The 59,340-nt window shown below is 32.7% G+C and overlaps 4 protein-coding genes and 1 long non-coding RNA gene across 17 annotated transcripts; 3 read left to right on the top strand and 2 right to left on the bottom strand.

Moving 5' to 3' along the window:
• Positions 1 to 8,129: 8,129 nt before the first annotated feature.
• LOC108340526 (pterocarpan synthase 1) lies at positions 8,130 to 8,904 on the top strand. Its single transcript, XM_017577985.2, has one exon. The coding sequence runs from the start codon at positions 8,146 to 8,148 to the stop codon at positions 8,722 to 8,724; it is 579 nt and encodes a 192-aa protein (XP_017433474.2). The 5' UTR covers positions 8,130 to 8,145; the 3' UTR covers positions 8,725 to 8,904.
• A 1,354-nt stretch (positions 8,905 to 10,258) lies between these two features.
• LOC108328464 (phosphoinositide phosphatase SAC6) lies at positions 10,259 to 23,351 on the bottom strand. The gene is made up of 21 exons (XM_052871396.1): positions 23,293 to 23,351; positions 22,891 to 23,059; positions 22,709 to 22,792; positions 21,963 to 22,093; positions 21,787 to 21,878; positions 19,993 to 20,050; positions 19,743 to 19,799; positions 19,608 to 19,641; positions 19,394 to 19,474; positions 14,541 to 14,647; positions 13,915 to 14,001; positions 13,748 to 13,825; positions 13,413 to 13,483; positions 13,129 to 13,227; positions 12,771 to 12,870; positions 12,493 to 12,601; positions 12,317 to 12,389; positions 12,051 to 12,144; positions 11,609 to 11,698; positions 10,662 to 10,728; positions 10,259 to 10,540 (listed from the first exon to the last, which is right to left on the bottom strand). The coding sequence occupies exons 2-21, from the start codon at positions 23,048 to 23,050 to the stop codon at positions 10,410 to 10,412; spliced, it is 1,803 nt and encodes a 600-aa protein (XP_052727356.1). The 5' UTR covers positions 23,051 to 23,059; positions 23,293 to 23,351; the 3' UTR covers positions 10,259 to 10,409.
• Positions 23,352 to 25,026: 1,675 nt separating this feature from the next.
• On the top strand, positions 25,027 to 30,345 carry LOC108342035 (uncharacterized). Its single transcript, XR_008245193.1, has 3 exons — positions 25,027 to 25,205; positions 25,350 to 25,422; positions 30,142 to 30,345. It is a non-coding gene; the product is annotated as an uncharacterized LOC108342035 (long non-coding RNA).
• Positions 30,346 to 33,917: 3,572 nt separating this feature from the next.
• Positions 33,918 to 45,665, bottom strand: LOC108343199 (ubiquitin domain-containing protein DSK2a). Of its 12 annotated transcripts, none has more exons than XM_017581325.2 (8): positions 45,230 to 45,665; positions 41,672 to 42,418; positions 40,834 to 41,054; positions 40,645 to 40,755; positions 40,230 to 40,288; positions 35,485 to 35,513; positions 34,827 to 34,916; positions 33,918 to 34,326 (listed from the first exon to the last, which is right to left on the bottom strand). In XM_017581325.2, exons 1-8 carry the CDS (start codon positions 45,450 to 45,452, stop codon positions 34,178 to 34,180), a joined length of 1,629 nt encoding a protein of 542 aa, XP_017436814.1. In that variant the 5' UTR covers positions 45,453 to 45,665; the 3' UTR covers positions 33,918 to 34,177. The 12 variants fall into 12 exon arrangements, 10 of the variants coding, with proteins under 10 accessions (XP_017436814.1, XP_017436805.1, XP_017436821.1 ...); XM_017581316.2 differs by having other exon boundaries at positions 35,485 to 35,516; positions 45,230 to 45,664; XM_017581332.2 differs by having other exon boundaries at positions 35,485 to 35,516; positions 41,675 to 42,418; positions 45,230 to 45,664.
• Positions 45,666 to 53,118: 7,453 nt separating this feature from the next.
• On the top strand, positions 53,119 to 55,920 carry LOC108337447 (disease resistance protein RUN1). Of its 2 annotated transcripts, XM_017573988.2 has the most exons (4): positions 53,119 to 53,714; positions 53,932 to 55,024; positions 55,116 to 55,276; positions 55,418 to 55,920. In XM_017573988.2, the coding sequence occupies exons 1-4, from the start codon at positions 53,230 to 53,232 to the stop codon at positions 55,836 to 55,838; spliced, it is 2,160 nt and encodes a 719-aa protein (XP_017429477.1). In that variant the 5' UTR covers positions 53,119 to 53,229; the 3' UTR covers positions 55,839 to 55,920. The 2 variants fall into 2 exon arrangements, with proteins under 2 accessions (XP_017429477.1, XP_017429470.1); XM_017573981.2 differs by having other exon boundaries at positions 55,116 to 55,920.
• Positions 55,921 to 59,340: the final 3,420 nt, after the last annotated feature.

The following is a 59,340-nucleotide window of genomic DNA, read 5'->3' as shown; positions in this document are numbered from 1 at the left end:
TTAGTCCCTTTATTTTTGAAAATCTCAATTGGGTCCCAAATTTATGAAAATTGCAACAATTGGATCCTTTCCGTTAAATTGTCTCCAACGGCGTTAGTGTGTGTCTGACGTGGCACGCCATCCACGTCAGACTACAGCGTGCCACGTCAGACACACACTAACGCCGTTGGAGACAATTTAACGGAAAGGATCAAATTGTTGCAATTTTCATAAATTTGGGACCCAATTGAGATTTCCAAAAACAAAGGGACTAAATTGAGATTCCACGCAAAAAAAAAGGACTTCGTGAATGATTAAACCATAAAATTACGATCTCACGCCCATATACTTTTTATCTCCACAAACTAAGACTTGTTTTCGGGGGTATGGATGTTATACGGAGAGGGTAAGAAAAAAGTGTCACGCCCGGGCTAAATGCGGGTTGCGCCAAAAAGGATGAGTTATGTTATTTGTTTCCAATGAGAAAACCTTTGATATTTGTTTCCAATAAAATTTGACAATAAAAAAATTGTTATTTCAGTAGAAAAACAAATTAAATTTTATTTTTAGTTCTTTGTGTTTGAATTTATAATTTAGTCTAATTTAAAATTTAAATATATTAATTTTATATATCTAGGAAAATAGGTTTATTGATTCCATTAATATTTTTTTTTGTAAAGTAAGTATGATATTTGAAATACATAATAATGTAAATTTCACTCCCATCGTTTAATTGTCAAGAGTCAGAAAAAAAAAAAGATTCAGTTATACAAAAATATGACAAACCTTTTATATGATTAAGCTTAAATAAAAATCTTAATAAATTTTCTGACGGTTATTGATGTAATTTATCACATGTAATAAATCTTTTTCAAGCACCCTTAAAATATAAGTGTTATTCTTAAAGTTCATTGGAATTAAAGGAGTTTGCAATCATTCTCATAAATAATATTGTGGTTTGGTTGATACCCATGGAAGTTTCCATTCCATATTTGATTCTTTCCTGGCACACTATTTTTTGCACCTAGTTTTATCAATATGTCTCTATAATTTTTTTATAGTGAATTATTGACTATGTGTGTCCAATAAAAGAAAATATCACTAATTGAAGAAAGGAAAAAAAAGGTTAATTTGATTGTCGCTTTAACCATAAGAAAAAGATTCTTACTCAACCAAATTACAGAGAAAGAGTCAAAATATTTCTTTTGTAAAAGTAATGACACATGAAGAAAGAATAAAAACAATGGATTGATTTTTGGTACTACAATTCATATTTCCAATATTTTTTAGGTATGAGAAAACTAAGGAGATTAAGGGAAGTGAATTACATATCTATTTAGGAATAACCTTGAGTTCATATGAGAAGACTATTATTAGAACATGTAATTTAGTTTTTAAGTAGTGATTTTATTCTATGTTTAGAAAAAGACTTTTTGTGATCATATTTTTTCTTTTAAGAATTTGATTTCCATTTTAAGATTAACCTTTTTGGATTTTTCTTTTAATTTTTCAATTTTTTTACATGGTTAAACACATAAAAAATTGTTGTTTTTGGTGAATTATGTAATGGTCTTCATTTTTCTTTTGTAAAATAATAATTTTATGAACATTACAATTGGGTTAAAATGATGTGATGGGAATAAATAATAGTTTATGTTGTGATACTGGAGATTATGACACATTCAATAATTAAGTAATTGGTAAATCAGGAAGTACTTAATATCTTAATAAGGAGACTTGTTTAGTCTTTCTCAATATTATTTTAGGAGTCTTTTTTAGTTTTGAAAACCCATCAACATCAAATAGATTTTACACAATTAGGTAAGTTAATAAGATGTTAGACTTTATTAAAAGTCATATAATCTATCTTATCTTTCATAGCATATATCACAAATTCGATTCCTTAAAACTTATGACTTGTAAATACACTTCATAGTTACTGATAAATCTTCTTAATGTTGTCTCATTACCTCGATGAGAAACTTAATCAACTAGTTACTTAATTGGTTGTTTAACATTTACTTCTTGTTATTCTTTAACAACTTGATATATACTATCATCTTTAATATCTTGTGGAACTTGTTAGATATATTAGATTATTAAATACTTTATCTTATATTTATCTTTTATTTTTAGTTAGTTTGTTATTATTTCTTATTTGTATTTTGGGCTTAACCTATATCTCTTATATTATAAATAGAGTACTCTATGTGTATATTCAACACATAGAGAAATTAATTTCATACATAGTTTTCATTATATTCAGGAGAACTTAAATAACTGATTGTTTAGTACGTTTTTGAATTGGAGGAATGTGAATGAATAACAATCTATTATTTGATTGAGAGAGTTGTACTTTATAATGTTTTTTTGAAACTCATATCTTGAATTAAATCACTCCTACAAATCAAATCATTTTTAAGAGACTTTACATTTTTTTTATTCCATAATTAGTGCTTTGAGATGGAAAATAGAATTTACACCCTTTGGATTTTTTTTATCATATCTAATGAAAATACCTATTAATAGTTTTGGGGTTTAGTTTCTTTTCTTATCAATTATTAAGTCTCACTTCAAACACACATCCCAAAACACCTACATGTCATAAATTGAATTTCTAACCTTTGAATAGCTCATAAAGTGTCTTTAAAATAACTTTAGTTGGAACTTAGATAATTGTCTTAAGTTGTTCCATCCACAAGAATTGATTAAGTTTTGAATTATTCCTCATGTTTCTAACGATATCCATTAAAGTTTAACATATTATTTTCGTCACACCATTTTTGATCTAGAGAACTAGGCATAATGTATTAGGCAAGAATCTCATGCTCTTGAAGAAATTTATCAAGTGAGCCATATACTTGTCTATTCTTTGTGTATTTATCATACTATTTGCTATCTCTATCTGATCTTACAATTTTAATTAGTTTTCCACATTACAACTTTACTTTAGCATTAAAAACTTTAAAGATATATAAGACTTCATCCTTAAAATGAAGTAAGAGCAAATGCATATATCGTGAGTAATCATGAAGCATCTCTAACTACTTGCATCCATATATAGACAATAAATATATGTATGAATGATCTTGAATATGTTTAAACCCTCTTTACAACAGATTTAGATTTAGGCTTAATTACTCGGATGATCTTCACTTTAAGAGTGTGTCAACTTGGTCTCCGCTTTTAATTTTGGGCCAATTTTGTCTCCAAATTTGTAATGTACATTAATCAAGTCCTTTTTTGTTAACGCTGTTTAAATCCTTAATGTTGATTGCTTAAACATGGCTTCGTTGCAATTTATGTAAACGTAACACATAAGTATTTTATGATGTACAAATTTGGATTGATAAGAAAAATAATAAAATTAAAAACCAAATTGGAATAAGGGCTTTCTTTATCTACGCCAAGACAACGAGAAGATGATTTTGGGATTTTAGGCGATTTGCAAGTGAAAGTGAAAAATCAAGCTTCCATTAACAACGAAGTGAGTTGAATTTTCTATCAAAGAAGCATATGTCTTCAATATGTATCATTGTGCATGTTGATTTTGGGTTTTTGTTCCTATTGTACTATTTCAATCATTACTAGGTTTAGGGTTAGTGTTTTTTATGTTTTTCATCTTTCAATGTTGCCCTTTTTTGTAATTTAGTATGTAATGTGATTGAATCAATACTTGTTTATGAATATAGTTGAAAGTGGTGTTCCACCATTATGTGTAGATCTTAAGGTTGTAGTTCCCCATTTCAAATTCGTCTTTTAGTGTGTTTGTGGTATGCAATGTAATATCTCTTATATTCTTGGAGAATTTTCATATTTCATAGGTTATATATATATATATATATATATATATATATATATATATATATATATATTAGTTGAGATGTATGAGTCAAGTTTTGAAGTGGTGTTTCACCATGGTGGAAAGTTTATGAATAATGAGTCATAGAAATATGTTTAAGAAATTGGTACTTTGTCACGTCACTCAGACAAATGGAACTACTTTGAGATTTTTATGAATTCTAAAGGACATGGATTACGTCAATGTAAAGGAAATGTGGTATTCAATAGGTGAATGTTTTGTGTTGGAAGGAAGGTTGGAATTGTTGTGTGATGACAAAATGGCATGTCATATGGAGAACATTGCCACACTTAATGGTAAAGTTCACTTGTATGTTGTACACATAGTGTTCAAGCCTCAAATAGTAAATATTTTGAAATATTTTCCTCATGAGGGTGATAGTAATAAGGGTGGTTGTATCAATGAGGTTAAGGGTGAAGATGAATGTGAACCTGAAGTTGCTATAGAGGTGATAGGGAGGGTAAGGGTTAACTTAAGGTTGTTGTAGAGGGAGAGGGTGACTGTGAACAATAAGTTTATGTGGAGGGTAAGAGTGAGGGTGAGCCTGAAGGTTTTATGGAGGGAGAGGGTGACTGTGAACAAAAGGCTAATGTGAAGGGTGAGATTGAGGGTTAGCCTAAGGTTGTTGTGAAAAGAGATGGGAACTATGAAAATGTAGTTCATGTGGAGGGGAGGATGAGACTAAAGTTGATACGGAGGGGGAGGGGGAGGGTCAAGGTCAGGATGACTTTGATTTAGTAGTTGGAATAAGTTTGAAGGGGACGTTTTAAGTGAAGATGAAATAGTGGATGTTAGTATCTATGGAGATAAAGTGGAAGATTAATTTTGGGAAGGTAATGTCGAAGTTGAAGTGGTGGGCTGAATGGATCTTCTAGCCAAATGCCAAAGGAAGTAGTTAAAGATGTAAATGATAGATATTTGTCTGACACTGAATGATAATATGAAAGTTTAGACAATGGTGAATATAGTGATTCTAGAGATAGATATGAAAACTTTGGAATATTTTCAATTTACAAAAAGTGTAGAAGATTATAAATGGGAAGTTGGCATGTACTTCACAAAAAAGGAAGAGTTTGCTAAAGCAATAAGAACTTATGGTGTGCATAATGGTAGAGAATTGAAGATTTTTAAAAATGAAACATGAAGAGTTTGTGTGGAATGTTTTGACGCAAAAGGAAAATGTGAGTGATATGCTTATTATGCTTGCTTATAAGGCTCAACACATACTTGTCACTGAAGAGAAATTATCAACATGCATAGTTACAATATGGAATTTAATGTCTATTTAATGACTTCAAAGTGGTTAAATGGTAGGTTAGAGAAGACAATAAGAAAGAATCTAATTAATCTCATTGACCTTAGAAATAAATTTGGTAAGAAATGAAACATTGATGTCTTTAGGTCTATGACCTTTTGGACCAAAACAATGACATACACCAGGATGGTTCCTTGCTAGAGCAATATAAAAAAGTGTATGACTATGCAAATGAGCTTCTGAGGTGAAATTCTATATCTATTGTGAAAGTCAATGTAGAAGAGAATGAGGGCAACCCAATATTCAAGAGATTGTATGTTTGTTTGAAGGCATGCAAAGACAACTTTATATCCTATAGGCCTATTATTGGTTTAAATGGTTGTTTTCTTAAAGGTAAATATGGAATGAAGTTGTTAACAGTTATGGCAAGAGATGGTAATGAGAAAATGATGCATTTAGCATATGTTGTTGTTGAAGTTGAGAATAAGGAAACATGGAGTTGGTTTTTGGAATGGTTGATTAACAGCCTTGGCAGGGTTGCACCCTGTTCAAGATATACATTTATTTCAGACCAACAGAAAGTAGGCTCTATATTTTATTCTTGTTTTCTTGTACATTTCTTGTCTAACTCTTGATACTTTAACCATAATGTTGCCTGTAATTAATATCACATATATGCAAATTTTAGAAAGAAATTTCTTGTAAAAAATCTAAAACGTTTGTTATTGAAGGCACTATCGTCCACACATCCTCAAGCATGAGAGGCAAAGACAGAGGTAGTCATGTGAGACATAAAAGAGTTGAATATAGATGCCTTTAAACATTTGATAGTTATTTCCTTAAGGTATGTATAAACAATTGAATATTGAATTTATTATTTAATTGTTGGTTTCTATTTTTAATGATTTATTTCTCTTGAACTAGATTCTGGTGAGAGTAAGGTGAATATTTACAATTGGTTGTGACATTATTGCCAATAATATATTTAGGAATTTTAAAAGTGCAATTATTAATTCAAGGAGTAATCCCATGATAAAAAAACATTCAGATTTACCTCATCAAAATATGGATAACAAATAGAAACAAGATAAATGCATGTGAAAGTTCACTTTGCTCAAAAAAAAAAAAAAAAAGAATAAGAGAATACTAAATATCAGATACCAAAATATGATTTTGATATGATTTTTTTTTTCTGAATTGATCTATTCTAATTTTACTTGATTTTAATGGGATTTGTAAGCAAGAGGAAAAAGAAAAATGAGATCGAGAATCTCTAATAATAAAATGAATTTATTTATTTTGAAAATTATATTTATCTTAACATAACCTATCAAAAGGTTGTATTGTAGCTGTTTGTTTTGAATTGTTTGTGAGTACGATATAAAACAGCAATTTATAGAGTGTACGATGGGTTTGCATTGGATTGGAAGGAAAAGTATTCTAAACAAACAAACATTTGGCTCTATTCATATTCATATTCATCTTCAACGTCTTATTAAACTTCCTCAAATTCATTGTTTACAACCCTAATTTTGATGTGATAAGTCTTGTTAAAATTTATTTCCTTGATTCAAAGTTTTTGTAATGAAAATTAAATTATTAGCTTTAAGAGTGGGCAATTTAGACTTTTTCCATTTTCTTTGGATGGTGATATTCCTTTTGAAAATAACATCTGACCTTAATTCAAATGTTGAAAAAGTAGATGTGGACATGTTTTAAATGCAAGATTTATTGTGGTTGTTCATCATTATTACCACTTTTCTTCTTCCTACATACACAATTCAACTTCACTTTTGCTTTCCTAAGTGGAAGGGTAATGTCACCATACCAACTACTATAATTTTAACATTATATAAAACTCATACAATTTTCTATCACTATTTTTTTATTATGTTATCTTTAACTAAGTAATTTTACCTTTTATTATATTCTATAAAATATATAATTTTTCAATTTCTTCTAACGTGAAACTTTATATTCACATTTGTACTCCACAACTTTTCTCCTCCTGTGAATTTCATTCACATTGTCTGAATTGGACATATGTGAAACCATAACCACTATGAAAGAGACACTCAAAAGAAATTAAGTTTACATATAAAAAGACTATGATGGACTGGGTTTTTAGTTGGACGAATCATACTGTGTGAAATGTGCACAAAATGATATAAAACTGAAAATATTGAGAATGTCCACTTTTAATATAATGACTAGTTTTATTTTATTTTAATACTAAACTCTCTTCGCTAAGATCGTTTTAGTCTTCCTAAAAAAAATAAATTTATTTCAATCATGTCCTGTTGCAATTATTTTGAGGTAATTTATGATATGTCAAAATTAGAGGCAGGACATTATGATGTATATTATTTTTAAAAATTTCCAATAAACTAGAATTTAGAGGATTAAAATTATATTGTCATATTTACCAAAAAACACATTTTATTATTTTTTTATTATATATAAAAAATCAATTTTAATATTCAATTATGCGTATTTAAATCTTTTAATTTTGGATATGTTAAAATTCAATTTGATCAATATAATGTATTTTAACATTAATATATACATATCTTATGTAACATCGATTTATATTGAGCATCGATTAAATATATTAAAAACCCTTTAATTAAATATATATATCTAAACGATTAATGTAATATAAAAAAAAGTGAATTTTAAGATTACATGAAACCAAAATTAACTCCAAAAAGGATTTGATAAGAAAATTAATTGTTGGCTAGTATAATCATGTAAAACATTGAATATATTAAGAGACTTTTCACATTCTGATTCCTAATCCAGTACATTGGATTGAAGACTAAATGCAGAGTAATATTTACTTCCACTACTACGTGGATTGTTTATTAATTGTAGAAACCTACACAATCTTGCAGCCAAAATCACATGATTTTATACAATAAATGACAACCACAAATGACTTGGTTATTGTTTCTATTGACTTCATTGACTTGACTATTGTTTTGTGCCAAAAAAAAACATGTTTTTCTTGTATATAATGAAGTGAGATATCAGTCTTGTATCCATTCTGATGAGAAGAAGCAACCAAGATATGATGGCTTCCTCACACAACTATGTTGTTGGTGTTATAGTTTTTGCCATAATCCAACTGAAAGGCATTGCAGGCTCCCATGAGCATCTCCAACAGCTGAAATCCCTTCACTTCTCACTGTTTCAACATGAGACCATAAACAAAACAGGGTATATCATAGTGGATGGTATTAAAGGAGGAGCAGGAGTGAGTCAAACCACAACCCCTTTTGGCACCTTATTTGCCTTTCAGGACCCTTTGACAGTTGCAGCCAACAGATCCTCCAAACTGGTTGGGATCTCAGAAGGAACTACAGTCACATCTAGTCTTGACGGCCTTCGAAGCATTTCGATTGCAAAGCTAACTCTTCGTTTGAAGAATCACAAGGGCTCCCTTTCTGTTGTTGGTGTCACAGATAACGTCAAATCTTCCAATCTTCCAGTCGTAGGAGGCACTGAAGATTTCTTGTTTGTGCAAGGCTATGTTACGTCTTCTCCTGTTGATCTTACGGGTCTCACCGTTGTCTACAAGATTCAATTTCATCTTTACTGGCCTCCCTATGCCACTCCATCCTCGTGAGGTACATTGCATGGGTAGAATGCTACAATCTGTAACGTATTCCTAAGATGCAATTTTTTGTTTTCTTTAGTTTTGTTTTTAAGTTAAAGTTTAAAATAAAAGCTAGAGTGAAAGATGTTTGTTAGTTTTTCTTTAGCTGAAAAACTCCTCTTAAGCTAAAAGTGATTATATATTATTATTTCTTTTAGTGTCCAATGAAAGGTAAAATTAAGAAAATTAAAGATGAAAAAATTGTGATGGCCACTAAACAAGAATGAGATTGAAGGAATGCTACTCCACAAATAACAATGACAAAAAATATCCTTAATAATAATAATAACACTCAAGGTTTTAGTCTACACAAAACCTCCATGTTCCATCTTTCTTTTTCACAAGGACAAGACAACCAACTGGAGATGAAAAAGGACTATTTCCTAGAGGTAATGAGACCTTCCTGCAACATATACCATTTTCTCATTTTGTTCTTTTTGGCTGAGATACCTGTAAGGTTGTACTTGCACTGGTTTGGCATTAGGAAGCAAGGGAATATGATAATCATGTGACCTATTATGAGGTAAGCCTTGAGGAATAGCAAACACATCCTTATAGGTATGTAACAAGATAGCCAAATCTGGTTTTAAATCCCCTGGAATTGCATCCAGTATTCATCAGAACAAAAAGGCACCACGTTGAGTAATAAATCTGCCATTTAAAAAACTTTAATTTATTGCACTATAATTACCCACAAGGACTTGGAACCGAGAAGTTGGTTCCAAAAATCAAGTTTAACATTACAGATTTAAAACAGTGGAACAGAAGCATTTGACACTGGCGGTTCAATGATTGTGAGGTAGTTCCCACTGTGCTTAGGGTGGTCAATCCAGATTCTAAAGTTTGAAAACGAGCAGCATGAGGAGAGTCTATTAGATCACGCGTAGTCCTAAGGTATGAATGGGTTATTTTTTTCCTTGTGCTCCTCCTATTCCCACACCATTTGGAACATTTGACACCGAACAGAATTAGTGACTTCCAACACTACCTTTCCTCCTTTGCCGATCAGAGATAAACATGTTTTGAAAAGAAGAAAAGGAAAAAATAGTCATTCTCTCTCATTCATATATACCAACTTTTAAGGACTTTTTATGATATTTAGAATATTGATTAGATAGTTAGGTGGGTAGTTAGATATAAATGGTTGGAAAAAGACTGATAGATAAGAGATTCAGATTTTTTGTGATTGTAAATTGAGGGGTTGACTCTTTTGAAAGGAGAAATCTTTTGTGAAAGAAATCTTGAAAAACCGAGTTTCCTCATTTTATTTTGTTTTTCTTTTGTCAATTCTCGGTTCCTAACAAAGTGTCTGCAGAAGATACAGCAATGAAACAAAGCAGTTTGAAAGGAACGAATTCTCTTGAAAGCATACAATAAGAATAAAATGAATATGAATTTCCGATAACTTGAGGTGCTTTAATCTTATACAAGACAGAAATAAAACATGCATATACAAAGAGGAAGCCAGAGCAAGAACTGGCAAAAAAGCATAAACCACTGTAATGGGATATGAATCAATTTTGGAAGCTATAATAACTACAAAATTAGTATAATAATAGAATAAGTATATCATAAGAAGTGTGCAAGGGACATTGAAGTGCAAAGATTCCTGCAGTTGAGGATTGTTAATTGCAAACAGTGATCTGTGTATGGAGTCAACACCGGGGCTTGTGTAGGCGAGGTCTGTTGCAGAAAACGCGACCATTGGCCTTCACAAATGCTGCTATACCAACACTAATGCTTGCCCACACAAGTGAGAAGAACAAGTGCTTAAAATCATATCTGACTGCACAAGTTAATTAAAGATCGTCACTTGAAAGCTATGTCAGATATATGCAATTAGTTTCATTAAAATAAGTTTCTTAACTAGAAGGCATAGATTTCTCAACAGTATACAGTTAATTCACCTTGCGTCAACGACATGAGTGTGAAAAAAAAGCCAGTCAAAACCAGACCCAAAGCCAGAGGAAATGACTGCAATGATAAACAAATAAATGTTCAAATTTTAAAATGCAAATCACATCAAGTAATGAATATAAGGAATAACATGAACTTAAGGTGGAGAGCCAAAAATCCGCCAAAAACTCGAAAAGAAAAAGAGAGCACCAAATAGAGAAGGAACATTTGAATAAAGAAAAAACATCAGAGAATGTTAAAAATCATTAAAAAGGCTGCACTAGGATTCTCTATATGATAGTAATTTGTAATAATCAAATAGACTTTATGTCCAATCTTCCAAGGATGAATGAAGCATATAGAAATCAAATATCTTTTAACCAATGACCAGTTTCAATAATTTTGGAACTTAATGTTCTACGAAATCATTAAATATTAATGATTTTGAGTATGTTTGCTTTTAAAATAAATATGAATAAAATAAATTAAATTTCTACAAAAGTATAAAACTGTATTAAAAATTTATTTATCCTTTGGATCCATATAATTTTATGTAATGTTATTGACAAAATAAATTTAAATATTATTTTCAATTTTGTAAATTAATTATTTTATAATTAGTCATTTTCAATTTTTATATCAAGAATATTTTTATAACTTATTAAATTATTTAATTAATTTAATTTTTTTGGTCAAATTAATCAAATTCAATAAAACTTTCCATTCTTTTTCCGTGACTTATTCTTCTTTTGTTTCAATTTAAACAACTTCAGTTTCTCTTCTCTTCGTTCCTTTCTTTCCCTTTTTATTTCCATCCCAATCAAAACAAATCCCAATTCATAAAAGTATAATAGGAATGAATTTAGCCATATTTAAAAGAGAAGCAAACATTTATTTATATTAAATTTCTGATAACTTTTCTAAAACCAAAAAGATATAGTCTAGAAATTGAACTTACAGCAATAGCTTCAATGCCTTGATTCTGAGAAGGACTATGTTCTCGGTTGGCAGAAACTATGAAATGCCCTTGTAAGAGATCAATTGCATCCTTTACATTAAAAAGAAGTCATGAGCAGGATCAATAACTGATGAACAAAGTTTCATGATATGATCACAACTACGTGAAAAATAAGAATTGTCTACCATGGGAGAGATATGTGAACCTTGATAAAATCATATAAGAATACTATTTTTAACAAAAAACTAAAAAACACTGTACATTTATGATTACTTATCTTTTTTTTTATTATTTCTACTAAATATGAAACTTTTAACTCTACTTGAAATTTTAAATGAGGATAAAAGAGCAAATTCAAACATATGAAGGACCAGACATACAACGTACGTTCGTATGTTAATAAGTAATGACAGCATGCACATATGAGATAAGATAGAGAGACCTGCTTTGTTCCATCACAGAAGTTATTCAAATAATAGCGCATAAGAGCATTCACACCATCATTTACTATCCCCTGCATTGTGCGATGCCCAAATCTGAATCCAAACAAAACATAATGAGGAGGTGGCACAAGGTTAAATTTTAAACTTAGGAGCGTCACGATTGAAAATTATAAGAAATTGTTACATCATTTTTGAAATTATCCCTATGCTAATGTAATTACGTGTGATGAACAAGGAAAGTGATGGAAAAATTGACGGGAAATACCGGACAAAGTCTCCTTTGAGAGCAGGAGTGCCTGTATATTGAGTACTTATATCATCCCCATGATTAGCCCACACTGATAATAGAGTCAGTCAGAAGAGAAACTAGGTTAGAAATCCTATGAAACAATCTAAACAGGAGAAAAATTTATGTAACTTGAAAATTAGCAATACACGTACAGATCTTATAGCTGTCATCTAGATTTGGATGTGAACTAATGGTTTCCTCGGCACCAAAGATCCCAATTCTTCTAAGCTGGAATTCTAGCATATTTCTGCCTATCATGCTCTGCATATGAGTAAGAACATTATTAAGTGGGAAAATCATGCAACAAATGCACACATTGGTAAAAATAGATAATGCTGAGCTTTTTATTTGATACTAAGCAGCAAGTCCAAACTGATAATACAGAAGGAATTAAGCGTTTAAAAAACTTGCATCGTATAGACCAACCGACCTGAGTAACATTTGTACGGTCTAGACAATCAATACAATTGGTTCTCACAACCCCAAGTTGCTCCTTCATTTTCTCTCCCTTTTCATTCAATAGAAGGTATCTACAATTTCAAAACAGAATAGTAACGAGGGATCAAAATTCTGGAACCCTTCAAATAATGCCGAGTAAAAATTGATTACAAACATAGAAAGGAAAGAGAGTCTGCAGCTAGACAACAAATTACATTATGCAACATAGTAAAACTATAAATGTTGAGGTCTACTTGGGCAATAGCAGGCAATGAATGCAAATCAAATCATTGAATATGAGACAATTTTATATCTAAATGATTAAAAACTTAAATAATAAAATATCATACCCATTTCTCTCAATAAAATCAGATATTTGATCATAAAGGATTGAAAGACGATCAAAATGGATGTGCCCGCAAACGTGATGGAAATCGAAATGCAGATATCTACAAAAAAATAAAAAGGGTTTGCACCAATTCCAAAAACAGATATATATGTGTCTCTCTCTGTATATATATATATATATATATATATATATATATATATATATATATATATATATATATATATATATATATATATATATATATATATATATATATATATATATATAAGTGAAAGAGACTCCTACCTGACATCATTACCAGATACATGTTGCATTGTCTTTCCATATTTTTCGCATAGCCGACCTTCTCCTCCGTGCTATTAAGAAACCACGTAGAGAAGAAAATACACTCAAATAGATGCATGGTGATACATAAATCCATCCTTATTAACACGATATTCTTAGGACATGCACAGCATTATACATTATAGAATGATAGTATTTGGTCGGTACCATATTCTTGACAGTATGCAATTTCTATAGTTACTTTTAGGGTTCAGCATCCAATTATAGACCCGAGAATCATCTGTGACATTCATGAGATAAGCCTTTTAAGTTTTTTGGAATGGAATAATATTCACCTCGTTAACTAGGTCAATAGCTAACACAGACCCATACTTTTTTCTTAAATCTAAGAAATGCCTCTCCAAAACTCGGGGCTGCATAATAAACAATGAAACCATAGTCAAATACATTTAGTTTATTAGATGAAAACTTCAAGAAATAAAGCAATAAAATAACAACTTACAGCTTCCTCATGGTTCAGTAATTCATACTTCGGTTTATATGTTAAGTCAACAATTTGCTGCCAAGGCAGCGGAATTGAACCACGAACCTGCAAATTATAAGCAAATTAGATACTTATGTAAATGAAAAGCATGATAACAGGTCATTTTAGCAAGTCAAAATTTCACCATGGATTATGACTCGCTACCAAGCATACAATTATGATTTTCTGCAGCTACCAAAGCTTACTTTTCAAAATTTGACAATTAATTTACTTTTTTCAGATAACAATTGTTTATTTGCTTCTGGAGAGAAAAGCTAACTTCTGATGTAGTTTACTATCAATACATTGAAACGAAACATCAAGCAGTAATTCATACAGGGAATGCAGTTCGACCAAAAAACTAAGTAAATGAATAATTTTCTAAACATATGGTATAGGACTTAAAAACTGGTAATTTTCTTATCTAATACAAGGTAAAGTAACAATTGGTGAGAAAAGTTCAATTTAATAATTGAGCTAATGTTAATCAAAGAGCTATTTCAAAATAGCTATAGATCCTAATGATTTGAAATAGAATCATAAATTAAAAAAAAAATCTAGAAAACCATTATATTGCATTGCAGTATGATAGTACAAAGCGTTACCTGAACAATTGATCCTGTATACCCATTGATCTTCATAATTTGCTCTGTTTCCACAAAATTAGCCACATATCCATCAGGATCAGCTCCTCTTCTCCACATTCGGGTTCCTTTCAGGAAATGATTGTGTTTGTGTCATTAGCCAATCAATCAATGACACTAATTCAGTACAATCTATTGGGAGTTTTTTGTACTCTACTAGGCGATAACAGATTAACTGTTATCTGTAATATGGCACCCTAGTAACCAATAACAACGACACGTGCTTCATTAAGCAGCCACAGATGACAACGAAGTTTTCTCACACAAATTTTATAGTTTATAGATTATGTTAGACTAAAGAGATTGTCTATTTTAATTTTATCTTTAGCATTAAATGTATGACAACTTTGGGATTGTTTGTGGTTTTTGGTAAAGGGTTGTTTGTTCAATAAAGGCTGTCAACTGAAGTTGAGTTAATCTTCTTTGCTGAAGTCAACTTTCCATGGCTAAATGTTGTGTTCGAATCCCTAAGAATACACCAGAATAAGATATTAACCCTAAAACATTTTGTGTTGATTCTGAATTACACACAAAAGTAAATGCTTTAATTATGAGAATAGGCTAGTTACCTCATTTTATATAACCAGAAATCATTGAAGTTAACTATGATTTCAATAGTTTAGGAATCCCTTAATTAGATCTTTGGCATTCTATTTAAGAGAAATTTCTGTTCTAATTATAAAAAATTGCTTCTGACGCTGTATCCAAGCTCCGAAATCCTTGGGAGCCTGTGTAGTCTCGTGGCTTGCACTGTCACAAGTTTCTTCCTTCTCTCTTTCACTGTTATCCTTCTTGGCTTGCAATGCCAAACTCATCTAAAACCCCAAAATTCTGGAAAAATGTTTGATACACAAAAGGACCCTATCCAGTCAGAAATATAGGTATCGCCGACTTAACCCAGCCTGTGTTGCAATGAAAAAAAAAAGTATCTAAATTGGGCAATCTCACCAACAGAACCGTGAAATAATCAGATCCCAAGTTAGTGTTGTTCACTCTGTTGCAATTGTGGTTTCTGTTATTTGTGAGGAAATTACTTTAGTTCTTACTTTACTAATAAAATTAGCGTGTCAGTGTTTATCATGGTATCCAGAGCTCATTGATCCTTTTTCATGGCTTTCGCCACAATTCTTGACGGGGTTTCTCCTTCAATCCCGGTGGCTGCTCCGGCCACATTTTCCCATCAAATCACTAAAAAGCTTTATGAGAAGAATTTTTTGCTATGTTAACAACAAACCGAACCTATTATCAAAGCGTTTTCAGCGGTTTGTTGTTTCTCCTTCTATTCCGATGCTTATTCTTTCTAAAAGTGATCGTTATCAGAGTTTCATCAATCAATAGTACCTGGCTTGGGAAAAGCAAAAGCAATTTCTTCTTGCATGGCTTCAATCGTCATTATCGAGTTCAATGCTTGATCGTGTTCTTGGACCAGTTTACTCTCATGAAATATGGGACAAAATACATACATATTTCTGTCATCAAACTCACACTTGGGCAAGATAACATGAATTTGAACTTCATCATTCATTACTGGAAACTACCACAATTGAAGAGTACTTACTTTGCATCAGGAGCACTTATTGATACTTTCTGCTGTTCGAGATCCAACTTATCATCGTGAACACTTGGTTCTATTTTAGAAGGCTCACCAAAATAATTTCATGATATTATTCTTTAGTTGAAAGTCGTATTGGTGAAATTTCAAGCGAGGAAGAGAAGATTCAATTCTTGCTTATGAACTTAGAAATCAAAAGTACAACCTCTCATCCTTTTCGATTCGTCTTTTGTGAATATTATAGAAGCTAAATTGATAAATCAGAACTTAGACTCAAATGTTAACTATCAAAATCTAATTCTAAATTTCGAAACCAAGGCAATTGTGGTGGTCCTTTGGGTAGGTCGAGGACGAACTGGTGGCAAAAGAAGTATTCAATGCTAGGTTTGTGTCAAGTACGGTCACAACACATTAACATGCTAGAACAAGTTTAATATCCAATTTCAATTATCAAATAATGGAGGTTCCAATTGGTCTCGGCAGTGGAATCAATCTAATTCATCATAGTTGAATTCTTATCCAAAAAATCGTGGTAATCCTTATCAGTGGCATTTACCTGGTTCCTCTCAGTTGCAACCACAATAGCAGCAACGATATTAAAGGAAAAAACATCAGCCTATGATTGTAGATTTTGATCCAACACCAAACTCAACCTGGTTTTCTGAATTAGGTGCTTTCTGTCATGTAACAATAAACGCTCAAAACATTCAGCAAAGTTCTTCTTTTAAAAGTTTTGATAAGATATTTTTATGGTCAAGGTCTGAAAATATTTTCACTGTGTTCCTCAAAGTTTTCCACACCATATAGCAATCGTGTCTGATTAGTTCTTCATAGTATATATTACATGTCCCTCGTATAAGCAAAAATCTTATTAGTGAAAGCAATTTTTCTTGTGACAATCTGTACATTTTTTAGTTTTATTTTAACAAGTATTTTGTTAAATCTGGATTCCATCGAAATTCTTCTTCAAGGTCATGTCAGTCCTTATGGGCTCTATCAATTTTGCAATCTGTCTCTTCCCTCAGCTAAAATTTTGTCCCACTTTCCTTGTATGAACAACTCTTCCATATACTGGCATCTTACATTAGGACATCCTAGTTCAAATGTCCTTTGTCTTGTCTTTCAACAATATAATATCAACTTTCTTAATAAGGTTGAGTTTCCTTTCTGTTTGCATGTTACATGGGAAAAACTCATTTTTTACCAATTGTCTCAAAATAAGTATGTCTCTCCTTTGGAATTGATATATAGTGACCTATGGAGACATGCTCCCATTAATTCTCATGGTAATTTTCGTTACTACATATCCTTTTTCGATGCCCACTCATCTTTCACATGGATAGATTCTTAAAAATAAATTTAATGCCTTAAAAGTTTTTAAACAGTTCAAAAGCATGGTTGAGTTGCAATTTAATAAACACATTATTGGGGAGAAGGAGGTGGGAATTTTATGTATTTATTTGCTAACTTAATAAGATAGGCATTATTCATCATTTATTACTCATCGCCAAAGTGGTAATGTGGAGAAAAACATTGACACATAGTTGAAATGAGTCTTTCTCTTCTTAGTCAAACCTCTCTTCCCTAAACCTTATCATCCTCTCACCATTGTTGTTTACCTCATAGGTTATCCTAAAATGGTTTGTTGCTTTACAGAAAAATATTACTTGGACTCTTGTTCCTTCATCTCCAAGCAGGATTTGCGTTGGAAGCAAAAAGGATTTTAGAGTCAAAGAAAATGGAGATAGCTCAATAAACAATTACGATGCTAGACTGGTGGCAGAAAGATTTAATTAAAGGTTTGAATATTATTTTCAGAACATTATCTCCTATTATTATACCTGTCATGATTCACATTATTCTCACTCTTGAACTTAGTAAAAAAATGGCCTATATTTCAACTTGGTGTAAATAATATTTTTCCATGTTGAAGCTTATAAGATAAATATATGGTCTGCAAGTTGAATAGAGCGATGTATGATCTCAAAATAAATCTATGGTCTATACAAAGTAACCTTTGTATAAACCTCCACACAAAAAAAAAATCAATTAAGAAAAGAAAAGGAAAAAACGAAGCCTACCTATTCTTGGCCACCGAATGAGCTTTATATTTATATATTTATCAATCAGGTTTATTTTCCAATTTATAAACCCACCCTACTACTGATACAATGTCTCCCAGGAGGCCAAGTTACCAAAAGACCAAGTATGGTTTGCTTCTAATGCCTTAATTTCATCACTTGGGACACACTTTGCAAAAGATAAGCTTGATGAAAAAGGGCTCTTGGGAACAAAAGATCTGGTTGATGAAAGATTGTAAGAAGGACTATGGGTACGGTTGGTAAGAGAACAGTGTTGTGGGGGGTTTTGGTTTGTCTAGTGGATCTTCAAATAGGAACAATAATTAGTAGAGACCTAAGAAGAACATGATAGAGGCCAAGAAAACCTAAAGAAGAAAAGACTTTCAAGATAAGGAAGCATGCTAGAGACAGGATTAGAAATGTGAATTCCATCACTAATGAACATTGGAGACGAGTTTTAGCTTTACTTTTTCGTAAATTCTTTATAAGACTTAGCATTTTGGTATTGGACAAATTAATGATGGAAGCTAGAAGATTAGTTAGGTTGTTAGTTAACAACCCTATTGTAACTATCTCATGATTGAACTTGTGAGAGAAGTTTATATCATTGGTAGAAAATATGAGGTAGTTAAATTGTTAGTTAAAAGTAGCTAACTTATAATTATACAAACTTACGAATAGTTGGCCGAATATGCTAAGAATTATAGTTTAGGTTGTCACAGAATATGTAAATGAGCTTTTATTTGACTCATTAGAGAAGCTTCTCAAATCATAGTTAGGAAGCATATGTTGTCTTAACAAGGCCTAGTTAAAGAAAGCTTCTACCATAAGCTTCTTCTTTCTTTAAATACTTTTGTAAATAGGCCGTTTAGACAACTTTAAATGAAATTGAATTTTTTAGCATTTGGTAATTGTGAGGAAGACTAGTCTTGGGTGAGATAATCACCCTTGTTTCTTATCAACAAATTTCCATATTCAAAGTGGTAAATCCTTTTCCACTTATCACTCATTTGGTTGTAGTGTGTTCTTTTTTTTTTCCATCCATGTTTTTCTGTTCTTGGTGTACTGTGATTTGGGAGAGTTCATGGTTGATTCAACCTTATACAAAGCACAAGCAAAAACTTCGTAAGTGCATAGATGATGAAGAAACAAATACAAATTTATTAAAACATATTAAATACCATTTCTTCTCGTGCATCTCCTAGCGATTAACGTGATTTCAATAATATCTTTCCCGATAGCAGATTCAAAGTGATGAAAACCTAATGATTTGTTAAGGATAATCCTAAAAAGAAATAATTAATGATTGGTCAAAATAAAGCAAATTACCCAAACAAATATTACTTGTCAAAAAATGAGTAAAGGAATACATATATAGCGATGGGAAAAGGATACTGCCTTGGACGATAGGGAGTAAGTATGGGTCAAGCTGCATGCACAGAATTAAAACATTATTAATTAGTTAGTAATATACGAATGCATAAGCAATCAAGGAACCAAAAAAGTATGAACAAGTTTAAAACAGCCTACCTTGTTCTCTATGAGCCCTTCCAACAGATAATTATTCCATAGAAATCGAGGCTCTGCCTGTGTTAAAGCATTGGTAACAAGCAAAAAATAGAAAATATGAAACGAAATAGAAAATCAGATTGAATCACCACAGTGGCATTGTTTGCATATATACATTGAAAGAGCTGAGGGTAGTGATAAGAGCAAACTTTTCAATTTTGGGTAGTAAAATTCTTCTATAACAAATGACTAGACAAAGGCAATATATTACCTGTCTCCAAAGGGGAAGCGACCTAGACTCGTCACCAAGGTCATTTAGCCTTTGGGTACTGCAGCGCATAATATTAAAGTCATGTCATAAATACAATTTTGCAATTACTTTTTTCTTGCAATCACAAACATAACAAGTTTTTCTAATAATGTATTTTTTTTACCATATTATAGAATTATAGATGTATATTGATTTTGTAAATGATTAATCTACATAGAAAAACTTCATAAACCACTTTTTTAGGATCTTCACTTCCAGTTATATATTTTTTTAATTCACTAAATTCAGACTTGAGAGTTTATATTTAAGAGAATTATTATATTTCTTTTGAAACCAATATAAGAGCATCTCCCATGGGTTATACACCAAGTTATAAAATATTAATCTTATAAGATCTCCCCAATTAAGTATAAAGTATGGTAATCTAACATAAAAAATAAGAATATGGGTTATAAAAATTTAAAATTTTCTTTTATATTTTTGCAACTTCCAAATAAAAGATTAATAAAAGTATGAGATTCTTACATAGAGTAAAAATTACAAAAAATAAAATAAAAATCACATTGATACCCACAAAAATTGAATTAAAATTAAGGCCTCCTAAATTGCTCTTTGTCATATTTTAATCATGCATCTGATTATATTGTAAACATTTCTCACCTTCAAGATCTATCAAAGTCAATTTACTTTTAATGCATTCGGTGTCTTATGATTTCACCCGATAGTCATTCACTTAAAAGAAATTAAATTTGATTTCTGTACTTTGAGATTTCAATTTTAATTAATTTCATATGATGAAATTTGATATGATATGTCATATATATAAATGTTTATATGTATTATAGTATGCATTAACGAAAACATCATACCAAGGCCTTTTAATTTAAAAATTATTAAATAAAATAAATTGATATCTCAATTGCAATATTAAGTATTTCCCCTCAGGCTAAAAAATTGAAATAAAAGTGTCAATATTTTAATATAAATACTTTATATTAAAATGTAGCGTTAGATAATTAAAAAGAGTGAATATAATAGTCAATAAATTTATAATAAAAGTAATTTAAATATTAATAAGTTCAATTAATAAATATATCTTTCCCTCTTAAGTATGAATGCATTTATTGATAATTTAATGTAATATTTGAATTTGTGGGTACATTTGTATCAATAAAATGAATTTTGGGTAGGATGAGAATGACAAACTAATCATAAATTATGATTATGGCTTCTAATTAAGGTGATAATAATAGGGAACATCAACCCCATACTTTCTTTTCTTATACGAACCAGCCCACAACCTTCAATTTAAATTGAAGTACTAGCAAATACTTCTAATTAAGAATGGTGTAATTTACAACTATATATAATGAAGCCTTTTAGTGAAGATTACCGATGATATTGATTAAGTCCAAATATAGATTATCAGTCGAAGAAAAATACAAGTTTATTAAAAGAGACATTTTAAAATTACACTCACTTCAATTCCTTCTCGTTAGTCATTTCAAAACTTAGCGTGAATGTCCTCAAGCATGCACGAATACACACTTCGGCCATTAAACAACAAAGCCAGATGTGATTATCCTTAATTCCGTGATCAAAAATTGTAATATACAAATTAGTGTTACAAAAAATAAAGGTATGCTTTTTAAATTTGAATACGTTAAAAGATTGCATGGTTGCACACCCGCTTGCTAATCGGAAGATAATTTCCCTAAGAATAATTAAGAGTAATGTCTGATTCCCTGAAAATTTGGATGCTTGCCAAAAATATAAAAACAAATAAAAGTTCACCTGAGTGTTAAATTGGCGTCGTACGAGAAGAACAGACCCGTAGTCTTCTCAGCAACTCTTAATATCCCAGAAAAATCGATCTCTGTCTTCTTCTGACACATTACACAGCGATTATGAGTTTCAAATTGCTTATTATAACATAAAATCAACGATACAAGTGGAACTCTAGCAGGTACCTGTTGTTCAGAAGGGATATTGTGTTGGGAACAATCACATGGAAAAACCTTTAGAGATGAAACTTTGAAAATTGGATGTCCCAAGTAGGATCCAACACATTCACGCCCGGTTATAGCCAGCAAATACGATCCTAAGGCATTTAAAGTTAACCCAAAGTAAATGGTGAAAAGGAATACATCCATGCAAGAAAGTGTTGGAAGTCACGTCCATCGAAAAAGACAAGGCGAAGTCATACACCTTGTAAGTCGGTTTTATGAGGTTGAATTAGGCTAAAAAATTCACTTTCTAACATGGTACGAGAGTCATGGTTAGAGTTATCTTAACAAGTTCTATGTGGCATTTTTGTTTCCATCCGTCGTTGTCGGACCGCTATCGGATCACTCCATTAATTTCTACTCTCACACACGAGATATCTATACCTCGGTGTGAAGGGTGTGTATTGAAAGTCTCACATCAATTAGAGATAAAATAAATTTATAATATATAAGTGATGTGCAAACCTCGTCTTATCTATATAAAATAGATATATGCAAAATAAATATCATGATCAAAATCAAAAGCACTGGCAAAGAAGAAAAACCAGAGATTTCTAGCACTGACTCTAGTTGATGTAAATGAACCAAAAGCAACTAATCACACTCGGTCATCATATATACTATTTATTTAAGACAATATTAGAAAAGAAAAGAAAAAAAATGCACAATTCACCTTGGCTCTGCTATTGCTAAGGCTAACGTTCACTTACCCTCCAAAAGCCGCAACATCCCAGCCACCCCATAAATTGTGAAAATTTTAGGAACTCGAAGGGTACTGCTTTCAGAAATCTCATCTGTAGAAAACAGAAAATAAAAACACAGAAAGCGAACACTCAGTTATACTGAGAGCGCATGACAAATGAAAAACGGGACGCAAACAGTAAGAACGAACCAATGAGCTTGATGGAGCCATCTTTTCGACTAACTGACAAATAAGAACCCGAAGAAGATCCATCTGTTGGTTCAATCACATACTGATTCGGAAATTCCCAAAGCCGCATTTTCGTGTATAGCTTCTGTCCAGACTCTGCCTTCTCCATCATCATTGACATTCCCACACACTGTACTCAACACAAACACAATTGTTCAAAAATTAAGGAAGACCAGTAATTTAACGTCAAAGTAAATTTCAAATACGTTTCTGGAATTTTAAAGATTCACAGAGTCAGCAATCCAATCAAAATTACTCAAACTAGTGTCCATTCGAATGAAAGAACAAGGTTGAATCAAAAATAAAGTTTCATAATTTTGTCGCACTTTATAAAACGCAGAAAGAGGAAAAGAAAATGTTCACCTTGTTGAAGAGTGAAGATTAAGAATGCAAATTAACCAGTTCTTGATAATTAGAATGCGACGCAAGAGTTACGAGGAGGGAGGAGGAGTGTGCTTCGTGTGTTTTGAAACTAAGGGCGTGTTTGGAAGCTTTGTCAATCACCACATGCTAGCGAGATAAAGATGGCCATGCTAAAGGTTTGTATTCGTAATGTCCAAACGTTCTTGCGGCACTGAACAGGAAACTTCGATTGGTCCTGCTATAATGATGCCGAATAATTGTAATTTGAGACGCGTGGAACCAAATTACATGCTACAAGGCTACAACTATGGAGAACCCTATGACGTAGTCATATTAAATTTAAATTTTTATAATATATATCCACCCCCCACCTTGTTTTAGTTTAGAATCGATTTCCTTTGATGAGCATGATTTTTGAAAAGCTTTGATGAGTATGATAGATGTTAAGAATTATATTTTTTGTTATTTTTATAAACAAGCATTTTATATATTTGTTTTAAACGTGATTTAATCTCAGATGTTGATTTTCTTAATATTTTATCAATTTTATCCTTTAATAATTATTTCCTTAAATTTAATATTTTTTATTTGACATTTTTTAAACTTAATCATTTTTTAATTATAAAACCACCTACAAAATAAATAAAAATTATTTACAATCAATTTATAAAATTATTCATATTTGATCTTATAATTATAAAATTAAATAATAATAATAATAATAATTTTGTTATCTTTTATTATAATAAAAAAATGAACACGTCTGAGTTTCTAAGTGTAAAATGTAGATTTACTTTTGTTATAAGTAACTCACTCCTAATTTTTGTTTAAATACAAAATAATATTATACTTGTCATTGAAGTAAGTAAAGGAGCATTTGACAGAATTTTTTTAATTTCTTTTTATTATGAGATTGAGAAAATGTATTTCTTCATTTTTTTTATTTACCTTTTAAAAAATAATCACATTAAAAAATCAAACTATGTCGTGGAAGAAAAGGTTTTAAGTTGAAATATTGAGTAGTTTTATTTATATATTTTTTGTTTTAGTATTTTTATATAAAAAAAATGGTTTAGTATGTTAGTCTTTGTATTGTTGAGTTTGTTAATAGAAGTTCAGACCATTAACTAAGTATATGTTATAAGATATGTGATATTATGAATATTTCAAAAAAGGATAAATTTTGGAGAAGGAGAATTCAAAAGGTCAACATCAGATCAAAAGATAATTGATCTTTTCAAAAGATTTTGATTTGAGAGAAATTCAAATAAGAGAATGATGAAGTGGTTATTAAATGAAGTAAATAAAAAAATGATTTTTTTAAGAGGTATTCTTGATGTTCATTATTAAGTAGAATTATTATTTGAGATTTTAAGCATAGGATTGATCTTAATTCCTTTTAAAATCAAGTTTTATTGTTATGTTCAGGATTTTTTAAAAATTTTAATTCACAAGGATAGTTTTTTATTATTTAATAAAAAAAGATGTAGTTTTGATAAAAATTAGTATAATAATTATTTTGTACATATTTAAAAAATAAATTAAGTTAATTTATATTTGATTTTAATCTACCATCCCTAAATAATATATAAATATTTTATAAAAAGTTAATGTAAGGCCTTATAAAATATAACCAAAAAGTGTGTACCCGTTGCAGCATAGGATAGGTTGGGCAAAATTAGTAAAGTAAAAAGACTTAATCTCCTAAAAAAAAAAAAGAAACCACATCTAAATTGTGCTTCAGAAGAACGTTCCCCCTTTTCTTTTAAGCACTCTCTTTTTTCTTCTTTGTCTTGCCACTCTCTATTCCAACTCCAAAATCTAACCATTTGTTTCCTGAATTGAAGCTACCTAGACCTTCAGGACTCCAAGAGCTATGTTTCTACCGATTGATTTTCCGTTTTCTCTAACCGGTAAGAAAACCCCCTTTCTCGTGTGCCCTAGGGTTGTAAGCATGCGATTGAACTTGTTGCATGCAACCCATTTCGTTTTCTTCCATAATCTAGCTTCTATTTGGTTCTAAGATTCATTTTCCATCATCAATTGATGATTTATAGGTGATTCTAACATTTTGGGAGTGCAAGCAAGTGGTCTAGGGTTCCTACTTGAGCTTGGTTGTCTACACTAGAGGTAAGGGAAGCTGGGGTTTTTGTGCTGTTCTGTAAAATTCTTGAATTTGCATGAGTTAGATTTAGTAGATATAGTGATAGAGTGCATGTAAAGGTTATGGGTTGGATTTTAATTAAGGATAATTTGAAAACTTGTGATTTTGCCTATTTGATCGTATAATGTTGGTTGATGTTGATATGAACTGTGAATTGGATGATTAGGAACTGGTATTGATACAATGCTATAATAATTTTGAATGCTTAGAAGAAATGAATTCTGTTAAATAATTTATTAGGAAATAACCATGTGAATCATTGAAGTTTATAACCTATGAAGAGAACTAAGGTAGTCAAAATCTGAATTTTGTATTCCAGGCTGTTAGGATCAGTTTAGATAACTTGGGTAAGTTAATTGTGACTCATTAGGAGTGTTAAAAGTGTTAAAAACAATTTATAAGTGGTAGATTCATAATTGAGTACCTAGGTTGATGAAATTGAGGGTTTATAGTTTAAATCAACATTAAATCACTAGATAATAAGATTAGGAAGTATTAGAATCAGTTATACAAGTTTATTTCGTCATATAGATCAAGTTTGGAGTGTTAGAAACTCGTTAAAGTGTCTAAGATGCACCAAAACCAGAAAAACCATGTTGCTGTAAAAAACTGATAAGAATAATCGATTATCTCCCTTGATAATCGATTATTTTAGTCAGAGAGTTGTATCCTCTTCAAAGCTCTCGCAAATAATCGATTATCACATATGATAATCGATTATTGTCGTCGAAAAATCATTCAGGACAGTTTTGGGTGGTTTTTGGGGTTCCGGATGTCCGTTTTTGACGTTCTTTAGGTCGTTCTGGGGGGTTTTGACCCTTCCGGAGCCATTGGTGAGGGTCTCCAAGCTGTTTGAATTACTTAAGTATTGAAAATTAAAAGTCCTAAAGAAATTTGTGTTAATAAGTGATGGTTTTGTGAAAGTATGTAATGTATGAGTTGTTTTTATGAAATGGTTGATGTTGTATGATGGTGTATGGGTTTGGTATGAGACAATATAGTAAGAATGCACTTGAATGACTATGAAAGTTTATGTTTGATGAATCAAAGTGGTTTATGAGGTACATTATTGATCCAAGAGGAATATCATGTGTTTTAAAGTGGTCGGATTGAATATGAAATTAACATCTCTCGGTGGGATCAGTTAGTGTATTGAATGAATGTGAGAGGCTTCCATATGGGGGGTTATCCCTAACACTCCAACGGTCTTTCATTCTTACTTAGAGAGGATTGACGCGTGTGGTGGGAGTAGTGGGAGGTCCTAGGGTAGGCGCTATCACTGAAAGTCTATTCCGCGGTAACAGACTAGCCTTGTGTATGGTCGGGTGGAACCCCTCAGCAATGGCTTTGCAAAGCAGTAGGGGCCATCACAAGTGCACAACCCGCCCCAGCTCTACATACATTCTATGTTCGGACGTGTCTAGGAGTCTTAACATGATGGGATGCTTGCTTTAATGAGTTTTGTGAAATAAATATTTATGTTTATGATGACTTACATGTTTATGTGTGTATGGTCGTTCTTGGAAATGCTAGATTGAATTGAAATTATATGTATGTTTGGTTGAGACCTAGCTCACCCTTGCATTGTATGTGTTTGCCTTCTCCCTTGCGATGATCATCCAATCCTTTGGATGTGAGCAGTAGATGATGATGTACCATTGGAGCAAGCTTTGGAGGTTGAAGAAGACCTAGCCCCTAGTACTAAGTCCCTCTACTAGCTCTTAGTTGATTAGCGTGTTATTTTGAAAAACTCCTAGCTTTTATTTTATATAGTTCGACACTTTTGGAAACTTTTTAGGTCTCTTTAAAATTTCAATAGCCTTGTATTTTGGAGAACTTTGGAAACTTGTACTCAAGTTTGATTTTCGTTTTAATTCCCTCCATCTTTTGAATGACTGTATACATATTTAAATACTATTATCTCTATCTTTCAACTACTTTTACATATTATAATAGCTGAATCTTATTATATTATATGTGTATATGATATTTTGGGATGTCATAGTTAACCAAAATATTTTTTTAATTATAATCATATCATAGATATATAATTTCATTATTTTGAAAAAGTAAAAATATAATATAAGTTAAGTTTGTTTAAGCTTAAAAAAAAGGTAATTTTGAAAGAAAAGAAAATTCAAAGTAAGTCATTTTTTATAACTTCAGAAATTATTTATATTTGAATACAATTGTAAAAATAATTTTTTTATGTTTTTGAAAGTTTTTATGAAATTATTTTGATAAATTATTTAAAAAATATTATATATAAATAAATTTTTAACTTTTTTCTTTTGACATCTAAAATATTATAAGTGTGTTTCAGTTTTAAAAAAATTCTCAAAAGAATCCTTTATAAAAAATAAAATAAGTTATTACTTTTATAAAACATTGTTAATATAACAAATATTTTTGTATATCAAAATTGAATAAAAATACATACAATTTTATAAAATAAAAAAAATAAAAAAATTAGATATTAATGCAATTGCATAATTTTATTTAGGCATAACTAGTGCACATGATTAAATTACAGCATTACTTAAACCAATATGCTAACTTAATTAGAAATTTTTTTAAAATTATTTAGAATATTTTAATAAAAATAAAATAGTTAATAAATTAGAAAAAAATCCATAAACTGGTTCTAACCAATTGAGTTTTATAAACATTTAACTTTATGAGTTCTTTTAATAAAATGTTTTTTATCATGTAGACATTTTTTTGCCCAAACTCATATGAACTCATATCAAGTCTTATTGTAAGGACTGAGAAATTCAGAGAAAGTGGAGAAGGACAAGTGTATGCAGTTGATTGGACCGATTGGTTTTGGCAGTGATATATATATGAAATTTTCAAATTTCACGTTTCACTTTCTGCATGCACCATCTCACTCTAACTTTCTGAATCCATCTTTTCTCCTCCTTCTCTCTAGATTTCTTTCATCTCATTTCATCTATTCTACAATCACACTATGCCTCTGGAATTGTGGTGTCAAGAGCTTCCATTTCTACCGATCAGACTCTTGTTTAGAGCTTGTAAGTTTCATTCCTTTAATTCTTGTGAATTTCTGGAATTTCTGACACATGCAAGTAAACTTTGTTGTTTGCATGTGTTTATCAGCCTTTTCTTTCTCTTTCTAACTTCTTTTTTGGTACTTTGGTGGGTCTCTTCTCACCAATCAGTGAGTTATAGGTGTCCTTAGGATTTTCTAGAAGTGATCAAATTTCTGGAAGGATAGAAGCCTTTCGGTTTGGTTAAGAAGTAAGGAAAGCTAATTAATTTAATTGTTTGGTTGGTGATGTATGAAAACGTTATTTGATGGTTTTGTATGTGAGTGAAATTGAATGTTTGGGTGATCGACATTGTTGTTTGACATGTTAAATGTTATGATTGTTAAGTTGTAGACTATACCGATCTTGGGGTGAATTCTGAGTTGGGAAAAATATTCAGTTTTGGGAAATTCTAGTGTGTATTTCATTCTGCAGAAGTTCTGCAGAATTATGCAGAAAGTCGAGCGCTCGTTGTTGAACGCTCGGTCAGGTAAGGTAATCGGTCTTAGTGGTATTCAGTTTCGTAGTAGTGTTCTGTCTTAGTGTTGCTCGATTTAGTATTGACGCTCGATTTTAACAGTATTTGATCTTGTCATAACGTTCGTTTTCGTACTAGTATACGGTTTATCTATCGCGTTCGTGCTCACACTAGTGTTTGGTCTCTTGTTAGCACTCGTTCTTATACTAGTGCTCGACCTTGTACTTATATTCGGCTTAATTGGGTTCGGTCTAAGTTATAGGTGTTCGGCTTCTCATGGGCTTTACATGTTCATGAATATTCGGTTATGATTGGATAGTAGTTCTTGTATATAGTTTGGTCATATTGTTGTAACACTCGGTCTCTCAGTAGTGCTAGGTTTTATCAATGGTATTCAGTATCAATCTTAAGTGTTCGAACTAAGTTGTAGATGTTCGTCTTATGTCATAGCGCTCGGCCTTGTACTGGTACACAGTCTTTTAATGATGTTCGGTTTTGTCATAATTAGTGAGTTTTCGTTCGGTTGTACTCTGGGGTTGTGTTGTTGTCATTCGATCTTCTTCTACGAAAAGTTATTTAGTCTTTAAATGTTGATTTCACTGTTTGGTTCTGATTGCTTGTTATAGCTGCATTGATCTACTATGTATTAGAAATTATATTGATGTTCAAATAAGGTATGATGTTTCTATTGGTATGAAAGAGAATTCCAAGGAGGGATGTCTCGGTGTTGGTTATCAAAGTGGTAAAGTATGAGTATGGACAGCGAAATCCACGAAGTTCATCCTGAAATTCGAATGGTTACCAATTCTCAAGTAGAGATGGGTAATGCATTGTGTGAGAATGGCAGGAGGTCCTAGCCCATAGGTTCTTGGGTTAGTTATAACGGACTAACATCGGGTGGCAACTGATGGGTTTCCAGTTACTACACCACCCGAGTGCATGAACAGCCTCAAGCTACATATTCATACGATCCGGATAGTTAAGTCAAGTGGTCGGTCTTTGTCTGAAATAATGTGTTCAGTCATTTGCATGAGTTTAAGTGTTTAGTTGATATATGTTTATGTATTTGTTCTGTTTGCATGATTTGTTGTCTATTTTGTTATGTCTTCCGTTCGGTATTCTTTATTTTGCAATGATCACCGTGTGGGTGTGAGCAGAGTGGGAAGAGTGTTCGCTGGAGCAGGCATTGGATGTCGAGGACCCTGCTGCTTAGATTAGGACCATTCATTATACATCTAATGGTAGTTTTGTATTAACCGTTCGGTTATAACTCTAGCTTTGTAATAATCGTTCGGTTATGTACATAGTTTTGTAGTAGTATAAGAACTTTGTAAAGTTTTAAATTTTATGGGTTATTTTGTGATAACTGTAGGGTTACAAACTTTATTTCTAATAACTATCCTATTGTATTATTATATGATAACTCCTTTATATATAGTTTATTGTTATATTTTTGTGATGTTACACTTATAAGATAGATTATATTAACATCTAGTGAAAACTACAAAAGATTTTAGGCTTAATACCTCTTTTTGTCCCTCTTTATAAGGGAAATGTTCAAGTTCGTCCTACCTTTTTTAAAAAGTTCAATGTGGTCCCAAGTTGTGAAAAAAGTGTCCAATTAAATCCTTTTTGGTCACGGCGTTAAATATTTAACGATCCAGCTGACAGCGTGGAGTGATCTGTGCAACATGGTTGTTTACCTTCATAACGTGGCAGTTGACGTGGCAGTGGCAGTGATTAAAAAATTCTGAGTTAGGGTTTGGGTATTTGAAATCGTGCCACCACCATCAACCCCTTGAGCAGCGTCGTTTTTGCGAGCTCCTTCGTGTCATGGAAGAACCACCAAACACAGCAAATCGCACCACGCGAAAGAACCCAGGGTCGCGAATACCTAATCGTAGAAACCCTCTATGCACAGATCCAACGCGACCCAGCCACCACTGCTTCTCCTCAGAACCACCATCATCCACCTCATTACTTTCGTCCAATCCAGCACACGAACCCTAAAATCGCACAGTGTCAATCCCAAACCGCAAGAACCACGCGAAATGCAAATTGAAACCACCCAGACGCGAGTTCAGAACCCAATTCGGTTCTCCATTTGAAAGCCACAAATCAAAATCGCAATACCTGCAAAACCCCAATTCGTTCATTAAGCTTCTCCAATCTACACCGCGAGTTCGAATCACCTACAGGAAAACCAAGAACAACTCGCAAAAACGGCGCTGCTCAAGTTCGTCCTCCCACCCCAAATCACGATTTCCAATACCCAAACCCTAACTCAGAATTTTTTAATCACTGCCACTGTCACGTCAACTGCCACGTTATGAAGGTAAACAGTCACGTTGCACAAATCACTCCACGTTGTCAACTGGATCACTTTTTCTATATAAAATTCCCCTACATAATAATGATTAATAAAATAACTTACCTTAGAATATATTTCTTCAATTATCTATCTTTACTTAATATTTTTTTTAACTTTTTCATTAACATTTTATGTTCATTAACATTTTTATGTTCAAATCCAATCAACAACACTATCATCACCATGACTATGTCTTTTTTGTGAAATCACTCTTTAAACCAACTTTATTTCTTGGTCAATCACCCACCAAAAGACACTCAACTAGAAGTTGAAAACATCACTACCATGATACTAAGAACTCTGTTTCATGTCACCTTCCCAAATCTTAGAGAGAAGTAATTCCAATAAAGAAAAGAAAGCATGAACAACCCAACCACGAGCCATTATCATTTGTTAGATCTTGATAATCTAATCAGCACAATTGTCAGACATTCCTAATTCTTCATGTTCATTAGTATACATATATCCAAAAATTGCATTTAATAATCTTTTCATTCTTCTTGGACTCCTTATTATTAGAAATTCCTTAAGCAAATGTAAGGCAATTTTGAGGTGATTTATACCAAACAAATAAAAATTCCTTTATACTCTAAACTTTACTAAAACTGATTCTAAGAGATAATTTATTCTATTCCCAAAATAATGTCAGATAACCTTATTTTAATAAAAGTTAAATATGTTTTTAGCTTTAAATATAAGATTAAAATTCGTGCCTACAAAATTTTTTATGTATTCTGATTTTCAAACTTAAATTTCTTTTATATGTTAATGTTAATAACTAAATTATTTACACTGTTTAACATTTTTCCACCTTAATACCAACTAAGAAACATTTAATATGTCAAAAGAATTAATATAATTAAATTACAAAATTATATTAATTTATTTTTAAAATTTGATACTAAAATATATTAAAATTTCATAAAGTTCAGAAGTTATAAACATATTTAAAACAGTCACTTAACTTATATATACCAATCACCGATTCAAACATCAATAATATGACAGTTTTAACAATCTAGACTCGTTCAAGTAGGATACATTAGTAAAAACGCTTAAAAAAAGTATAAAACCAAAAAAAGAGCCCATACCTCCTAAATATATGTAACTCATGTAGTAAGTACTCCACATTTTACACACCTATCCTAAAGCCAACTTCCAATACTAAAATTTAATAAATTATTAATTATATATAATTGTATTTATCCAAGTAGGTCCAGATAATTTATTTTTGAAACAATAATAAAAATAAATATTCAAAATCTATTTATTTGAAGAAAAAATGACTAATAGAACAAAAGTTGAAAAACAAAACATTTTCGGAAACATATCATTTTTTAACTGGCTCTTACATATTTTGTTTTCAAAACGCAAATACGAAACGAAATAAAATGAAAAATATAAAGAAATTAATATTTTCTAGAATTATTCTTATCTCATTTCTAATTAAGAATAACAAATATAACGAAAACCAAAATTTACTAAAGTTAACCCTCCCTCATATGTCACTAAGATAGAGTTTCAAAATGATATTATCTTAATAATTCCAATAATTTAAAAAAATAATTTCATAATAAAAGATATTATGTAAATTATTATATCAAATATGGGACAGAATATCCTAACTTGAAAAATTATTTCCTTCAGAAAACATTGTATATAACTTTCTAAGTTTACAATTTATTTATTTATTATTCTAAGAAATGTCAATTTTCATTTATTATCAGAGTACTTTATTATTAAACCAGTAAATACATTTTCCCCTTTATTTCATCTCTCCTTTTATCATTTTCTTTCTAACATTTTCTTTCTTTTTTATTTTCCTGTCTTACGACCGAGCATATCCGTAATTCCGTATGTTATCAACTTATCAGTGAAACTCGAGTACAGTGAATTAGAGCTCTCAGTACCAGTATCTCTCGTTTTCTTTGATTTGTTACTGGTCAAGTTTAGACTTACCCTGAAAGATAGTATATACGCATTAACAGAAAATTTACAAAACTTCACCGTCTCAGAAGCCCAATCTCTATCTATCTCTGCACAATGTAATTAGGTTATTGCTTCCTATACCCCGTCAAAATGTTTTCCATAATAGAAGGGGAAAATTGCTTTTCAGAAAAAAATCCAAAATTGTTTATTGTGTTCCGGAAAATAATTGCCGGAAGTGACAGGGTGCCGGAAGTAACAGTCATGTATAATTAATACGAATAAGCAACTTTCTTTGAAAGAAAAAGGTCCCATCAGCATTGTTCCCTCATTCTCAGAATATTTAGGTCGAAACTTGCCTCGAAAGATCATGAAACATTTGCACTCACAGTGATAAAGGTAGATGTAGCCTTTTTGTTGAGTGAATGGAGAATAAAGTTAGAAATATTATAACATTACGCTAACCTAGACAAATTTATGAGAGATTTTCAACTGCTTGGTTCAAACTAACATGGCCAAAGTAGAAACAAATCAATCGGAGTTCCCATCAGATTTTATCATTTGGTAGTTTTAACGGATAGCCTCGTGTATCCCTTTCCTCACTTGTCAAATCAGTAGTTATGGAGTTATTAAGCATTAACAACCAAGTATAAATATCAATTAATTTGAAATATTTAAGATCTCCAGCTGCGTCTAAAACTAGTTTCAATATATAAGTATGTACAAGAAGGGAATTGGACCATTGGAAGGAACAATGGCAGTCCAATGTATAAACCTACACCGTTTCAGCTCTGACCACTATAATTTGGACAGACTTCTGATTTTATTTGAATACCCAACAAGGCGCTTGAAAATTTATCTCGGAAAAGACAGAAGAAAACTTGCAAACATTATTGTTACTGACCATTGTTCCCCAATAGTCGTTCAACTGCTGCATGAACATTACCCGAAGTAGCAACAAGAGCTCTTATGTTCTCTTGTGTGTCAAAGAATCCCATCTCTTGAAGCTGTGAAAGTTGGGAGGCATACAATTGCTCTGGTGGCTCTGACAAGACAACAAAGTTAAAGGCTGAGTAGTATAAAATATAGGTAATAATTTTGGGGCATTTTTAGTAAACCTTATATTTTGAATGTTTATAAAGCAGTACTGTTTAAAAAATTTCAAATTGGATCCTTAATGTTAAATTGGACTAAATAACAATATTTGAGACTCCATATCATAAATATCTAATAGAATCCTTCTGTTCAGCTTACTGTAGAACTTCAAATTGCTCCTCCAGTGGCAGGAACTTAATTGGAAATCGGAACTTCATTAAAATAAGGGACCCAGTTATGAACTCAGGGGCCTAACTAAAAATCCTCAAATAGTATAGGGAGCTACAAATCAATATAATCTAGCCCAAGTTTGGGACTAGTTTTCTCTGGAATTTTTTTTTTCAGAAGCTCTCAGGATGCTGAACAAAACAGAAAAAAAAGAGAGAAATTCTCCAAAATATGTTAACCAAACACAGTTATTTAGAGAAAATATAAGACAACAATGCTTACCAGTTGATCTATTTGGAACAGCTAGGCTACCTGCTCCAAGTCCACCAAACATACTCGATAACATCTCCAATCCCAAGTTGTTCATTGGTCCTACCAATAAAATCATTCCATAGAAATTTCAATTAAATAGTAGATTGTATATTTGTAATCAAATGGCAGTTGCATAATCCAAAACAGCCACCACCTAATTTGACTCCCCCCCTTTTTCTTACTAGGGATACAATCACGCCAAAAGAGGTTAATGCATCTGGTCAGTCTAATGGTAGCTCATGAACCAAAGGGTCATAGGACTTTACAGAAAGGTAAATCTTGTTATCAAAGGATTTTAAGCAGTAACCTCGGCCACCCAAACCTAAATTTTGTGATTTATGAACCACCTAAAAATCTGAGCAAAGGTGGTCATTATTAAACTACAACCGAAGACCAAATTCACATTATTATTTTAAGAACAGAAAAAAAAAAAGACCCTGCTAACCTATTTACCACCTCAATTACCTTGTTGGATTGTTTAACCACTTCATTACATTATAATTCATAACTAAAGCACGAAGGATCATCTTCAGAGATGATTCAGCAATTTTAATAGACAATGCAATACCATAGCTGTAAATAGTTTATATCAACAAAAACCAATAGAATAGAGGGAGGACTTGCATACCCGTGCCTCCGCCGGTTTGACCAGATTCCCTGCTGAAGCTTAGCAGGTTAATAGAAAATCAAACAAGAAAAAAATTATGGGAAAATAAATTAGACAAGGACATGCATGGATGTTGTATTTTAACAAATTATGCCAGACCAAGCACAACTGATCACCAAACCAGTCCAATTGATGACACCGAAACATTAACTATGTCATCCTCCACACCAAATCAGGTTATTATTAAGTCAAAGGGAAAAATCACCTTCAAGAGGCAGTGTTGAATGCATATTTTGTTAGAAGTGCAACAACCATATGGTTAAGTGATGAGGCCCGTATGGAGATGAAGCCCAAAGAACCATTGGCCCATTCTTATTGGGAGAATACTGATCCTAGCAAGTGAAAAGTGTACATGAGAAGAAGGATCAAAGGCATGATGCAAGGATGTTGAGCTGGCAGGGGTAGTAGGATCAAATCCCACAAGGCTGTTAGGGGTTGTTATGGTGAGAGAAAGAGAAATTCTGTTATATAGGATGTTTAGAGAGAGAGAGGGGGGAGGAGGAGAATGTTTTGGGTATAGAGAATCATCTTGATTTCTCTGTATAGGAGCTCGGCTCTGGGCAATTGGAGCCTCACTCCTTTTGTATTACCTATCTCTTCTGGGCAATTGGAGCCTCACTCCTTTTGTATTACCTATCTCTTCGTGAAGCAGGAGCTATGGTGGGTTGGGCCGTCAAGACTCGCATTTTGGGTCTTGTAGCCATGCCCAAGGAAAGGCTCATTTGTATGGTGGGAAAAGTAATTTAGGTGTGGACTGAAATTTCAAAAGGGATGTTAAGAGCAACCTTAGAGGGGGTACATGTAATGGGCCAGGCCTAAAGAATGAGATGGTAGACAAAGGGAGACATGGGCCACGAGATAAGGGCATAAGACATTTATCCTATCAGGAGCTAAGTGATAGAAGGCAAAAAGGATTATGTTTTAAGTGTGGTGGGACCTACCACCCTTCTCACACATGTCCAGATAAGCATATAAAGATAATATTGGAGGAGGGCAATATGCAAGATGAAGAAGAGGTTGATAGCTCATCACTTGAGGGTGACGAGACTGATGATGACGTAACCAAAGGAAATTGCAGCATTTTAAGCCTCCAAAGTTTAGTGAAGGATAAGTCCACCCATTCCCACACTCTAAAATTGAGGTAAAATTAAAGAGGTTCCTAATTTGATTTTGGTTGATGGTGGGGCAACCCACAATTTTATTTCCCAGAAACTAGTGGAATCTCTGGATTGGGAACGTGAAAACACAAGGGTTGTGTTGCCGCTTGGTGGTGGAGCTCGATGGAGGAAATTTCAAAGTGGATGCCTATTTGTTTGAGTTGCAGGACATTGATATGATATTGGGAGTATCATAGCTGGCATCATTGGTGGAGCTACTAATCAATTAGGGAGATCAAGTCATGAAGATCAAGACTCCAGAAGGCATTCAAATTCTGAAAAGAGTGATGTATTCTAAAAACGTCCCTACAATGTTAAAGGTGATGATTGAGGACAAATCTAAGGTGCAAGGGAAGGACTTGTCAGAACTCTCTTCAAAGCAATGTGAAGAATTACAAAGGTTGTTGGGCCAATTTGACACTGTCTTCCACGACGCCAAGGGATTATGTCCAGTGTGACCAAAGGAACATGCAATCACGTTGTTCCCTAGGGAAGGGCCTATCAACATAACCCCTTATCGTTATCATTATCACCAAAAAATTGAGATAGAAAGACAAGTTCAAGTATTGTTGGAGGATGGCCATATTAGGCCTAGTCAGAGTGACTACTCTAGCTCAGTACTATTGGTAAAGAAAAAGATGTTTCTTGGAGTATGTGTTAATTTCAAAGCATTGAATAAGGTCATCTTACCAGAAAAGTTCCCAATTTCAATGATTGTATAACTATTGGATAAGTTACATCGGTCTCGTTTCTTTTTGAAATTGGACCTTAAATTTGGATACCATCTGGTGAGGATGAAAGAGGAGGACATTCACAAAACAAATTTCAAATTGATGAACGCCTTTCAGGTTGGTAATGCCTTTCAATTTGATGAACGTCCTTTCAACCTTTTAGGCCCTCATGAATGAAGTTTTAGGTAGTAGATGCAAAAGTATTTTCTAGTCTTCTTCGATGACATTTTGATATATAGTGTGGATTGCAAGACTCATTTGAGTCACTTGGAGGAAATTATGGGCATCTTAAGATCCTACCAACTCTATGCTAATAAAAAGAAGTGCTTATTTGGTCAGAAAAGTGCGGAATACTTAGGCCATATTATTTCCACAGAAGGTGTAGGAATGAACCCAGCAAAGGTTCAAAGTGTACAAGAGTGGCCTATTCCAAAATGGAAAAGGTGTGCATGGCTTCTTGGGGTTAAGAGGTTATTATTGAAAGTTCATCAAGAAGTATGAGAAAGTGGCCACACACACAGCTCACGAATTTGACAAAGAAAGATGCATTTTGTTGGAATGCAAGTGTTGAACAAGCCTTTGAGGAACTGAAAAGAAGGATTACAACAGCCCCAGTGTTGGCACTTCCTAAGGCCCTTGCTCTGTCCATACAGCATTGGTGTCCATATTTGGGGTGTACACTGATTAGAAGAGTTTGAAGCAACTCTTGCAGCAGCATGTGACGACTAGAAGCCAACAAAATTGGTTGGCAAAGCTATTGGGATATAGCTTTGACATAATTTACAAACCGGGCCATGTGTATCGGAATGCAAATGCTCTGTCAAGTAGCATGGAAGAAGGTGAATGCGTTCAATGGTCTATTTTCTATAATGAGTGGACTCTCGATCACTAATTGTTGAGATTCATTCAAATGAGAAATTGAAAAAAATTGAGGAAGTGAAAGTGGATCCTCAAGTTCATCCTGAATATAGTTATCAACATGGAGTTTTGTTTTATAATGGTAGATTGGTGCTTTCTGAAAAATCAACTTGGATTCCAGTTTTGTTACAAGAGTATCATTCCACACCACAAGGTGGTCACTCAGGTTTTTTTAGAACCTATAGGAGACTTGCTGAAAATATGTACTGGAAAGGGGTGAAAGCAAAAGTTCAAATATTTGTGAGGACTTGTGATACATGTCAAAGGCAGAAATACTTAGCTACTGTCCTTGGGGTTTGTGAAGGAGGTAGTTTGTTTGCACAGTGTTCCAAACTCAGTGGTAAGAGACCATGATTCTTTGTTTATGAGCCAATTCTAGAAGGAATTCTTTAGAGTACAGGAGACTACTCTAAAAATGAGTATTGTTTACCATCTGCAAACGGATGGACAAACAAAGGTTGTAAATTGTTACATAAATTACTTTATTTTTTATCAACCAAAAGATTGGGTGCACTAGATTCCATGGGCAAGGTATTGGTACAATACTACATACCATGTTTCCACAACAACATTGCCTTTTAAAGTTGTATATGGTCGTAAAACACCCATTTTGGTTGTGTCCAAGGTGAAGTTCGAGTATAATCAGTCTAGAGGGAATTGTTGAACCGTGATAAGGCTGAAACAATTAAAAATTCATCTACAACGTACTTAGGTAAGGATGAAAGCTCAAGCGGATGAACATAGGCAGGAAAGAAGTTTCAAAGTGGGGGAATGGGTATTTTTTAAGCTAAAACCTCACTATCAACATTCAGTAATGGCGAGAATTTGTCCTAAACTATCTGCAAGATATTAGGGACCTTTTGAAATCTTGGAGAGTGTTGGGGTTGTGGCTTATAGACTACAGCTTCCACAAACTTCAAGGATCCATCCTGTTTTCCACATTTCTTCAGTAAAGAAGGTAGTGGGTAATTATTTTGTGCAACTTGAATTACCAACTAGATTGGAGGGAGACAATGAAATTCAGTGGGAACCCATAGCGGTATTGGCTACTCGTAGCATTTGGAAAGCTGGAGATAGAGTCAATCAATGACTCGTGTAGTGGAGTGGAAGGGCAATTGATGAGGCCACTTGGGAAGATGAGATCGTGTTAAGGAGCCAATTTCCCATTCTTAGTCTTCAGGAAAAGACTGTTGTTGTAGGTGGAGGCAGTAATGAGGCCTTATGGAGATGAAGCCCAAAAAACCATCGGCCCATTCTTATTGGGAGAATGTTGATCCTAGCAAGTGGAAAGTGTACATGAGAAGAAGGAAGAAATGCATGATGCAAGAATGCTAAGTTGGCAGGGACAGTACAATCAATCCCATAAGGCGGTTAGGGGTTGTTATGGTGAGAGAAAGAGGAATTTTGTTATATAGGATGCTTAGAGAGAGGGGGGGAGGAGGAGAATGTTTTGGGTATAGCGAACCATCTTGACAGTGAGATATGGAAACAACCTCTCTGCTTATGCAATGGTGAAGTTGTGTACAATGTTAGATATTCATATTTCTCCTTCAATTATTTTTATATTATGTTACGAAATCTTGGTTTTCAAGCATAGTATTACATAAGTATGACCAGAAAAAAGAAGTCATAAATGAATAGTTTTTAGAGAGTAGTCATAAAAAAGACAATCCCAAAATGCCCATACAACACTTGTTTATGGGATGTTAAATGACATATCTTGGCCAAAAGGATCAACAGCAATGGTTGTGCTAGTTACTTGAAATTTTATCACTCGGGCTTAGCAAACAACTAAATTGGTAAGCGAAAGGATAGACTTCAATACATTCAGAGTTTATTTCTTTTCATTTCATTAAAATGAAAAGAAACATGGAAAGGTCGGTATAGCAACAGTACTTACCGTGTTGACTGCTGCTGACCAAGCTGAGACATAAGAGCTTGCTGGAATGACAAGAGTTGCTACCATTGTGCAATAAGGAATCTATTAGAATATCATTTGAAGCTAGGAATTATAGAAAATAGTGGGCAATATAACCGCTATATATTAGATCACAATTTATAGAATAAATTATTCTACTGCAAGCCTGCAAATAAATAATTAAAAAAAAAACAATTTCCAGATGCTTAGGTATTAGGGTTTTCATTAACAACCATTTTGACCTATGCTGCCCTTGGAACAATTATGCCTTGATGCTGATTATTTCTTTCATACTAAGATTCACTATAATTCATCAAAGAGGGACTGCAACCAAACATATGTGGCAAAAGATATTCTTGAAACCCACTAACAGACATAGAACTTTAAATATGTGTACCTGCAATGTCTCAGGTGATGAAAACATTCGAAGGAATTCTGGATTTTGCATTACGTCTCTAAGAGAATTTAAATCAGGCATGCCACGCTGCTCGGTATTAGCACCCAGAATCTAAAATGTAATTAAATATCAGAAGGATAAATTCAACATATGTACATAGCATTTGTACTAGGTATGGTTTGTAAATACCTGATTCAAAGTTTGTGGGTTGGAAAGCATACTTTGCATCATTTGTGAAATAGCTGGATTTTGCATTAACTGGGTCAATAAAGAAGCATCTGGCATGGCATTGCCACCCAGCATGTTTTCAAGGTCTGGCAGATTAAGGCCGCCTAAGCCAGTAGGTCCTTGCTGCCTGGCATCCACACCAGTAGTCGACGACCTTCTGGTGTTATTTTGAGCACCTCCAGCTACAAATACAATGGTTGCCATCAATAATGACAATGAGTCATATTAGTCACAAGCTGAGGCACATATGATGCATGTATCTATCATATACAATACATATCATATATGGTAATACAATTTTTTCAAATTTATATAGGATATGATACGTTTAACATATTTATATATGTAACAAAAATAGTAAGCATAATAAATATATAATTGCAATTCTGTAAATCCAAATTAAGAACATACTTCTTAGACATTACTAGACCAGAAAACATAAAACTACTTACTACCTTTTTATAAATAAGGGCAGTACTTATATCAACCTTATACCTCTCTTTGAAACCATCCATAAAAAAGATAATTTTCCTCTTTGGTACACGAGCAAACAATTATATATTCCTACATATTCATGATTGTATGTCTCATGCACTTGTATTGGATTTTGGTAAAAAGATTTTGAAGGTTTCTATGCTTCAATATGTATTGATGAAGGGACTAAGAGAACCAGTATTCATTATAGATATATGAAAGTACAAGGTTTTTGATAAGTCACAAGCAACACAACATTGTAGTCAGTATCCTTAACACAGACAAAACATATCAGCAAAAGGAATAATTTAGTATCCAAACATACTACCAGTAGAGGACCAAGGATTTGGAAGTGGGTTAGTATTAGGTAAGGGAGAACCAGCAGTTGCTTCAGAACTAGTAGTTGAGGGATTAGTTGATTGGTCCCTGGCATGGCCACCATGAGTCCCTGAAATTGCTGCATTATTATTTCCTGTATTACCAGCCATTGTAGTGGCATTCAAAAATGGTTCTTGAATATTTTCATACATGCGCCTCAGCATGTTGAATCCCTCAGGAGAAGATTCAATATTGCTCATTGCTCTATCTGTGTTTCTCATCATTTCACGCATGATCTCAGGGTTCCTTGTAGCTTCAAGGGTCTGACGAAGAGTACTAGGATCATTAAGTATGTGTGCTAACTCAGGGTTTCGATCCATGAGCTCTTGCATCTGTGGATTATTCATGATAAGATTCCGCACTATCTCAGGATTATTCATTAGATTCTGCATGGCAGGCGAATTCATTATTTCTCTCACTAAATTGGGATTTGAAAGAAATGGTTGCTGCATCTGCTCTAGATCAGGAAATCCGTCACCAAATAAAGCATTTCCCCCAGTCCCATTGATACCTAGTCCAGGGAACAGTGAAGCTCCAAAGCCAGGCCCTCCTAAACTCCCACCTTCATTCGCAACAGCATCTCTGGCATTATTAGTGGCGGTATTGGTATCAGTGCTGCTAGTAGTGGTTCCACCAGTTGAATTAGTATGTACAAAACCACGAACCAAATGGACAGTGTGATCTGCCTCCAATCCTATAAGGTCAAATAGAAATCAGAGTTATGTTCATTCATTTGAGAAATGCATTCTTAAGAACCTTAGTTCAGTATGAACAGATGTGGGCTGTTTTTTAAGAGCACTACATAAAACTATCTTTCTGCCTAATACAAGCCATGCCAGCCAAACATTCTGAGAACTGTCAACAAATTAATCCTACATTACTCTACACCACACATATGCAAAGAAGAGATATGATTAAAAAATATTAGCAGTTTTCAACAGAATTGAGTATGATAGTATTATTTAAGGATCCTTCCATGTGTAACATAAGAGCACTGGTTAAATAATTAACAAAAAATTAAATGTCTTTATCAAAATTCAGAGTAACACTTTTCATAAAGGCATCCCACTTTGATTCCATACCCAATGTCCTAAGGGACCTCATTAGCATTGTCCTTGATGATATGCATGTAACATCATTATCCTAATTCCATTTTACCTATATCTCCCTTATAAATAAACATTAAAATAATCCATCAAACACAAATTCAAACATTCAAATCTCAAGCCTTCAAAGAAAAAACATTTAAATAAATAACACCAGTGTTATCAATGGTGGATAGTGGAATATGCAGGAAGGCCAAAATTCCAACATATAAACACCTGCCCACAAATGCCTAAGGTAGTTTGCAAACGTCCATCACACAATAGCGGCCATGGCACCACCACTGAACAACATTGGATAACAAGCATAATTATAATTTATAAGTGATAACAATGTATTATGATGTGCAGATACAATGCGTATCACATATGATGTGTATCCGATACAGAATTATGTTTCTTTGAAAATAACATGATATGGTACAAGACAAATATGTATCTAAAAATGTATACAAATTCTAAAAACATAATAAATATATACTTGCAATTGTGCAAATCCAAATTAAAAAATCACATTTCTTAGACATTATCAAAATAAAAAATTATAAATTACTGCCAATGTAAAAGTATTAGCGCTTCATAAATTGGATACTTAATCAATAAGTATCGGTAAAGTATCCTTGAGTACCGGATATGGATATGGATATTGATCAGATACAGAGATGGATACGGAACAGATACAGAGATGGATATGGGCCAGATACGTGACACAAATTGAAGTATTAGTGTATTATCATATGACAGGAAGCAAACTCCTGCTGAATGGTAACAATTAGCTTACCTAGATAAATTACCAAACATTGGGTATGTCAATTTCACTAAACAATTAAGGATACTTCACTGGCCAAGTGATTTTCTTACACAATTGTTTTGTTTAAGCCTTAAACAGACCTAACTAAATTACAAAATCAATCCCCTGCATTCTTCATTAACAATGAGATCATGAGAAATGCACAATGTGAGCAAAGTAACATAATACTGAGATGCAGAACAAAACAACTCAGCACAGACTGGAAGAAGAATAAAAGAAATCAAAGGCTAGGTGATTTATCCAAACGTATCACCTGATATAGCTTTAACCTATTACTTTATAATTGTCAAAAAATAAATCAATCTCCTATATTGTGGTAAGGAATAAAATACATAAGATTATTTCATTTATTCAAATGTGTAATCCCAACATAGGCAATTATTGGTCCAAGAATATTTTGGCTTCATATCTACTTTATAATTTAAATGAGATCTTTAAAAGTAAAGCAAGGTTGTTTGACAATTTTCATTTCTTTTAATTTAGAAGATAGGACTTGAGGGCGAGCAGCAAGAAGACAGAAAGAGAGCAGGAAGAGAGAAAGGAGAGAATGAGAGAACAGAGACATAGAGCCGGCTTTTTTTAAAAATGTTTGTTATTTCTCTTTTATTTTAAAAAAGAAAATTAAGTTGCATATGTGTCTCAAACAATGTCTTTGACTAAACTATTTTAAGGAACAAAAAGAACAACACCATCAACAAAGCTTTGTCCCAATACGTGACTCACCACACAGATCACATGACATTATTTAGCTTAGTTAAAGACCAAATCTTCAGGATATGTTAGTACTATGAGTCCTTCCTATCAACTTCCTCCAGTCTCTTTCATGGTCTCCATCTCCCCCCTGGTTTATCTCTCCCCTTTCTCATGAGACCGAAAATCATGACACCAACTCTCCTCATTGGTACCTCTAATAAATATCCAAACCACCTTAAACTATTCCCTTATCTTATCACTGCCACACCCATAGCTTGTTAGGATCCAATTCCAAGGAATTTGACCTGAGTCCACATCGTTAGTAATGGAATTCTAGTGAGCACTTAAAGGAATTTGATTTGAGCTCTTATCACAACTGCATATGCTTTCATTTTCAAAGCTAATCTCAAGCCCAGGAAAAAATAGAGAGTTGTATTAGGTCCCTCACGCCGAACATGGATCACTCACGACAACCTTCTCAAGGAAAAAGCAAATTCAAAAAGAGCAGGAGAAAACACCACGACAATTGAAACCTGCGACTAACTGAACCCGGTTTCCTTTTATCCTTTCCATCGAACCTTCATTCTCTTGAGTAAAAAGGGATAAAAAATAGACCCTCAATCTCTCTCAGGCCGACCCTTCACTTCCATCTCCAACACCCCCTCCACCCTTAATCTTGATGTCATATTCCCTTTGAAATCCTATCCATCATAACGTAACACATAGCCACTTCGACTTTGGCCACTATATTTGACTAATCAGCCACGTAAATACGATCAGAATCGCATAAACACCTTCGTAAACCAAACAGAATCTATAAAACCGACTCAAACACCATCAATTCATAAAAAAATCATATGCATAAAAGAAAACACCGGCGTATGGGTTATGGAAATACCGTAGCTTCGGAGGGTTTGATCGTCCTTCAAAATGCGACCCTTGTAAATGAGGCGTTGTTGTTCGACGGGTACGTCGCAATTGCGAGCAACGAGATCCTTGAAAGAACTAACGATGGAATCAACGGAAGTCTGAACGGAAAACTTAGAGCCGTTAGAGCAGCGAACATTGATGTTGACGCTGACTCCTTCGGATTCCTCGTCAACGGCACTGTCACCTCCCATGACGTCCTTCGGGGAGGCCCGTCACTCGGACAATCTCGCAGTAATTGAATTGAAAGCGAAGGAAAAAACGAGCCCTAACCCTAGAACATGGAAAACTGGTGCGTAAACCAGAACAGAGAAGAAACTCCGCCCGCTACCAACAAGAGACAAAATTCAGCGAAAGGGATGAAATAATAATTAATGAAGAAAAATAGAATAACCAATAGAATATACTATCAAAGATGTTCGAAACATTTTCCTTCTAAATAAGGTATGATTTAAAAAGTTTAATAAACCTCCAAAAAAATCATGTCATATATAATGTTAACATGATTAACGTCGTCTAACTCCGAGAACTATAATGTTAATAAACATCAATGTAAAAATAAAAATTTAAAATTGGAGGATCAAAAGAAGCACTGTATACAATTTTGAGGACTAAATATATCTCGTTTTTACAAAACTTTCAAAAAATAATGTCACTTAATTAAATTCGCATCACAAATGTTAAATAGATCAATGTTTGTTACCTCGTGTCAGCCCTGGAAAATAACGTACGTTCGCTGGAGTCCGCGTGGCAGACGAAGAGCGAGATACCTCGTCAACGCACGTGGCGACCGCAGGACGAGACACCTCAACAGCAGACGCCAGGTGTCACACTGCATGGAGTCGGGAATGACGAGCGCAATGGAGTCCACGTGTCAATCGCGAAGCGTGACACTTCATTAACGGACGCCAGGTGTCATGCCGAGAGGAGTCGGGAACCGGTAGTGGAAAGCACGTGTCTGCCAGAGAGAGGACGTTCGTTTGGCGCTGAATGCAAAACAGGCATTCTCAGAAAAACACTTCTCTCTCTCTGCATGCACACTCCCTTTGACGTTTCTGAGAAACCCTTTCTCTCCTCCTTCTCTCTGCATTCTCTGCACCTTCTCTCTAAGAAAACTAACATTTCCTCTTCTCCGATCATCATTCAGAAACCGTAGAAGTGCTCCCGGCAACTCAAGCTTCATCTTGAACCGAACAAGTTTCAAGTGTAAGCCGGTAAGTTTTCTCCCCTTAGTCGTTCTTTCTTTTATTACATGCAAACCAAGTTCTGGTTGCATGCAGGGGTATAGTTTAAGTTATTTTTGGTTCTTTGTGATTGTTCGGTTTAGTTTGGAGAAGTGTTGATCGTTAAGGGTAGAAGTTGTAGAATTGGACGAACCAAAAACCCACTCTTAGACCATTTCCATCACATATCCAGGTAAGGGAAGCTTATTTGATTTAATTCGTATGTTGTATTTTGGTATGAACGTTTGTTATTTGACTGCATGAGTATAATGCATGATGTTTGATGAGATTGAATGGCATGAACGTTCGTTGATTTATGAGTGGGAATGAAATACATGAAACTACATGATATGGATTGTATGAAATGCGGAAGTTGATGTTGATATGAACGCATGAAACTATGAGATTTGCATGATGAGAAATGAACTGAAATGTAAACTGATTGAATAAGAATTTTCCCGTGAGAATGTACGTTCGTTGCTGAACGGTCTTTGACCGTTCGGTTTTCCTATTGAACATAGCTGAAATGGGCTTCTTTCATCTGGATAGAAACCTAGTTGAGGACGAGCGTCCTCTTGTTAAAATACCATGCTTGAGCGTTCGACCAAGCACATTCGTATCTGGGTATCCTTTGATAAACTCCATTCTTTTATATATATATATATATATATATATATATATATATATATATATATATATATATGAATAGTATATTTTCTTCGTTCGTAAACACTATTTCGACAGCCTCTTAGTATATTTATTAAGTCTGTTATCATAAGTTAAATTGAGCTCGGTCTTACTCCCAGCATTCGCTCTAAGTGGTGCTCGGTCTTATACCGAGCGCTCGTACTCATTCTTGTAAAATTAGTCTAAATGAAATAGCGTACGTCCAACTTCAGAAGAACTTTCCTTTACTACGTTCGGTCATTGACTGACAGTGGATTTCAGTATGAGAACTATTCTAAATATGGTTCGTTAACGTCTTGAGGTGTCTACATTCTATGTACTCAGCCTGGAGCCTCCACACTTAAATTATTCCTTGAAGTATTGGTTTGAACTCACGAGAGTCAGTTCATTAAACTGATTCACATGGTAAATAACGTTCGTCACTTGGAACCTGATATTACTCAAATCTGATAGTAACTCTGTCGTTCGTACTCTGATCTAGAACGGGCGTCTTCTTGATCCCGTTCATAGTGTTCGTCCTCGTTCTTATTGGGGACAGAACGTTTGGTATTTTATGGTCTTCCTATTGATGATAAAAATGAATGTGGAATAGTGAATAATAAATGATGATGAGTATCTAAGATGAAAAGAACGTTGTGGCTTTTGAACGAGCGTTCCGGGGAGGAACGACTCTTGGATGATTATGAGAATTGTAAAGTATGACCGTGGCCAGACTTAGCTAGCGATTCGATCCTGATGTTTTGTGAGTACTCGTCCTCACGTAGAGGGGGTACGTCATGCGTGGGAACGGTAGGAGGTCCTAATCCTTAGGGGTACTTTGGACGGAATGGACTAACCTCGGGTGGCAGCTGATGAGAATGCCAGTTACCACACCACCCGGGTGCGCGAACGTCGTAGCTACACGAAATTCATACAGTCCGGACGGTCGGTCTAGTGATAGGCTTGGTGTAATGCGTACGTTGAAATGTGCATGTGTGATGAATTGTTTACATGAATTTATATGTTGATGCATGAATTAAATTACATAAGCTTACCCTGCGTTTTTCCTTGTGTTGTCTCGTTTTGTACGTTCGTCCTATCGTTGCAATGATCATCCGTGTGGATGTGAGCAGAAGGAGACGAGCGGCTGGAAGATGCGCTGGAAGAAGAGAATCTGGTAGAAGTCGAGGTGAAGACCGAATAGTAGGACGTTCGGCTAGTAGTATAGGTGTTTAATTGAGTGGTCGTTCGACCTCCTCATCCTTTATTTTGGTTATGTTCGACCGTTCGGTATTTTCCTGTGTAAACCGTTCGGTCAGATTTCATTTATGTTCGGCTTTAATTTGTAACTCTCCTGTAAGGACGTTCGTCCTTGCGCGTTCGTTCTTTTAGTTGAAAAACTGTACTGAATTATTATGAAACGTGATTATTCCAATTATGTAGTTTCTGGCTGTATTTTTGGGATGTTACATTAGTGGTATCAGAGCAATTTTGTTCCTTAAGGAACACTGTAGGTTATGAGCATACTATGCTTGTGCTGTGTGCTCAACATTCGTTTGATGAGTGTATCAAACCGTTCGAATTTAACTAATGATTATTTTCTCTGCTTATCAGAGAGAATAAATGGCACCAAGACCACTTCCTCAACCTACCGAGCGTGATGCGTCTGACCACACCAGGCTACTAGAATCCGTAATAGAGGCGCTTCAACAGCAGAACGCTGCTTTGGTACATCAGAACACGGTCGCCTTGCAGAGTTTGGAGGTTGCACGCGCAAACTCTGAAGCTACCCAAAGACAGCTGATGGAGATCATAGAAATCACTAGGGACATTGTATAAAAATAACATATTGTAAAATCAAAGAAAAAAAAAAGAAATTTTGTACTTGGAAGACGAAAAGAAACAATACTTCCAATTTGGAGATCTGCAAACATATTTAAACTATCTTTTAGAAAAATAAATAAAGAATAATCACGAGAGCATACTAATATGGTTGAATCAATAAAATCAATGTTCTAAATTTTATGTGAGAAAAATAATAAAATGTTCATTACTACAAATATTTTTAACTTCTGAATGATCGAGACTATAACAGTAGTGTTAAAATCTTTGTAAATAAGTTTGATGTCAACTATTTGTGCAAGAACCAAGGTATCATCTTGAATTTTTTTCATTATGAAGATACATCTCAAATTTCAAGTAAGTCATCTCTCACATACAAAAAAAAAGATGTAGGGAGGGTTTAAATATTGTCTGCGAGTTGATTTTTTATCATGTTCATGCAATAACAATAAGACTATAAGATAGTTCCTCTAATACAATTTCACATATAGGATATTTTATAATAATTTAGTGAGAACATGGAAGTCTCGATTTGATTAGAGTGTCTTACATATAAGGTGTACTATATGACAGTCACTCATAAACCGGATGGTCAATCATCTAATAATGACATAATCAACCGATCAAAGATATTGATTAACCGATAATTAATGATAATTAATTAGAGCAATAAAAGTCATTAATAAGTATTAGAATAATAAAAGTCATTAATGGATAATTAATAAAAATAATAAAATTCATTAATTAAGGGGTCAGACCTAATTGAAAAGTTATAAATATAGGTTTGACCTTGAAATAAGATATACTTTTCATAACTCATTTTATTACAACATTATTGAACAAAATCATTGATTTGCGTGTCCTCATCGTTCGGGGTACTCTAGGAGTTCACGTTCCTAGATAAGTAAAATACACATTATTGATGGATTTACCAATAAAATTTTCTGTCTATAATGCGTCTATCGATAATATTCATCGATAATTGAAATTTTCAAAATTCATCAATAAAATTTGTTGATAATTTAAATTTACCGACGAATTTATTTCAGTGGTAATATTCCATCAAAAATTTCATGATTTTTTGTAGTGGTTAGTATAAAAGTAATACAAGAAAGGTGAATATAGTTATGTTATAAATGTTGTTTAATTTTTTCACTTTATAAGATACTTCTTTATCTTAAATTGGTATGTTATCTTTAGCTTTTACAACAGTTTGATATGTAATAGAGAAAATTTGTTTTTCATGCTTTTATGCTCATAAAGTGTCTTTTAAGGGTTCAACTCTAATTAAATATTGTTTCATTTAATGTAACCGCTATATTATATCATCCACTTGGTATGTATATGATATATCAAATACTAAGTAGTGTATCATTTACAAAACATGTAAAAGTTGTATCATTTACTTAGCATGTAAAGGTGTGTCATTTATCTAGTATATCAGCTAATAAGATTGACACATGAATCCAATTGTGATTTTAGGTTCGATCCCAAGATCTGTGAAGGATAACACTTATGAAAAAGGGATCATGTTGTTTTCATGTAAAAAATATAAAGACTTAATTAAGTCATAAGAGAAATATAAAAACCAATATACTAACTAGACCTTTTTATTGGACTGACACGTAGTCATCTTTCAAACGATATTAACACCAATTTAACAAAAGGGACCATGTTGACTCTATTTAACAAATATTGGAGCTCAATTGAGTAAAAAACAAATAAAAGGATCAAAACAAATCAAATGTCTAAATATGAAAACCAAATTAAAAATTATGCCTTAAAAATATAATAAGCATAAGCTAATAGTGTTTGCATATATAATTTACATGTTTTGTTTTTATAACTTAACTCTTTATGCATTTAATTCCTGAAAAATTCTCATTGTAAACTCTAAGACTTATTAAACTTATAAACATAAATCCTTAAAATTGTCTAATATTTATAGGTATGAGAGCGAGTGAGTGTGAATGAATCTCATTATCTTATCTCCATATCTAAAAAAAAAAAGTCATCCCCATCTCTGTATCCAATGGGTATAATTTTTTTATCTCATTCCATCTTCGCCCAAGTAATGGATATATTGATACTCATGCTCCTATCCATTTGCTTACTGTTTCAATATCAATTAATTAATCTTTATAAAAAAATCATGGCAAATAAGACATGATATTATCAAATACTAAATATCAAAAGAACTATATTCTCAAATATTTAGAAAGAAATAATTTACACATCAAATCAAAGTACCAAATAAGATAAAACTGAAAATAATATAAAATATTACATAATTACACATAAATAAAATTTCATGACAATTAAAACATCTATTAATTTTACACATAATGAAACAAAATTGATAAAGTTAAAAAATATTTTTAAAAAAGACAAATATTAAGTTTAAAAATATTTCAACTGTCTCTTTACTCTCTTTTCCTAAATTCTAATGATATATGTTTTTTTATACACTGATTAATAAAAATGATAATATACCACTAGAATAAAATCATACCGAGAAGAAAACATTGAACTAATAATTGTTCAATTTTAGACTGAAATATTTTATTTTGAATTTCAATCTATGGTGAATGGTGATAAACAATATTAATGATAATGACATTAAATTATTATATTATAATAAATGAAATATTATTATACTATGATGATAAAATTACATTTATGATAAAGAATTAGAAAAATAAAATAATTATGTAAGAAATCATCAAAGTATTCTTGATAAAAATAAACAAACAAATAAAGTATTATATATAAGTAAAAAGGATCAAATATGTGTTTTGAAAATAATTTGATACACAAATCGCACAAAAGAAAAAAAAAGTATATTTAAGGAAATGATATAACATGGAAAATATATTGGAGATTTGATAAAACTTTCTAGATTTATAACTAATTGAACCATTAAGAGATAATGAAAATTATGCTAACGAATGTAAAATTTCTTAAATAAAACAAAAGTTGAAGATTAAGAAGAATAAAAAAGATTAATGTTTTTTGTCTATTATTAATAGATGAAAGGTTATGAGATTAATAATTCCAAATCAAATATTTTCACGTGAAGAAAATAATAAATAAAAATCACTAAAAATAATAAATTGTAAGATGTATTTGATTCATTGAAATTAATGATACACTGTTCATCATAATCGCACAAAAAAAGTGCAATCAAAATTGTGATAGTAGGTAAAGATGTAAGTAAATTGTGTAAATTCAGAATAAGCTAAACAATTAGAAGAAAAAATACATAAATAAAAAAAGAGAATTACGAGATAAAATAATAAGATCTCGATAATATCCACCAAAATATGTTTATTTGTCATTTCTATTATATAGAAGATAAATAGTGTATCACCTAGGTTTTAATAAAAAATGCTCACTAAACAACACGTTAAAAAAATGTCAGACTTTTATTAACCAATTTAGAATATATATTTTCTAAATTGATTATGAGTATAACCAATATAGAATTCATCAACTCTATTGAGTGTTCTTAATAATTCAACATTAGTTTTATTCTTAAATAATGTAGAATAAATAATGTAGAATGTGCGGGTATTCTGTATAAATGTAATCATAACCAATGCAGAAAGTACATTAGTTCATAATTAAAATTAAAAAAATTGATTTCAGTGACGACTCTTCCTATTTCAATTTTAGAATTGACTATAAAAACTAATATAAAATAATTTTATCGTAGTATCTAGTTCATTTTCCTTGTCAAGAATTGAAGAATATGTGTTATATCTCATACTAGTTTTCATTCATCGTATATAATGATCAGTCTTTAACAAATTACTGTCAAATTTGGAGTGCGTTTTCATTTTACAAGTATTTAATAAATTTTATACCAAATTATAATATTTATTGTAAAATACAAAATTCTTTTTGAATTCGTATATTATGGATTTTAAGATTTTTCCTTATGCATGTATTTGGTACAATTTATTTGAAGTGAGTGGATAAAACTTGGAACATATTCACATAAAAGAAAATGCCGAATAACTTTTCGCGTAAAAATCTTTAGCGAATCCAATTCTGATGTACTCGTTACTTTACTTCTCCTCAGTTCAGTTCATAATGAAATAACATAAATTACCACAAACAAGTTGCCTCATTGAAGCATAGAAAATAAAGCTTTCAATAATTGCTCCTTAGTTATTTGATTTTTGTGGGAAGGACAGATTTGATTCATTAAGAAAAATATTGGTCTTGATTATGCGAAATGGCAACCTCAACTTGTTGTGATGTTAGTGAAATAAGACATGATGTGTTCATCAGCTTCACAGGCATAGATGTCCGCAGAGGTCTTATTAGCCATTTGAAAAGAGAATTACATCGCAAACATATTGATGCCTATGTGGACGAGAGACTTGATAAAGGGGGTGAAATATCATCCTCACTTCTCAGAGCAATTGAAGGCTCAAAAATTTTATTGGTCGTATTCTCCAAACACTATGCTTCATCACATTGGTGCCTGGAAGAGCTTGCCAAAATGATTGAATGCATGGAAACAAATAAACAGATTGTCCTACCTGTTTTCTTCAATATAGATCCATCACACGTGCGACACCAATATGGAGATTATGGATATGCTTTAGCTGAACATGAAGAAGAGTTCAAGGAAAACATGCTCAAGGTACAAAGTTGGAGATCAGCTTTGAAAAAAGCTGGTCGTTTATCCGGATTTCATTATCCAACAAATTATGAGTAAGTTCCTTTTCTTTTTCTTTCTTTTTCCTTTTGTCTTTTACATACACTGATGTATCTTTTCTTTTTCACCATTTACTCTTATACAAGAAAAGTTTGTGTGCAAAGTGATTAACAATTTAGTTGATGGATTCAGACACAAAGAAATAGTGTTGAAAAAGAAAAGTTGTATGAATTACATTTATTATATATCTGCTTACTTTCTTCTAAATGCTAGGAATGAATCTGATCTTGTCGATGAAATTGTGGAAGACATTTCAGTAAAATTGAGCGAGTTATACCCAAGTGAATCAAATGGTCTTGTTGGAATTGATCAAAACGTTACACAGGTTCAGTCGTTACTGCGAGTAGAATCAAATGAAGTTCTTTTTGTTGGAATTTGGGGCATGGGTGGCATAGGTAAGACAACCATTGCTCGTGCTATATTTGATAAATGTTCTCTTCAGTATGATGGCTGCTGTTTCTTCAATGTAAGAGAAGAATTGGAACAGCATGGATTCAGCAATTTACGAGAGAGGCTCATTTATGAACTACTTGAAGGAGAAGGTCTCCATACAAACAAAGCAAGATTCTTTAGTTCTGCTCTAAGAATGCTGGGTCGGAAAAAAGTTATGGTAGTGCTTGATGATGTAAATACTTCTGAAGAATTAAGGTATCTGGTCACAAAACCAGTTTGCTTCGGTGCAGGGAGTAGGGTGATAATAACAAGTAGAGATCAGGACGTGCTTACAAGTGGAGGACTTGATCAAATTCATGAGGTCAAGGAAATGAAACCTCTTGATTCTCTCAAGCTCTTCTGTTTGATTGCCTTCAATGAAAGCCAACCCAAAATGGGATATGAAAAACTAACTGAAGAGGTGCTTAAAATCGCCCCGGGTAATCCCTTAGCCTTAAAAGTTTTAGGTGCTGAATTCCATTCCAGAAGTGCTATAAACACATGGAACTGTGCATTAAGCAAATTCAAGAAGTATCCCAATGAGAAAATTCAAAGTGTGTTAAGATTCAGTTATGATGGACTGCATGAAGTAGAGAAAAAGGCCTTCCTAGATATTGCATTCTTTTTCCAAGAAGACACCAAAGCCTATGTTATAGAGCAACTAGATGCATGGGGACTTCATGGAGCTAGTGGAGTGGAGGTTCTCCAACGGAAAGCTCTTATAACAGTTTCAAATGAGAATATAATACAAATGCATGACCTGATACGACAAATGGGTTGCGAAATAGTTCGTCAAGAATGTATTACACATCCAGGAAGACGCACCCGATTGAGGGATAAAGAGGAAGTATACAAAGTATTGAGGAATAAGCTGGTAAGAGACATAAACTATATTACTTCACAAGTGTGTTTCAAATTTCAACCAGTGTGAAATTATGACTCAGTGTTATGCTGATTTTTTTCAGGGAAGCGATAAGGTGGAGGGCATGCAAGTAGATGTGTTTCGAATTAAAGATTTGTCGCTGAAAGTAGGAACTTTTAAAAAGATGCCTTGTCTGAGATTTCTGAAATTTTATCTCCCCGATGATAATCTTTTCCTGCCGCCAAACCCGGATGGAACGTTAAGGTATGAAAAACGTCACTTCCCATTGCTTTTATCTGCATGGTGCAAAGACCTCATGAGAGTTGCATGTGAGATTCAGATAAAATGTGTTGACTACGTTTATTTTGATGGTTACTCACATTCTTCCCTAACATCGACGCTAAGAAACCGTGGAAGGGAAATACGATCGTCGACCTCGATATCATTGACCGAACTAACTGGTTCCCTCGGGGATCTTGAATGCTCAGATATGCTTGATCAACAATTTAAGATTCTGCCTGATGGGCTACTTTGTCTGAGATCAACTTATTATCTTAAGCTTTCTAAGAGCACGGGGCAAGACAGTGGAAAACCCAAGTTGCACGTTCTGTTTGACAGCTTAAGGTTTTATGAACGAATATCTGTGGGCAAGTTGAAGAACTCGGACATCGAGGGTAATCGGATGTTGTTTCTTTATTTTGCAGGTTTTAACTTTCTATTTAGTCCCTTTCTTCTTAGGAGACCTTGGTTTCATTTCCTCTTTTCTTTTCGTTTTGCATTCTTCTGCACTTTATTTTTGTATCTTTCATGGAAAATGATCCTTTGACACCCCCATACCTCCCTCTTGTCAACTGCTGGATGGGCAAAAACTTGTGACTGCAATTAAATTTTAACTTTTATTTAAACTCTATTGGGGATTCGGAAACAATGAATCAAACTTTGTTTGAGCTTGTTATTCTGCCTCTGAAACGACTAAATTTGTTTTCACATGGTAAGCTTGCTTTTTTCGGACCACAAAAGGGTGTTCTGTTTTATGTACCACCTCGGAACAACCATGCTTGCCAAAAACTTTTGCTTAGGAGTCGAGAGCCTCCATGCGTGTGGTATGTTAGAAACTAGTCTTTTGACCCGTGATGCATGGAATTATTTTGGAGATGAATGAATTCTGTTTTTTATAGCAATTAAAAATAAATTAAAAAGTTAAAAAATATATATATATATATATATATATATATTCAATTCAAGTTTATATTTGATTTTTGTGATTAATGTTTCTTGTGACTTGATTATCCATGATTTTTTTATGGTTTTTGAGGGGTTAAAAAATGTTTTTTGAACCTAGATACGAAGTTGAATACCTAATAAAGCTTATATATAGGAATATAATATGTTTTTTTAGTAATTTTAAGACTTTTGAGCTTAATGTATGGTTGCTTGTTAAGACTCAATAAATTGGAACTTGATAGTTATCATATCCTCAAAGTTATTAGGAGTAGAATTTAAGTAATTTTGTGAGTTGATTTTGACATAAATTTGAAATTGAGATGGTTGTGTATACATGAAAATGAAGTTGATGAAATCTAGTATTAACATTTGTAAATATTTTATGTTAATTTCATGTTGCACACCAACTACTTCATAAAAATATAAAAAAAAATTATTTGTGTTTTGTGAGCTTTCTTGTCCATTTGAGTTGTGAATTGTGAGAGTTGTTATTTTGTTGCATAAGTTCCTCTGGAGATAATAATATTTATTACTTGTTACTTATGATGCACTTGAGTCGTTTTCTATTAACAATTTCTCAACCCTTGATTGAATGACTTCTTTCATTAATAACAAAACTTTATACTTAGCTAAAAGAGATTTATTTCTAGCATCTAGCAACATTGGATCTAAACTTAACCACTTTTCACTTAATTTAAGTTGATGAAGTAAGATGAGATCATATAATCAAAATAATAAGCATAAATCCAATAATGAGCACGTAAAACAAAAATGTAACATATATTTGAATAAACAATAATGCATAGAATTAGAGAAGTTTACATTGAATCCTAACCTGAGAGAGTCTAGTTACTCAAAATGATAAATTCAAATACAAACATTTGGAGTTATTGTCCTCCTCCCATCGGTTTTCTAAAATTTATTACAAATGATATCTAAAATATCCTAGAACTAAACTAGAAAATCAACATATAAATAACAGAGTTATTTTTATGGAATTTAAATGTGCATATTTCTTAATTCCTCGAAAATATATTTAAAAACATGACAAACAAATCAAATTTCTTGTTTTCTTACTTATTTATTTCTTATTATGTAATTTATAATAAAATGACCTATTTTAATCAAAGATTAAGTCAATTTCATACATAATAAATGTCGAAAGGATATGAAATATTAAATAAATTAGACACTTGTCAATGAGTATGTGAATTATAAACTTCATATATTTGTATTTATCAAGCTAAACTTTGCTAAAATCTTAAATACACAATTTAACTTTTCTTTTTATGTATTTGGTTCATTTTCTACAAAAGGTAATTTGACAAAGACATAATAAGTTATGTACATTCATTCAAATAGAAGTATAGATTGCATTGAAACATTTAATGTTACCCTCGACATCTATGAAAACAAATGGAAAGAACATCTCCATTTCTTAGTTGCTAGAAAGGATTTGCAAAACTCTATATAAAGATAAAATCCTAAGTTTGCAAATCTAGATTTATTGTAAAATTAAAGTCTTTTTAAACTTTTAAAATAAAATATTACTACAACATTAATAATTTTAATATGTGCATTAAATTGTAACATTCAGTTATAGTTCTGCTTGAAAATAATATCTCTCAGATAAAAGTTTACTTAAACATAGTTCGTCTTTCTATCAGCACACTTCCGTGATGTGTAAGCACGAAGAATAAAATATATCACCACAAATATCACGATCCGATAGGTACATATAATATTAGTTTTTGTGATAAAAAATAATTACTTTTGCTAAATTATTAGATAATTTGTTATTATAAGTGAATTTAATATTTAATTTGTAAAGACCTGAAAAATAGTGTTATAAAGCAGATTGATGTGTTAAAATAATGAGATAGATTATTTACTTTAAAATAATCTTATAATATAAATAAAATTTTTATAAACACTTCTCATTATTCTAAGAACATTTCATCTCTCTAGAACTCTATTCCTTAGAGTTCTCTTAATTCTCTCTACAATTCCTCTCCGCTGAGTTTTCTGTTCAACGATCAGGAGGTGCCTAGGTGATCCTGGCATTTAGAGCTTCATTTTGGACCGATCAATTTCGTGTTCTTCAGCTGGTAAGTGGTTTCCATTTCTGTCCTTCTCTAGACTGTGAGCATGCAATGATTCTGTATTGCATGTGGTTAACTGGTCCTCTTTCAAATTCTAGCTCAAATTAGGTTCTAAGTGTTGTTCTCTATCACCAATTGGTGAGTTGTAGGTTTCTGTTGAGTTTCCTTGCAGTGCAAGGTACGGTTGGAGCGTTCTGTGTTTGGGGTTGCTTATCTCTGAGGTAAGGGAAGCTAGGTTGTGTTTTAATTATCAATTTGTGCTGTATGTGATGAATTCTGTGATTAAAGTGCTCTGTAGTTAGAATTTTAGCTTGTGAGTGTATGTTCTTGAAATGTTAAAATGGTGGAAATTGTAGAATGTGATTGATGAACTGGTTTGGATGAATCTAAGTGTTGTGTTTGTGCAAATTGGAAGTGGTTATTGTATGTAATTTGTTATGATGGTGATGAAGTAAAGTGTAAAGTGAATTGAGCTGGTTTAGTGTATTTTAGAGGAAGTGAGGTAATGAATTTGAGTAGTAGTTGTCAAGGGTTGTTAGTGACTGCTGGGGTAGTGTAGATAGGTCATATGTGACTGGTTGGAATCATCAAAATGGCAAGAACAGGTTCAAAGTGGTAGAATTGGTTTTGAGTCTCTAAGTTGAGGAATTGGAGATTTTAGAGTAGAGTTTGGTGCATAAATACTTTAGATTGGGGTTAGGAAGGTGTATAATCTTTTAGTCTGGTCCAATTAAGTATATACATCAAATTAGGAGTGTTAGAAGTTGGCCAAGTAGAGTAAAATTGGTAAGCAGTGGTTGAGTTGCATAATTCTGCAGAATTTCGTTCTGCAAATTATGCAGACTCGCTGTGCGAATGAATTCGCATAGCGAGTCACCTTGGCGAAGTGTGCTCTGCCAATGCACTTGCATAACGAATGGGTGCGCTGTGCGAGTGAAGGGAGATGGTTGCTCTCTGTTTGTACATCCGCATAGCGAATCTTATCGCTATGCAACTGGCCAG

The sequence above is a fragment of the Vigna angularis genome, chromosome 1, assembly GCF_016808095.1.
Source record: "Vigna angularis cultivar LongXiaoDou No.4 chromosome 1, ASM1680809v1, whole genome shotgun sequence".
Classification (NCBI taxonomy): Eukaryota; Viridiplantae; Streptophyta; class Magnoliopsida; order Fabales; family Fabaceae; genus Vigna; species Vigna angularis.
This window is presented reverse-complemented; position numbering and strand designations above follow the sequence as displayed.

Excerpts from the sequence above, each read along its gene's own strand:
- LOC108328464 (XM_052871396.1), bottom strand. The coding sequence starts at position 23,050 with ATGTCAATGATGATGGAGAAGGCAGAGTCTGGACAGAAGCTATACACG. Across the intron at positions 11,699-12,050 it reads TCTGTGATGGAACAAAGCAG|GATGCAATTGATCTCTTACA; the intron begins GTCTCTCTATCT and ends TTTAATGTAAAG. Across the intron at positions 10,729-11,608 it reads AAGGCATTGAAGCTATTGCT|TCATTTCCTCTGGCTTTGGG; the intron begins GTAAGTTCAATT and ends TTATCATTGCAG.
- LOC108337447 (XM_017573981.2), top strand. The coding sequence starts at position 53,230 with ATGGCAACCTCAACTTGTTGTGATGTTAGTGAAATAAGACATGATGTG. Across the intron at positions 53,715-53,931 it reads CATTATCCAACAAATTATGA|GAATGAATCTGATCTTGTCG; the intron begins GTAAGTTCCTTT and ends TCTAAATGCTAG. Across the intron at positions 55,025-55,115 it reads AAGTATTGAGGAATAAGCTG|GGAAGCGATAAGGTGGAGGG; the intron begins GTAAGAGACATA and ends GATTTTTTTCAG.
- LOC108340526 (XM_017577985.2), top strand. The coding sequence starts at position 8,146 with ATGAGAAGAAGCAACCAAGATATGATGGCTTCCTCACACAACTATGTT.
- LOC108343199 (XM_017581316.2), bottom strand. The coding sequence starts at position 45,452 with ATGGGAGGTGACAGTGCCGTTGACGAGGAATCCGAAGGAGTCAGCGTC. Across the intron at positions 40,289-40,644 it reads CATCACCTGAGACATTGCAG|CAACTCTTGTCATTCCAGCA; the intron begins GTACACATATTT and ends GCACAATGGTAG. Across the intron at positions 35,517-40,229 it reads GGTCAGCAGCAGTCAACACG|CAGGGAATCTGGTCAAACCG; the intron begins GTAAGTACTGTT and ends GCTAAGCTTCAG.